The 72,089-nt window shown below is 39.1% G+C and overlaps 1 protein-coding gene and 1 long non-coding RNA gene across 2 annotated transcripts in view; one reads left to right on the top strand and one right to left on the bottom strand.

Annotated features, from left to right (window-relative positions):
- Window positions 1-32,186: 32,186 nt before the first annotated feature.
- Window positions 32,187-59,937, top strand: chrna7a (cholinergic receptor, nicotinic, alpha 7a (neuronal)). Its single transcript, NM_201219.2, is given in 10 exon segments — window positions 32,187-32,348; window positions 37,291-37,430; window positions 41,766-41,810; window positions 44,788-44,897; window positions 45,558-45,637; window positions 51,502-51,669; window positions 52,064-52,258; window positions 56,280-56,366; window positions 59,088-59,197; window positions 59,319-59,937. Coding segments are annotated over 10 exon segments (1,530 nt in total). The 5' UTR covers window positions 32,187-32,293; the 3' UTR covers window positions 59,859-59,937.
- A 3,588-nt stretch (window positions 59,938-63,525) lies between these two features.
- Window positions 63,526-72,089, bottom strand: part of LOC147843261 (uncharacterized) — a 16,239-nt gene continuing 7,675 nt past the window's right edge. Inside the window, exon 3 of the long non-coding RNA XR_015496444.2 lies at window positions 63,526-64,679. This is a non-coding gene — a long non-coding RNA (uncharacterized LOC147843261). The remainder of the gene's footprint in view (window positions 64,680-72,089) is intronic.

Below are 72,089 nucleotides of genomic sequence, written 5' to 3'. Positions count from 1 at the left end.
GACTTGTTTTGTAGTCCTGGGTCACATTTAAGTTTCCAGTAAAAAAGTTTTTAAATGCTTAGTTCACCCAAAAATTTAAATTTTATTAATTACTAAAATATAAAAATTTTTAGATGAAATCCAAGAGCTCTCTTATCCTCTATGTCTGTTTACAATGGGCAATGGGATGCTTGCATGTTGGCCTGCTGACTCTAATTGCAATACAATGTAGTAACCATAGTAAAAATGTACCAAGCCTTTTGCAGAAGAATATATATAGACAATCAAAATAGTTTTACAGTTTTGTTTTTGGCACTTAAATGTGTTCTTGGAGCTTCGTTTAATTAGGCTGGCTTGAGAAACAAGCCAGACTACTGAAATCCTATTTAAACTTATTATTTTTTTTATATATTATTCTTCTTCTTCTGAGACTAAAATTCAAAATCTATCTCCTCCTAGAGCTTTCGAGCTATGACCCCCAAACTCACACCAGACCTCCAAACTATTCTGACTCGGTATGCCATATCTTTTCCGACTGATCCGACTTTCGATTTTCCGAAAAACGTCCCGGGACCGTCGGAAAAATCCCATAGACTTAACATTGGACCAAACTTTGTGACCTCATAACTCAGCATCAGACTGTCACACAGACTTCTAACTGGGCTCATTTAACTCAGACTACCTAACTGCCAATAACTGATGAGGTTTTAACTTTCTGGCCACGCCCTAGCAACCACTTTTGGACCCTAGAAACTGTCCCATAGACTTCCATTCAAAGGACTCTTATTGACTTAACATGGGATCAAACTTTGTGAGCTTATAACTCTGCATCAGACTGTCATACAGACTAATGGCTGAGCTCATTTAACTCAGACTACCAAACTGCCAATCACTGATGAGCTTTTAACTTTCTAGCCACACCCTAACTACCAGAAACTGCACCCTAGCAACTGTCCTATAGACTTTTATTGCAAAAGACTGTCATTGACTTAACAATAGATCTAACTTTGTGACCTCAAAACTATCTATCTATCTATCCTTTTTCAAACTGCTTTTATCTATCTATCTATCTATCTATCTATCTATCTATCTATCTATCTATCTATCTATCTATCTATCTATCTATCTATCTATCTATCAACTGTTTTTATCTATCTATCTATCTATCTATCTATCTATCTATCTATCTATCTATCTATCTATCTATCTATCTATCTATCTATCTATCTATCTATCTATCTATCTATCTATCTATCTATCTATCTATCAACTGTTTTTATCTATCTATCTATCTATCTATCTATCTATCTATCTATCTATCTATCTATCTATCTATCTATCTATCTATCTATCTATCTATCTATCTATCTATCTATCTATCTATCTATCTATCTATCTATCAACTGTTTTTATCTATCTATCTATCTATCTATCTATCTATCTATCTATCTATCTATCTATCTATCTATCTATCTATCTATCTATCTATCTATCTATCTATCTATCTATCTATCTATCTATCTATCTATCTATCAACTGTTTTTATCTATCTATCTATCTATCTATCTATCTATCTATCTATCTATCTATCTATCTATCTATCTATCTATCTATCTATCTATAAACTGTTTTTATCTATCTATCTATCTATCTATCTATCTATCTATCTATCTATCTATCTATCTATCTATCTATCTATCTATCTATCTATCTATCTATCTATAAACTGTTTTTATCTATCTATCTATCTATCTATCTATCTATCTATCTATCTATCTATCTATCTATCTATCTATCTATCTATCTATCTATCTATCTATCTATCTATCAACTGTTTTTATCTATCTATCTATCTATCTATCTATCTATCTATCTATCTATCTATCTATCTATCTATCTATCTACCTATCTATCTATCTATCTATCTATCTATCTATCTATCTATCTATCTATCTATCTATCTATCTATCTATCTATCTATCTACCTATCTATCTATCTATCTATCAACTGTTTTTTATCTATCTATCTATCTATCTATCTATCTATCTATCTATCTATCTATCTATCTATCTATCTATCTATCTATCTATCTATCTATCTATCTATCTATCTATCTATCTATCTATCTATCTATCTATCTATCAACTGTTTTATCTATCTATCTATCTATCTATCTATCTATCTATCTATCTATCTATCTATCTATCTATCTATCTATCTATCTATCTATCTATCTATCTATCTATCTATCTATCTATCTATCTATAAACTGCTTTATCTATCTATCTATCTATCTATCTATCTATCTATCTATCTATCTATCTATCTATCTATCTATCTATCTATCTATCTATCTATCTATCTATCTATCTATCTATCTATCTATCTATCTATCTATCTATCTATCTATATCTATCTATCTTCGTTTCATACTTTTTAAAACTGTTTAAATTAAACAAACTATTTCCAACAGACTTTCTCAAGCCAGCCTAAAGTTTGTCTCGACGAACTTTAATAATCTAGTTACAGTTGCACCACTAAAGTCATATGGAATTCACAGTGTTAATGGTTTCTTTTCTGTACCTTGAATTTCTAAGGAAGCTTGCTGTCTATAGAGGATGAAAGACCATCTGAAGTATCTTTATTTGTGTTCTGATGAAGAACGGTCTGATGAAGATCTTTTTCCACTTTAAAAAAACTTTTGTGGCATGAAATGTTTGGGAGTTGAAAGGTTCTTCATGGAACTGTTGGTGCCAATAAATGTGTACATGTATACCATTTTAAAATATTTATTCTTAGATATGCAAGGTCAGCTGCATGAATATTTTTGTTCCTTCTTTTTCCATCGCTAATGTTTGACTGCAAAAAAGTTTCGTTTTAAAAGCTGCTCCAGGGTAAACATCATAGCTTCCAGCTCCAACAACAATCAGACCAGAGTAAATCACTAAATTTTTCATCTGCTTTATCTGCAACTGTCTCCTAGTCTGACAACCTTAATTCAAATTATGCCTGTTTGAATGAAATCGATCCAAAGAGGCATAATTTCAGACCTGACCAGAAAGCAACCCCTAGCAATGCAATTATGTTTTAAGGGCATTTGTTACTTGTCCATAGGCTCTCTTAAACACAGTAATTGCATTGCCTGGTCGCTCTAGCCAAGTATTTATAACAATGCAATGACCGCTTAGGGAGCTATTACAGTGTAGGGCCGGCTGTGATTGATGGGATATCAAAGTGACCCCACCAATAGCCTTTTGCAATAAATGCAGCCTTTGTTCATGTGAGCAGAATCCAACACTCTTACCTGCAACCTGAATGATCAAAATGGTGCGTAGACTCGCAGCTTTTTAGCACTTTTTTGGGGTATTAAATATACTTTCTTATATTCTAGAACTGAACTAGAGAACTACCCTCACACTAATATGAAACAGAGGCTGTGTCCGAAATCGAATACTTTCATACTATAAAGTATGTTAAATGCAGTATGTGAGAAGTAACCGGATGACCTACTACTTCCAGAGAGATTCTGAAGTGTGCATCAGATTTACGCTACAGTTTTCCATGATGCCCCGCAAGAGAATTCATGAATGGGAATAGGCAATTTCAGATAAATCTTGTTGTCAAAAATATGCAAATAAGAACATATCACACTGTTATATAACAATCAATAATATGCAATGGGCTCTATTTTGACGGTCCATGCGCAGAGCGCAAAACGCAGGGCGCAAACGCTTTCAGGGCGTGTCAGGACACGTTTTTGCTAATTTAAGGACGGGAAATCTGCCTTCCGCCGTGGTGCATGGTCTAAAAGGGTTGAGTTTATTTTCTTAATGAGTTATAGGTGTGTTTTGAGAATAAACCAATTAGAGTCTCATCTCCCATTCCCTTTAAGAGTCAGCTGCGTCGCGCCAAGAGCGCATTCGCTATGTACAGGACGCAAAGTAAGTCTAAGTGGAAAAAATGAGCATTTCACAAGCAAACAGTTAACAGTTTTTTTTTAACAGAAAACTGTTAAACAGAGCATCTACTGCGTGAGAATGAGAGATAATGGATCTACTTTCACATTCGCTCTTGGATAGGGAAACCTTTACGAACAGACATCAATTAGTCTATAAATAAATACTTTTGTTTGTTAAGTGCAAATATTCGTTTCAAAACTATTTCTAAATTCAGTTCTAATTTCCAGCAAACGAATAAATGAATAATAATAGCAAAATGTGCTCAAAAACCTGAGTTATATCCTAAAACACATGCTGTGCCCCATATGGTCTAAAACCTGACAGGTGGGCAAATCTAAGCTTGTTTTTAATAAAACAAATATAAATATGGATATAATAAATAATACTGCTAATAATGATAACATTATACAAAAGCAAATTGCTATGAATGAACTGAAAAAGTCTCCCGAGATGATGAAGACATAAAAGCAGTGATTTTTCATATTTATGTAGGATAGAAAATAATATGATTTGTAATATTTTAATCCTTTATATTTATCTCCTATATCTATTCTAATTATGTCCTATATATATCCTTAATATTTAATTTTTTTCATATGTAAAGATATTTGCCTATTGCTCTCTTGTGCGTGTTAAGTAGTGCATAGGCGAGGCGCAACTGTGCGCCGGAGTTTAGACCGGGTTAGTTTTGGTCTAATGAAAAATCTATTATAGTTTCTCAAAATAGCAATGCGCCAGCGGTCTGCCTCAGTACGCCTTCCTGTTTAGACCAGAACACCTATGGGCGCACAAATGAGCGCTAATGCATTTGCTATTTAAACAACGTAGCGCAACGCCTCAAAACGACTCTTGTGCCAAGCTGAAACTACCAAAAGACTACTGCGCCGCGCCTTGCGCCACATTGCACTGGGTGTATGATAGGACCCAATATGTTAATGCATTCTATGGCACCTTTAAACTGTATGGTTATTTAATATAATTATAATACAAAAATCTAAAAATGTCACATTTCATTCATTCATTTTCCTTCGGCTTAGTCCCTTATTTAACACCACAGCGGAATGAACTGCCAACTATTCCAGCATATGTTTTTATGCAGCGGATGCCCTTCTAGCTGCAACCCAGTGCTGGAAAACACCTATACACTCTCACATTCACACACACACTCATACACTACGGCCAATTTAATTTACCCAATTTATTTATAGCGCATGTCTTTGGACTGTGGGGGAAACTGGAGCACCCGAAGGAAACCCACACTCCACACAGAAACATTAACTGGCAAATCTGGGACTCGAACCAGCGACCTTCGTGTTGTTTGGGGACAGTGCTAACCACTGAACCACCGTGCCATTTTACATTACACATATTTTACATTATGTATATTATTGTTATGTGTAAAGATAAATACAATGCAATGTCTTTCCGCGGTGTCATATCACATAAAAATGTCTGAGCCCTGATAACATGATCATATTGATCCCCAGAACCAGCTTTAATCAGAGTTTTCAATTATTCACCAGTCCTTGTGGAGGTCACAAGATGTCATTCTTCATTCTCTCCATACACAAATCACCTTTCCACTACTTGCTCCTTCTTTTTTCCTGTTTTATTAAGATCGCTCACACATTTATGCCCCAACTGCATTATGAAAACGAAAAACACTGAATGTTTAATGTGCATCGAAGGAATCCTGAGCGGAGTATCATATAAGATATTAAAGTGTGTCTTTGCATGATAAATGTCCGCTTGATTTGATTTGAGTCTTGCAAGCAACAGTGGCAGATGTGCAGTAACACAGGGATACTTATTCTGAGACATTCGGCTGTCAGAGAGACTCTTGCTTTCAGTTTTATTTCTTATTTCCAGACAATAAAAGCCACTTTCCTTTATGCAAATATATTTGGACTATAAAGCCAGTCTTGTAGATCGAAATGAATTCATTAGGAAGATTCTTTCATTTTATTGCATTTTCCACAGGACAGGACAATTCTTCTACTGTAGATAAATTGTACAACTACATTTTTGCTTGTTTGTTTACCCTGAAAGAACCTTTGAATTTTGGCTTCGGATATTGTGAATCTGTTATTTGTTTATTGCCAGTATTGTCTGGGCGGCAGACACTTATAATGTGTGGTGGAAAACTAGCATGTGAAATCAAGCAGAACTAAAGAGGGGACAACAGAGATACACAATCTGACACACTGCAGTGAAACATATTAAAATTTATGAGAATGGAAGTGGAATGCACCATACAGCCAAGGGATAGTGAAGATGGTAAATAGTTTTATTTGTATACTGAACACAAGTTATGGTTATAATAAATTGTTTATGAGCTACATAACCTGAGGCTTTTTTGCCTGTGATTAATTGAGATTTGTTCAACATAGGCTTATTCTGAAAACGTAGCCCTATATATGTTTCTGGATCATGTAGCCAGAGCTACATATGGCTGCATTTTATCTTTAAAACGAACGATACGGGGTGGTGTAGCGTGTTCCTTTTTTGTGCTTACCCTCCGACACCTTACTTCCATGTGGATGGCTTTCCCGTTGTTACCAGTTGGTCCAGTGGCTCACCATGTATCGTCAGTGGACTTGAGACGCAGAGCGGAGTTGACCACGACAATGGTGTTCGAGTCAAGCGAAGAACGGTTCCAGAAAACAGGTAAGACAAAAACAGAAGCTAAAAAATAAACAAGTTAATAGAGGGTGAGAATCTGGTAAAAATCAGGCGAGGGATTTTTTTTTTAAACTGTCGGGTGGGTTTAGGGAAGTGGACGGGCGGGTCAATGAGTGCTTTTTAAAACACTATTGGTTGGGTTGAGGGAAGGAGGAGGCTGGGTCAGTTCATCAGTCAGTCAGTTAGTTAGTCAGTCGACAGTGGCTTCTAGTGAATTTATGCGAGAACAACAGGCACGAATGGCACTTGTGAGAGAAATTTAAGATCTAAAAAGCGTACACAGCGGCCTCTGGTGGATTCGCAAAAACAAAAACTGCAAAAAAGCAGCTCCTGGGATGTATTTGGCACTTTCCCCAAATGTACATAGGGGTACGTTTTCAGAATGAACCTGGGTTGGATTTATTGCTCTATTTGTTGATTTTTTTGTTTAATACATTTTCACCGAATTAGGTAATGTCTGTTTTTCATTTCTTTTTGTGGATGAGCCATTTTATTTTACAGTAAAGATGTTAAAAGCTATACTTATTTTATTTTAAAGGCTTTAGAAATACCAACTTTGACATTGATTTAAGATCAAATTGAAGAAACAGAGTTTAAAATACTGAGTTTATCTAAAAATGACAACATAGGCTCATTCTGAAAAAGTAGCCCTGGATACATTTCTGAAGATCGCAAATTATGTAGCCAGAAGTACGTATGACTGCATTTCATCTTTAAAAATGAACACTACGTATGGCACCATTCCAATATGCAGTAACCATCTGACTGCTTACCTCTGCTGTTACCAGTTTGTCCAGTAGCTCGCCATGTACATCGGTGGACTTGAAACACAGAGAGGAGTTGACCAGGATGATGGGGTTCGAGTCAAGTTAATAATGGACGAGGGCTGTTTTGTTCTGGATTGCTTTTTAAAACTGTCGGTTGGGTTCAGTGAAGTGGGCGGGCTGTTCAATTGGTGCTTTGAAAACACTATTAGTTGGGTTTAGGGAAGGAGGAGGGTGGGTCAGTCGATCGGTCAGTCAGTCTGGCGTATTTAAACAAATAGCGGCCTCTGGCGTATTTAAACAAAAACAGCAGGTGTGAATGACACTTTGGAAAATTTGAGATCTAAAAAGCGTACACAGCGGCCTCTGGTGGATTCGCAAAAACAAAAACTGCAAAAAAGCAGCTCCTGGGATGTATTTGGCACTTTCCCCAAATGTACATAGGGGTACGTTTTCAGAATGAACCTGGGTTGGATTTATTGCTCTATTTGTTGATTTTTTTGTTTAATACATTTTCACCGAATTAGGTAATGTCTGTTTTTCATTTCTTTTTGTGGATGAGCCATTTTATTTTACAGTAAAGATGTTAAAAGCTATACTTATTTTATTTTAAAGGCTTTAGAAATACCAACTTTGACATTGATTTAAGATCAAATTGAAGAAACAGAGTTTAAAATACTGAGTTTATCTAAAAATGACAACATAGGCTCATTCTGAAAAAGTAGCCCTGGATACATTTCTGAAGATCGCAAATTATGTAGCCAGAAGTACGTATGACTGCATTTCATCTTTAAAAATGAACACTACGTATGGCACCATTCCAATATGCAGTAACCATCTGACTGCTTACCTCTGCTGTTACCAGTTTGTCCAGTAGCTCGCCATGTACATCGGTGGACTTGAAACACAGAGAGGAGTTGACCAGGATGATGGGGTTCGAGTCAAGTTAATAATGGACGAGGGCTGTTTTGTTCTGGATTGCTTTTTAAAACTGTCGGTTGGGTTCAGTGAAGTGGGCGGGCTGTTCAATTGGTGCTTTGAAAACACTATTAGTTGGGTTTAGGGAAGGAGGAGGGTGGGTCAGTCGATCGGTCAGTCAGTCTGGCGTATTTAAACAAATAGCGGCCTCTGGCGTATTTAAACAAAAACAGCAGGTGTGAATGACACTTTGGAAAATTTGAGATCTAAAAAGCGTACACAGCGGCCTCTTGTGGATTCGACAAAAACAAAACTTGCAACAACAACAACAACAACAACAAAAAAAAAACATAGCTCCTGGGATCATAAGTAAATATACATATGATTACTCACAGTCAAGTGGTTCAAAACTTTTAGGAATTTCTTTCTTGAACAAGATATTCTGAAAAATGTTGGAAACCTACAATAAATATATTAATGTTGGTAACAACAACAACAACAACAACAACAACAACAACAACAACAACAACAAAAACAACAACAATACTATGAAAGTCAATGGCTGCTGCTTTCCAACATTCTTTAGTATATGTTCCTTTCTGTTCAACAGAAGAAATAAAGTAAAACAGCTTTGAAACAAGCGGAGAGCGAGTTAAATCTACATTTTAAGATCTGTCTACTAGTTTTCTGTAAGTGTTCAGTATTTGCCAGCAAATAAATATGACAGAAATTGAATAAAGATTATAAAGTTCAATATTTGCTCAAGTGCAGTGATTAATTTGCTTTTTGTCTTTTGTTGTTTGATTATCATTATTGACAGACTGCAGCAGGAATATTTGGAAGCTCATGTCAACGATTTAATCATTTTATTTTTTTGCTTTTAACCATTCAATTAAATTGGCCCTTTCAGTAAAGAAAGGTCTCCCATAGAGCATGTATTCCAGACTTTTAGAATGGAGTCTTGCAAAGCCAATATGCCCCAAGAGTTAGATACTGAGTAAAAAACTGGAGTATTTCCCCAAAAATGAAGGGTACCAAGACCACTGCCCTTAACCCTTATGACCATTGACAGGTGGTTTGAAGAATAAAAGCTTCTGTTCTTGAGCCAGAACTGAAATGTCCTCATGTGCAGAAGACTCAATGGATTCACATTGGCTGCTGCTGTCATGATGCCCAGCAGCCTCTGGATCTGGCTGACAGAGGTCCTGGCCTAACCAGATGCTGCTCATAAGAGGGAGGATTGAACTCACACATGGAAGAGACAGTTGGAGAAAGTACACTGTTGAGGTTTAGTTTTAAACCCAATAACCTCATATGGGTGAGAACAATTTAATGTTGAATCAGCAATTTGTCCACTAGAATCAGCCAGATGTCTATATAATTCAGCATGCAATAACATCCTGAACTGTATATCTGCAGGGTTATTCAATAAACATTGGTAACACATTAAACATTGGTAACACATTAGTTACACCACAATTTTTGCTATTAACTACTGGCTTATACCCGCCTATGTGATTAACTGTTCATTGAAGTATGATTTTATTCTACATCCCTAATCCTACCTAAAACCTAAACCCAACTACTACCTTACTAACTATTAATAAGCAGCTAATTATTTGTTTATGAGGCTAGTAGTCTTAGTTACTGATTTGTTAATACTGTGAATTGCCACTTAAAATAAAGTGTTACCGAAATACTTGCCAAAACTGATGTAGTGCATGTACCAGGCCTGTATTTCACCTTGTTAGTAAATAATACCTATAGGGTAGGGAAATGACTTTGTAACTGTGACAGCTCAGCTCTGGCGTGTATTTAGAATTTGGCATGTGTTTAAGGTGTGTGCCCACTGTTTCGTTTCCACCAATAGTGAGAAGCAAATCCAGCATTTTCTGAAGAAGCATTAGCAAACTCTTGACCAGCAACAATATTACCATGTACTCCGGCACTGTTGTGTAGGTTGGATTGCACTCGCCTTACAAATTGTAAGACTTACAAATTGTCCTCATTTGTAAGTCGCTTTGGATAAAAGCGTCTGCTAAATGACTAAATGTAAATGTAAATTCACATATCTACATAGTTAACATGTTCTATGCACATGAAAGATGTCACCTTTATTAAGATACCCTTATTGGGTTAAAAGGAAAGTATAACAGAGTTTTCAAATCTTCCACTCCCACTTTAAAACCTATTTTCAAATGTATGCATTCACAGTCATGCAGTCATCGTGTAAATGGGCTTTAAATGTTTTCTTATGACTGAAAACGTTGCTGTGTGAATGGCCCCTCAGAATAGGTCACAACCCCCATCATTAGTTGTAATCAGGAAGTAGCGACCATAAAAGTCTCATTTTCCATTGAAAAGAGGTATTATTATTGACTTTTTTGGAAAAGAAAGGCTGATCTTTCTGTATCAGAAGTTCTGTTTACTTTATGGTATGATCATTGGCAGTACACCATGAAAATTAGGTAGATAGAACGCAAACTGGATCCAGAAACACCATATCTATGATTTACCATTGAGTTGCATTTGACAAAAGTGCTGCCAGATGATTTGATAACAGTATCATCTTCTTAATAACCAGAGATGCGGCTTGTTTACAGCCATGTAAACAGCATGTTAGCAGGAAACAAGCATACAGAATTCACTAACTCTCTTTTTTAAGTTTCATTTTCAAAGATAAGCTGAGATTTCGTGGTTACACCTGGGGTCCCACCTAAGGCGGGGCTACAGAAGGACAACCTGAGGGTTAACAGAAAAGAGGGCCTACAGAGAGGTCAGTCACACAATAGCATGTTCTGGACTGATTCACCTTGGTTTGGGGGGTCCATAGATATCAGTCATTTTCTTCCCTGCTGAAAAATCCAGCTTAATCCAGCCTAGGCTGGTTGGCTGGTTTTAGCTGGTTGACCAGCCTGGTTTTAGAGGGGTTTTGGCCATTTCCAGGCTGGATTCCAGCCATTTCCAGCCTGGTCTTAGCTAAGCTGGAAAATGACCAGCTAAATCCAACTAAAACCAGCCTGTCCAGCCTGGGTTAAGCTGGAGATAGCTGGTTTGGCTGGTTTTGTCTGGGCACCCAGCCTGGCTAGGCTGGTCAAGCTGGTTTAAGCTGGTCATCTTCCAGCCTGACCAGCTAAGACCAGGCTGGAAATGGCTGGAAACCAGCCTAGAAATGGCCAAAACCCCTCTAAAACCAGCCTTGTCGACCAGCTAAAACCAGCCAACCAGCCTAGGCTGGTTTAAGCAGTTTTTTTTCAGTAGGGTTTTGCTCCTCCCGATGGATGCACGACCATAGATAAGCATAACTGAGGGAAGTTGCCGACTTTTAGACCCTTCAAAGCAGGGGTCACCAATCTCGGTCCTGGAGGTTGCCTAAACAACTTGCCTAAACACACCTGCTTGGAAGTTTAAATTATACCTTGTACGACCTTGATTAACTTGCTCAGGTGTGTTTGATTAGGTTTGGAGATAAACTCTGCATAACAGCGGCCCTCAAGGAACAAGTTTGGTGACCACTGTTCCAAAAGACCATGAAAACTGCTGAAAATCACTTTTAAAGTCAGTATTCACCATGTTGCTGGGGCCAGTACATGAGTTGTGGGCATCAAGGAGAAAGTACATGTCCTTGAACTTTAGGCTGAGCTCCAGATCTCTATTTGGCAGGGGCCAAATTTGCTCCTGGAAGTTTGATGTCCTGCAGAGTTTAGATCCAGTTTGCCTCAACACATCTACCTGGAAGCTTTTAGACCAGGGGTGCCCAAACTCTGTCCTGGAGGGCCAGTCTTCTGCAGATTTAAGCTTCAACCCCAATTAAACACACCTGAACAAGCTAATCAAGCTCTATCAAGGTATACTAGAAACTTCTCAGCCCTCCAGTACAAAGTTTGGCCACCCCTGTTTTAGACTATAGCTAAAATTGCCTAATACTTGAGTAGGTACTACATTTGAAGTTGCTGCATAACCGGTAGAAATCTATGTCCTATATACTATGAGTGAAAGTAGTATGAATAGTACTTGGACTACATCCTTCATTAGTCATTATAACATGACCTACCTGCATCAGTTGCGTCGATTCCATTCATGAATTCTCTCATGTGGCATCGTGGGATAGTGTAGCATCCATTGGAAGTAGTAGGTTATCTACTGTTTTTCAAATAAATTCAGGCATACTACTCACCTTAGATACAGTTTTTAGCGTACTACTGTATATAGTTTGGAAGTATGTGATTTTGGACGCAGCCCTTGATTAGCTGGTTCAGTTGTGTCTAGTAGGGTTGGAGCTAAAGTCTGCAGGACAGTAGCCCTCCAGGACAGAGTATCGGCACCCCTGTGCTATAGCAACCATATCAGCCATAGAGAGAAGTACAGAGTAAGACAATTCTTTTGTGATAAAGAAGATTAAATCTGTCGTCTGGCAGCCCTATTCCATGACCTTAGGATCAAGTACAGATTTTTTCAAGATCTCAAAATCACTGTGTAGACATTTGGATATTTTAGCAAGGAAAGCTGTGGGTTGTGATGAAGTGTCCTCAAGCATGCTTTAGACAGCCTCCTCTTCTTCATGGACCAATCTAAACTCAGCTTTGCCACCACACAAGACCTTTGGAAGCTCCTTGAAAGTGATGGACTGCTAGAGCTGACCAGACAGAACACCGACCTTTCAACCTAAATCGATTCACTCAGAACTGGCTGCAAACATCCAAACCGAAAATCCATGAGTCAGGAGAGATGGGAAATCTGTCTCAAGCATCTCCTCTACTAACTCAAGCTGCAACCCCAAAAGACCAGACCCCGGGGCCAGCTTGCAGAATAGAAAGTGCTTGCAATGAACACTATCAGTCCCTCTGAGAATGCAAGCTCTGCTCCCATACACATTTCTCACGTCCACTGTGACGAACAGGGGACACAGATGAAGACAATGCATATGCTTAGAGAGGCTTAACATAGTACAGGCTAATCTTATTTGGTGCCCAGAGCAAGATATTATTTAGATAGCACTATCTAAGACACAGTTTAATGCACAAACTTTAGATGTTCAGATAAAAAGCAAATGTTTATTTGAACCTTCTTCCCCATCTTCTTTTGCTTGGTTTAAAGAATTAAGACCCAGAAACAGGTGCAAATGGAAAACACTTATAATGCATCAACAGTGGTTTAACCAACATAGGCTTATTTTTGATAATGTAGCCCTATAGACACTTCTGGAGATCGCAAATTATGTAGCCAGAAGTACGTATGGCTGCATTTCATCTTTAAAATGATCAATCCTTTTTGCGCTTACCATCTCACCGCATACCTCCATGTGGATGGCTTTCCTGCTGTTACTAGTTTGTCCAGTTAGCTCGCCATGTACATCAGCAGACTTGAGACGCACAGAGGAGTTGACCACAATGGGAGGGTTTGAGTCTGGCGAAAAACGGTTCCAGAAAGAAGGTAGGACAAAATAAGAAGCCAAAAAATAAAATAAACTAGTAAATAACAGGGTAAGAATATCTTAAAACTAAACAATTTGACGAGGGGTTTTCTTTTTTTGTATAGCTATTTAAATCTATCGATTGGGTTTAGGGAAGGGGGTGGGTGGGTCAATCGGTGCTTTTGAAAACACAATTTGGTTAGGTTTAGGGAAGGAAGAGGCTGGGTCAGTCAATCAGTCAGTCGACAGCGGCCTCTGGTGGATTTATGCGAGAACAGCAGGCGCAAATGGCACTCGCGAAAAAAATATGAGATCTGAAAAAGCATAGACAATAGTCTCTGGTGGATTTGCGAAAACAAAAACATGTACCTCCTGGGATGTATTTGGCCCTCTCCAGAAATGTATAGAGGGGTACATTATCAAAATGAGCCTGGGTTGCGTTTAACCTTGTGTGTACATTGTCAATGCTCCGTTTAATTTGCAATGTTTTTTTTTTTTTTCACTGAATGGAAAATAAATCTGATTTAAGTGAGAGAACATGTTTGCACACATGCTTAATTCACTGGATTAAGTCTTATAAAGTCAATGGCATGACAAAAGGTAATAAATGTGCCTCTCTCTCTCTCAATTCAATTCAATTCAATTATTGCTCTATTGGCATAACAAATGTGAAAAATGTATTGCCAAAGCAGTTATAAAGTTTAAATAAAAATAAAAGAACATGCATATGTGTAACGAGGAGTCTGACACAGAGACATCCATTTGCAGTATATTTATTAAACACAGTTTAATGACAAGCACACAGTATGCACTAGTGTGCAAACTCACATCAAACGCAGTAATATAAGGTTGATAGGCTGGCGGCTGGCAATCAAGGGTCGTGATAGCAGGCATGGGTCAGAGGCAGGCGGCGTGGATCAAAGTCAATGTACAATGCAGGGTTCGAGGCAGGCAAGGCAAGGCAAGGGACAGTCCAGATTATAACAAAGAGATCAGTCAAGGATAAGGTACGCTCAGAAATGTCAGCCAGGCAGAACAAGACTTCGCACTGGAGTGAGTGTTTGGGCTGCTAATATGTGTGTGTGTGGGTGATCAGTGTAATGTGTAGCAGGTGTGTTGCAATCAGTGTCTGGGGATGATGTAATGTTAATAGTCCCGTGATGATGACCTCTGCTGGCCAGCGAGGAGAATGACTGGGACCGAGTCGGTGACAATATGTAATAAAAAACACAGTAAACTGTAGTAGTAGTAGTAAAAGTAGTAAAAAAAATCATATACATATAATAATTAAATAAAAATATAAACAATATATCATATTATCCAATATACCATATTATTATTCATTCATTCATTTTCTTTTCAGCTTAGTCCCTTTATTAATCTAGGGTCGCCACAGCGGAATGAACCGCCAACTTATCCAGCATGTTTTTACATGGTGGATGTCCTTGCAGCTGCAACCCATCTCTGGGAAATATCCACACACACTCATTTACACTCATAAACTACGGACAATTTGGCTTACCAAATTCACATGTCTTTGGATTGTGGGAAACCGGAGCACCCGGAGGGAACCCACGCGAGCGCAGGGAGAACATGCACCCTCCACACAGAAACACCAACTGACCCAGTTGAGGCTCGAACCAGCAACCTTCTTGCTGTGATGCGACACAGCACAACTTAAATGCGCCACTGCATCGCCACATATTATTATTATTATTCAATATATCATATTATAAATCAATATTTCACTCTCTCACTCACTCATCCCATAGACATACCGATTTTTAATTATACTGTACAGTACAGACTGTCCTACCCCTGAACTCAGCCCTGACTGGAAACAATCTGCATATTTACATTTTCAAAATACTAAATTCTGTATGATTTATGAGTCATTTCCTTGTAGGCATCAAAAATGTCCCCACAAGCTTAAAACTGACCGGCTTTTGGTCCCCAAAAGATGAGGAATACGAGGTACACACACACATATGCCCACGCACGCAGCTACACACACAGAACAATCACAAACTTACCAGGCTATTGTTTGAAAGTCTTGCTATGTGACGTCTGCGATATCTTTTTATCTAAACATACAAACAGAGGAAACAAGAATATATTTTCTCAATTTCAAAACACCAAAGATAATATACCTGTTGGAAAGAAAACTGCTCTTACAGCTTGACTTCAGTCTGTGTTTGAATTTTGTGTGGGTCTGGAAACATCAGTCTCACACTGACATCTGCTGGTCACTGTTAGTATTGCTTTATTTTTACATATACCATGGTATAAGCCAGGGACGTCAAACTCAATTCCTGGAGGAACGCAGCCCTGCACAGTTTAGTTTTAAACCCTGCTCCAACACACTTACCTGTAGGTTTCAAACAAGCCTCAAGGACTCTATTAGTTTGCTCAGGTGTGTTTAATTAGGGTTGGAACTAAACTGTGCAGGGCTGTGGTTCTACAGGAATTAAGTTTTACATCTGTACAGTTAACCACAACACATTAAAGGCAATGAACAACACATTAAGTTTTATACATTAATAATTACTATAAATCAATAATTACTAATAAATCAGCATAGGTCAACCACAGGTTCCTTTTATTGTCTATAAAGTGAAATAGCTGAACATAAATATAGGAGACTGAAAAAACTGCTCATTCTTAGCCTCTTTATTTATCAGGAGTCACCACAGTGGAATGAACCGCCAACTATTCCAGCATATATTTTACACTGCAGATCTAAGTTTATTCAATTCACCTATACCATATGTCTTTGGACTGTGGGGGGGGATGGATCACGCGGAGGAAACCCACGACAACAAGTTGAGAACATACAAACTCCACACAGAAATGCTGCCTGGCCCAGCTGGGACTCAAACCAGCGACCTTCTTGCTGTGAGGTGACAGCACTACCCATTGCCATTGTGCTTTCTGAAAAATGCTAAATTTAGAAGAACTTGTCAGAAGACACTTTTGCATCTCAATTTTTTCATATATAAATGTATACATTTTGCAAAGCACCTTCATCTCAGTTTGAGTAATTGTGTTTTTAGTAATTCGTTTTAGCAATTTCTGTCTAGGATATACAATGCAAATATTAAATAGATAACATACATTAGAAATGTTTTGTTTTTAGCGTTGAGAATAAAGTTATCTGTTCTGTCACTTTTATGTGCCCAAACTTTCACACAGCTCTTGGCTTTTATACTCGTCTCGCACCTTCAGATTTTAAGTAGAAGTGAAGAGAAGAACTGAAAAGTGAGCTGGAGGGAGTCTGACCTGCTGGAGATCACACCACTGAGTCTGTCACCTCTGGTTGATCGTCTTGGCCTCCTTTCTCTCGTCTATCTGGATGGATCTATGTAAAGAAGAGCAGAGAACATTGTTGATCCTGCAGCTGTCTCTAATTTAACATAATTGCAACTCATGATTAGATTCAATCTCAACTCTACTTTTTTTGTAAAATATATTTGTACATGGGAGCTTTGAAGAAAACACACTAGCGAATCAGTTAGCAAATAAAATGACAGAATGGAAAGTTTTGTATTTGGAACACGTTTATTCATAGTGATAAAAATTTGCTTGTCCATCTATGTTTACATGAATGAAACTATACTTTGTCATTATATCATAAACACTGAATTTACTACTCACGTGACACTTTGTGAAAATGAAACTTCTGATATTTGATATTTTTTTCCTACTATGGAAGTCAATAGTTACAGTTTCAGCTTTCTATAAAATATACTCTTTTGTGTTTGACAGAACAAAGAACTCATCAAAGTTACAGTATAAACACTTGAGGGTGAGTAAATATTGAGTCAGTTTAAATTTTTGGGTGAACTATCCCTTTAACTAAGCTATTACAAATTCGAAGTGCAGTCATTTGTTTCGTTCCTTAGATTGTTGAGTTGGGTAGTTTGTGTTTATGCAATGTTTTATTCTTACACTCTCAACCTCTCGCTGTTTAATACCTGTACTGTCTTCATGGTATAAAATAAACTTTGGAAAACACTAAACTGAGTTCTTCAGTAATTACAGTCACATAAGCTGTACAGAAATAAGAGTATTGTAGCTAACATCTTAACACGTGCCACTACTATACTATACTCAAATGTGTGCAGTGTGTGTGTGGCCTGCAGTGCAGCGTTTTCCCATATGCAATTTGTTTATCCACAAGATGGCAGCCTTGTCTTGCACTGATTCACTGCAAACAGAACAAAACAGAATGTGTAAAGCCTATGCGGTCAGACGAGAAATTGTGTGAAGACATTAGATTAGTAACCTAGCTTGGTACAACTCTGTCATGAAATACAGAGGTGTTTGTGTTGATTACTTGTGGTGACAAAATGAAAATATATGGACTTATGTAAGACAAGAGCTATATGTACAGCTTGCGTTTTTCAGTCACCGTTAAACTTCCGGTAAAAGGTGTATGTGACTATTTCTACTATGTGAACTAATTTCATAAGGTTCTTTTTACAGCATTGTTTTCTACATGCTAAATCAGGCCAACTTCATTTGACATTAACCTATCATCTCATTTGAGGTAAAGTTGGTTCTATGGCCCCGTTTCCACTGACTGGAGTATTGTACGTTATGGGTCACCTTTATCAGGCTTTGGTGGGCATGGTGTATGACAGAAAGTTTCAGTCGACATCATTCTCGCTCAAATAAATGTCTACAGTAAAGCTGTACAGGTTGTTCACAGATCATATGAGAAGCACTTCTCACAAAACAGATGCTTTATACTCATAAATACTTGTTTATAAATGTTTATCACTAACGTTTCTATAAACATAATTTGATTATAACTGCAGATCAATGTGCGAAATAGCCTACTGTAATGTTTGAAATTATATAAAATAATTATATAAATGCAACATAAATGGACACACTCAGGCCCTTACAGTCACCGATATGTTACTAATTACAGAAAAACTACAAACAGCAGACATTTAGTCTTTATTTAGGTTTAAAAAACAAGCAACATAAAGCCCAGTCAGTGAAAACCTCTCATCTGTGTCTGTAATCTTCACCAGCACATGTAACATCTGATTAGAGAGTCATTCTGTCATTCTGAGTTCATAATAGTCCAAAAGGTGATGATAATTGTTAAACATGGCAGTTTGTTCGTGATCCAGGTTGCTGAAATAATTTGCTCCTGTGTTTTGTCGGGCTTCTCCTTTGTTTGCTGTTCACTCTCGCATTTGTCCTTTTCTTTCTGATAGGATCAGATGACGAAGACACTTTAAGAATCACGCACATGTTATTATCATCAGCTCAAGAAGTTTCTTATATCAAATATAGATGCGATCGCGAGCTCTCGGAAGAAAGCAAAAACCGCTTACACTTTTAGACAGCCCCGTAAAACAACAACAGGACACAGCAGATTTTGTACTTCTTGGCTTTGTGTCTGTACATCAAGACAGCGACAAGGTTTGTTTGAGCTCGGGTCATCCATGGCTTGTTATTATATGCATAAAGTATTACAGTCTCTGCTGTGTATTTAAAATATGCCAGTTTCTTTGTTTTCATTCTGGCTAGCTCCACACGAGCTTGTGACGTATCTCTGTAACCAATCAGCGTTCAGCTGCACGTGTAGCTCCACCTTTTGGTATCCTTTCTCATGTTTGGTACTCTTTAGAAAGGGTGCTGAAAAAGTGGTATGGTGTGGGTTCGGTACGCCGTTTGACAGTGGAATCGACCATAAAATCGTTCCGAACCGTACCGTACCACTTAGTGGAAACGGGCCATTATTATCACACAAATCATAGTAGCCTAGCAGCCAGTGACTATCGAAGTACAACATTGTTCAAAGTCAAATTAATATTGCTTATGTTGTTTTAAAGTCATACTTACATGCAAGTATTTAAAGTAGCATGGTAAACATAATAGGGAGCAAGTCACAAGTCACTGAACGAATGTGTGAGTAAAAAAACAATGTTACCTCAATTGTTGTCTCTCATAGGGAAACTAGCCTAATGGCTTGGTGTGTCCCAGCCTTTAAGCCCAAATTATACAAATTATTTTTTTTTTACAGTCAAAGACTCTACCTTTGAAACTAAACTTAATTGGACTATATACACAGATATTCAACACATTGCGACATCTTTCAGTGTTTTTTTCCAGCCTACAGGGGTTTGTTTGTGCTCAATCCCTTGCCTTGAGTTATAAGACACTTAAACATCTTTGTGTTCTCCTAACCTTTTTGTACAATCATCCATTGCCATTTTTTATTGTGTGGTATGACTAGACACGATATGGCTTTGTTCGGTTTGCTTTTCATCCGCAGTTTTGTTTTGCTGGGAAAACCATTCTTGTCAACATGAATCTGGCACATCAAGTATTGTTGCAGATCAGGTACACCCTTTCAGTGGCATTCCCCAGTGCAAGTGTCCACTTTCAGCAGGACAATGCACCCTATAAGTTTACAGACTTCAGAAATAGTATATTGAATGATTTAACCAGATATAACCAGACATATTCAAGGGTGTTTTAGAGTCCACGCCTTATTGGGTACGTGATGTTTTTTGTAGATTATAGAGGTCTAATAGCATATTATTATGTTTTTATCCATATATCTTTATTTTAATGATCAGTTTAAACATAGTACACAATATGTTTGAGATGCGAGCTGTTCTGGCAATAGTAAGGTCCAATGAAAAACATATATAGACAGATAAAGGTAGCACCCTTAACTGTTGGTATTACATTTTTAACATGTGGAAAAATAATAAAGTAGCTTAAATGAATAAACTACTTTAAAAAAATTTACTTAAGAGAAATAAAATAAATTAAATTATTACAGGTTAAGCAGAATGTTAAATGTTGAATGTTATTCATTCATTTGCATCTGCACTTTTCTCAGTGTTCATCATAATGAGTCTGTGTTTGAGCAATGAATTCTCTGTGAGCCATATTGCACAGCCTATATTACTGCTGCTCTTTTTTTCCAATGACACATCCAATAACAACCAGTGAAGCTAATAGCACAGGCTCAACTGGTTACTTTGAATTATCTTGATCACCAGTAAAAAGGTTAATATCTATATTTAGATTTAATAATATTTTACAGCTTAAATCAATGGGGTGGTGCTGTGGCTAAGCGGTTAGCTTGGATGCCTCAGAGCAAGAAAGTCACTGGTTCGAATACTAGCTGGGCCAGGAGGCCTTCCTGTGTGGAGCTTGCTTATTCTCTCTGTGTTTGTGTGGGTTTCTTCTAGGTGCTCTGGTTTCCCCACCAGTACACATGCAATATAGGTATATGGACAAACGTTCGAGGTTACTAAAGTAACCCTTCGTTCCCCGAGGAGGGGAACTCCAGCACTATAAGTGGATTTGATTGTAAAATCCACGCATTGGGAGGTTCGGTTCAGAAGCTACTCGTCTGAAAGAGTATTGAACGGGCCAATTAAGAATGAATTGGCAGCGCAAGCCTGCGCAGGTGAGCGGCATAAGCAATCAACTGAGTATATAAGCTCACCTGGCGCCAGCAGACGCTATCCTTTTTAAGCTGAAGAGACTTTTAACAGCTAAGGGACAGTCATTATGGCGACGGAGTATAGTGCTTCCGTTCCCCTCCTCGGGGAACGAAGGGTTACTTTAGTAACCTCGAACGTTCCCCTTCGGGGGGAACTCCAGCACTATAAGTGGATTTGATTGTAAAATCCACGCATTGGGAGCCCATTGAAAGCGCCATAATGACTGCACCTTACCAACACCCACCATGAGAGAGCGGTCAGGCAAGCGTGACGCACCCAGATCACGAGAGGCGTGGTCCTCCAACGTGCCCTTGGCCCTAACTTATCCTACTTCAAAAGAAGTTTTACGGAATAGGTATCTTTTTTGGGAGTCGCTAGCGTCTAGATAATTCTAGGAATACACGACAGTACGTTGGGAAGCATGCAATCCCGATAGGGAGGACGCTGCGGAGGCCATCCGTTACCCAAGGGGGGATAGATGGCAGAATTTACATATGGACTAGCCCTAAAAAGGGGGAGTACGCATAGCAAAAAAGTGGTTAGCGGGGAGGGAAGACACGGGTCCGCCCAGGGGGGGGGGGGGACTTAACCGTGGCGGAATAAGCATATGGGATCGCCTAGTGGGGATCACGCATAGCAGGCACCTTTACCCAAAACGCGGGCTGACCAGCGGGCAGACCTACAATGTAGTGGGCCAGCAAGTGACTCCTCCGCTGAGTCAGTGCTGGGGGCCACGGAGGAATCTGCAGGGCTCACCTGATGGGGAACTTTACTGACAGATAGAAAGGCGCACGTATCTCCGTGTTAGGGAAAATGGCGCAGCAAGCGTGTTTCAACACCCTACCGAATTGTTTCCTCAATCACCAAGGGTTACCTAATACCCTTGAGGAAACCGGCTCCACTCGCAGATTGTAAAACCTTGCAAATGTGTTGGGTGTCACCCAGCCCGCAGCTCTACAGATGTCTGTTAGAGGGGCGCCGCGTGCACCTGTTAGAGGGGCGCCCCCTCTCGGGGGACGCGGCTCATCTCGGCTGTGATAGTGAAAGAAAGGCATCCACAATCTAGTGGGAACTTATTTCGGTACGGCACTTCCCTGCTGCCGACCGCTATAACAGACGAAGAGCTGCTCAGATGATCTAAACTCTGAGTGCGGTCCGGATAATACGCAAAACGCGAACTGGACAATAAAGAAGGGCTGGGTCTGCCTCCTCCGAGGGCAGCGCTTGCAGGCTCACTACCTCGTATTAAAACGGAGTGGTAGGAACCTTGGGCACATATCGCGGGCGGGGTCTCAGGACGTGAGAGAAGCCAGCCCAATTACAGGCACGAGTCACTGACCGAAAAATGCCTCCGGGTCCCCCACCCTCTAATCGATATCAACGCGACCAGCAGAGCTGTCTTCAGGGACAGAAAGATACTGAGTCGAGGATCGAAGGGATCTGACGCGGCTTGTGTAGCGAGGGCGAGATCCTAAGAGGGCATGAGAGGGGGCGGGGTGGATTAATTCGCTTAACGCCCCTGAGGAACCGGATGATGAGGTTATGCGTTCCCACGGTGCTGCCAGCCACCGCGTTATGAGAGCGGAGATGGCAGCCACGTAACCTTGAGTGTGGAGGGCGACAGCCTGCTCTCCAACTTCTCTCGGCGTAAAGAAAGCACAACGCTGATCTGGCAAATTACGGGGGTCTTCTCAGCGAGAGACACACCATTCAGTGAATAGACTCCACGTCAGGGCATAGGCGCGCTCGGGGAGGGGGCTCTAGCCCGAGTGACGGTATTAGCCACCGCAATCGGAGGTTACCTAAGTCTTCCTCGCGTCTAAAATCTCCAAAGATCGGCGAGGGTGCCAGGTGGTGCCCTGTCCCTGAGAGAATAGGTGCTCTCTCGAAGGGACTGCCAGGGGAGGGCTATCGCGAGTGAGAGCTCTGACATCCAGGTCCGGTTGAGCCAGAGGGGCGCAACCAGCAACCTGTTCCTCGTCCTCCCTGACCTTGCACAGTAACTGCGCGAGCAGGCTCACTGGGGGAAACGCGTATTTGCGCGTGCCCCGAGGCCAGCTGTAAGCCAGTGCATCCGTGCCGAGAGCACTCGGTCAGGGAAAGAACAACTGGCAATGAGCGATCTCGGGAGAAGCAACAGATCGATCTGGGCTTCCCCGAATCGCGCCCATATCAGCTGAACAGACTCGGGGTGGAGTCTCCATTCTCCAGGACGCAAGGTTGCCGTGAGAGCGCATCGGCTGCACGGTTGAGCTTGCCTGAATATGAATGGCGTGCAGCGATTTCAGCCGCGGATGACTCCAGAGGAGCAGACGGCGGGCGAGCTGAGACATGCAGCGAGAGCGCATACCCCCTATACGGCTGATATACACCACCGCCGCCGTACTGTCCATCCTGACCAGCACGTGTTGCCGCTCCAGCACCGGAAAAAAACGGTGGAGAGCGAGGAACACTGCCAACAGCTCCAGGCGATATGCCACTGCAACTGGGTACCTTTCCACAGGTCCGAAGCCGCATGCCCGCAACGCACAGCCCCCCAGCCCGTGTTGGAAGCGTCTGCTGAAACGACAACAAGACTGGACGCCTGTTCTAGAGACACCCAGGCCTGTAGGAACGAGGGGTCGCTCCAAGGGCTGAGGGCGCGGCGACACAGCGCAGTAACAGAGACATGGTGTGCGCGCGCGTGCCATGCGCGTCTGGGGACTCGATCGTGATCAGCCAGTGCTGAAGTGGTCTCATATAGAATAATCCGAGCGGCATGAAGCGGCTGCGGATGCCATATGCCCCAGGAGCCTCTGAAATAGTTTCAGTGGGACCACTATTTTACTGTCGAGCTCTCTCAGACAGTACAGCATCAGCTGAGCGCGCTCTCCGGAGAGGCGCGCTGCCATGGTGACCGAGTCCAACTCCAGCCCGAGAGAAGAGATCCTCTGCACGGGGGCGAGTTTGCTCTTTTCTCGGTTGACCTGAAACCCCCACAGGTGGAAGTGCCAGAGCACTTTGTCTCTGTGCATAATCAATTGCTCCGAGAGAGGGCAAAATCAGCCAGTTGTAAAGAAATCGAGTATGCAGATGCCCGCGAGCCGAAGGGGCGCTGAGGCACCCTCCGCGGGCTTGGTGAGGACCCGCGGAGACAGAGAGAGCCCGAAGGGGAGGGCTTTGTATTGCCAAGCTCGACCTTCAAACGCAAACCGCAGAAACTGTCGGTGGCGAGGAAGAGTGGAGACATGGAAATACGCGTCCATCAGGTCTAATGCTGCAGACCAACCCAGAGGACGAACGCACCGGAGGATGCGCTTCTGCGTGAGCATTCTGAACGGCAGCTTGTGCAGGCAGCGGTTCAAAACGCTCAGATCTAGGATTGGCCGTGACCCACCGCTCTTTTTGGGCACGATGAAGTGTGGGCTGTAAAACCCGCTTTCCATCTCGGCTGGAGGGAGCGGCTCGATTGCATCCTTCGCCAGGAGGACAGCAATCTCCTCTCGCAAGACAGGGGCGGACAGGGGGCTGACCCTGGTGAATACACACCCGCGACTTGGGGGACCGTTTCGCGAACTGAATCGCATAGCCGAGTGTGATTGTGCGTATGAGCCACCGCGAAGAGCTGGCCCGTGCTAACCAGGCAGGCAGAGCTCCCGCTAATGGACTCATCGCTACAATCGCTGACGTACCAGCAGTGGGGCAGCGCGGAGTGGGTGTGCTGATCCGGGAAGCTCGCGGGTCCCACGGAAAAGCTGGAGGTGAGATATTTGCTCTCACTCCGAACCCGAGCTCCGGAGGGGAGGCTCGAGGGGTGGGAGAAAGGAGACCGTCCTCCCAGCACTCGTGAGCCACTGGCGAAACGCACCGAATCTGCAAGCTAGAAAGCATAGCGTCCCAGACTGGCAGATTTCGGGCTGTCACATCTGGGGAAGTGAAAAGTGCCCTTTCATAATGTTTTCATGGCAGTAAAAAGTGCCGTTGGAAATGGGGCCCCGCCCTCCAGCGGGGAAAGAGCAAGTTCCCTCTTCTCCAGATAGCCTGTCCCAGGGGCGCTTCGCGGTCCGTTGCCGGACTTAGCGGCGTTCTGGGCAGGGGGGCTGCCTGCTTCCGAGGTGCCCGACGCGCTCGCTTCGCCGGAGGCGTGTGCGGGGGCGGAGCAGCTCTCGTAGGCGGGCGCCTTCGGCGAGGAGCAGGTATGAATGGCACGGCGGGCGGAGCGGGCTACGGACCGCCGATAAGACATCACCCACCAACTGCTCTCTCACCGCCTTGAATTCCTGGGTGAATTCACAGACAGTGTCGCCGAACCTGGCTGGGGATATGGGGAAGTCAAGAAAGCGGACTTTGTCGACTTTGCGCATATCAGCCAGGGGTGGCGCTCCTGGACCACTAATGTGGACATCGTCCTCCCCAACGCACACGCAGCGGACTCAGTAGTCCGAAGAGCTAAGTCGGCGGCGGTGCGAAGCTCGTAAGCCTGGGTTGGACCCACCCTCGTGCAGCTCGGCCAGCGCCTGCGCTTGGTAGCGCTGGTAGGTGGCTATCGCATGCAAGGCGGAAGCAGCCTGGCCCGCAGCTATGTAAGCTCTAGCTCCGAGGGAGGTAGATAACTTACAGGCTTTGGATGGGAGACGAGGCGGACCCCGCCAAGAAGAGGCGCCGCGCGGATTTACCGCCATCGCGCACTCAACCTGAGGAATCGCCACATACCCCCTGGCTGTTTCACCGTCAAGAGTGGTTAGGGTGGAGGGACACGCAGCACGAGCAGAAAAAAGTGCTTTACAAGACCGCGTGAGCCTACTGTGCACCTCCGGGAAGAAGGGAACGCCCCTCTAGTCGGTCCGGCCGCGGAGCTGGGGGATAAACCATCTCCAACCCACGGCCGAAGCAGCCCGGGAAAGCACGGCTAACATGTCCGTTTCAGGATCCGTAGTGACAGCGCTCACCAGCCCGAAGGGGGCGAGCGGGTCTGGATCATCATCGGACAATGAAAGCCCACCCTCCGATGCCGCGGTGGACATCTGGTCTCCGGTGTCATCGGGCGTAAGGGCTACCATCTGTTAGACGGATCGCTTCCCCCGCCCGAAGCTTGGATGGAGCGCTTAGAGGAGCGGGAGGTCCGCGGGCCCGTGGGCGACGGATTATCTCTCGCTGAAACCCTCAGATCTGCCCGAGTGCCCGCTGCAGAGCAGGGGACAACTGGGGTGGTTCGCCCTTTTGCAAAGGCTAACCGCGATCTTGCGCAACAGTCATGGCATCGCAATGACGACATGAACTGCCCGCGAGCAGCGCATTAACATGCTGGACCCCCAGACATGTAACGCAGTGCCCGCGCCCATCATCCGAGGACAGGAAACCACCGCATCCAGAAACGCACAGTTGGAGCGCCGTCCTGAAAAGGACGTGCTGCATGACTGTGTTGCTCTTTCTGTGAAGTTTGCAACTTTATACGCACCGCTCTGGAGGACCGGACCCAAAGAACGCCAGGCAAGAGAGAAACCCAGCTCGACCGTCTGCCGCTGCGTGTACACACTCTGGACCAGGAGAATGCTCTCGTTCGCTCAGAATCACTGGTCACAGCAGGAGGAACCCTCATTGACTCGATCAGAAAGTCTCTGAAGCGAAAAGGATAGCGTCTGCTGGCGCCAGGTGAGCTTATATACTCAGTTGATTGCTTATGCCGCTCACCTGCGCAGGCTTGCGCTGCCAATTCATTCTTAATTGGCCCGTTCAATACTCTTTCAGACGAGTAGCTTCTGAACCGAACCTCCCAATGCGTGGATTTTACAATCAAATCCACTTATAGTGCTGGAGTTCCCCCCGAAGGGGAACTAACATTGACCATAGTGTGAATAGGAGAGTATGTGTGTGTTTTCCAGCACTTGAGGTTGTACACTCATAAACCCTGTGTTGCAGCAGAAAGGGTATTCTCTATGTAAAATATATGCCAGAGTAATTGGCGACTCCTGATAAAGCAGGGAATAAGCCAAAGGAAAGTGAGTGAGCTCAGATCAATGTTTTGTGTCTAATTGTTTCGTTTTGTGGAAAGAAGCCATGTAATAAGCAGGATAATGTGCATCTACTACATCTAAAGCCATTCAGTCTTATACAGCAGCCCTCTGTTTTGCTGATAAGCCTAATTTTCAACAAATATTTGCTTGTCAGCAGTCAGCAACTTCTGGGAAACCAGCTCAGTGTATGTACTACCAATGCATACAGTGGGCCCTATCATACACAAGGCGCAATGTGGCGCGGCGCAATTGTTGTTTGCTAGTTTCAGCTCGCCGCAAGAGTCGAAAGAAAAATGAATGAATCAATCAATATATATATATATATATATATATATATATATATATATGTGTGTGTGTGTGTATTCATTTAAGCCCGCCAGTCCTACACCACCCAACCTGCTCCGAGCTGGTTTCGTACCGGTAACCTTCCGCATGGGAGTTGGTTGCTCTATATATATAGTTAGGTATAGTGCTGTTCAGGCTAATTGTCATGTACAGTGATTCAATTGTATGCTTTGATCATCTTTCAGATATGCTCAGAGAAACAGGTATAGGATGCTGTGTAATTGCTGAAATGGTGACACGCAAGTGAGATATGACAGTCTGTTGATGATGGGGATGTGAGAGGGTTCAGGTGTGAAATCATAAAGAATAGAGTTGGATCTAGGCTGTAGATTTCATGCAGATATTTGGTGTGTAATGAGCTTCGGCCATCTGTCTCTGCTGAGAATTGATTCAGCATGACGAGATGAGGATAAAACGTATTTACTTTTTTCTGTGTGGGAGAGGTACAATAAATAAATGCGGTGCTAGTACTGCGGTACATCTTTTTCAGCTCGAAGGAATGGTGCAAGGCCACACTTAGTACTTTTAGTCTAATTTCTCTCTGCTTGGCGAGAACCTAAAACAGACCAACACTCTTTTATTGTTTGTTTTTTAGCGATAGCTTTGGGAGGTTCAATTTGTGGGGTGTCTTACTAGAAACCCTTTAATCAATATAGAAACAGGTTTGCTAAAGTTATGTGCATATAGATAGGATGTCATAATGAATACAAACAAAACTCATAAGGACTTACACGGCAACACATTTATTATGTATCTTATATCTCCTGTCAGCTCTGTTAGAGTTTCTGCCTCCAAGTGATTCCATATGCCACCAGACTGCCTGTTCTTACCATAGTGGTCTACCACATCATTCAACGCAGTTAAGCTGCAGATGCGATTCATTCATCTCTTGGCCCATGTGCCTTATTCTCAATATTGACACCAGAGCTGATGTCAAGCTGGCATTAGAAAAGTGGCACCCTAGACCTGAACAGTTTTAGGGCCTACTCACACTATGGTATCTGAACCGTGCCCAGGCACGTTTCCCGGATCGTTTTAGAAGTGTGAGTACGCTAAATCGGGCTCAGGCAGTGTTCACTTGGCTGGCCCTGGCTCGGTTGGAAGAAGTGGGCCTGAGCGCGGTTCACTTGGGCTTTGGCGCGGTACGCTTGTAGTGTGAGTGAAAAACGTGCCCAAAACAGCCCGAAACTGAAAGCGAGACGTGACTTTAAGGGGCTGTTTCATATGCATTTATTAATCATTCTTACTGTTCAATGAACGCAAACTGCCAGAGTTTATTAAAAAAGGAAACCCCTCACTGCACAACAGCTGCGCACCTTCAGCAAACCTCCTCATTCTTGCAGCATGAGAGCTTTATGATTGTTTATGAGCGGCAAAAGTGGCGGATCTGTTCGCCGAAATATCTGACTGCATTTCACCGCATCCCTAAGGACTGTTTGGCGAAATATTTGACTGCATGTCACTGCATATTAAACGACTGAAACTATGTAACTAGAGAAATCTCCTCTGTGCTGAGCGAGAACGCTCACTGAACAGCGCAGCATCGATGACGTAAGGGTGCCCAGGCCCGATTGTAGTGTGAGTGCGGGCCGTCGGGGGAGATGGGAGGGGGTACAAGCGTGCTTTGGCCCGGTTCGAGGCAACTGTACATAGTGTTGAGTACGACCTTAGTTCAATGTTGTAATCTGGTGCAGTTTGAGTAACTAATGATGTAACACATTACTTTTTCATTTGCAAAACAATATGTTACTTTATATTTTTCATGGGATTCAGAAAGTTTTGTTTTTTGTACAAAAAATGAATGAATTAAAAAAAAAAAAAAAAAAAAAAAAATATATATATATATATATATATATATATATATATATATATATATATATATATATATATATATATATATATTATAATATCTATATGTAATAAATATACATAATTTTTTTTTTTTTTTAAACAAGCCAGCCTAGCCTAAATAAAATATAAAGTAATGCAAAAGTTGTGTAGACCACTACTGTCTTTAAAAAGTAAAATTTTGTTACTTTTTAAAAAGAAGTAACATAATATATTTCATTTAAAAATTACTTTCCCAAAACTGGTCTGGAAAATCTACTGTACACAGGGCGAGATGATTTAACAGACTCATCATCTCTCTATCTTATTATAAAGGGCTATAAAAGCAGATGCAACATCAACTCTACTCTTCTGAGTTGGATCCTCCAGAGTTTCATCCACTCACTTCTCTGCCTGTTCTAGAATGACCCTGGCCATATTTAGGCATGGATTTACACTGATCTTTCAGCATCAGGCTCCTATGCCTGCTTTCCTTGTGAGGACAAGTATTTCAAGTTTTGGCATCTGTGAGGTGTAGTGTCTGATGAAGATCCCCAGAAATGACTTTACGTCAGTACACATAAAAGTGTAAAGCCTGCACAAACAGCCTACAATAAGTGTGGAATGTTATTGAGTATCATTTACTATGAAATTGATACGAAGGCAAGAGATCAGGGTTTCCTTCAACCCTAACTAAATTTTGCACAATATTTTTAAATGGAACAACGTCGAACAATATGTTCTTTTAAAACCATGTATTTTCTTTTTCACTTTTATGTTAAGCATTTCATTACCATTGTGCTTGAAATTTGTTTTATATTCCCAAACCTGCCTTAAATGACGCTCATATAAAAAAAAAAACTTTATCGTGTGGATTTGCTTAGAACTCTTAAGACAAAAAAAAGTCTTCCAACAGCTTTAATTGGCTTATATCATCTTAGACCCATTTTGTGGGCCATTTGCCAATGTTGTATCGTATTATTGATGAAAAAAGAGATGTGAGTTTGGTTAATTCACTATATTAGCTCAGTATACTGTAGATGTTTTAAAGATGGCCACGGAGTAAAATGGCTTGCCTTAAAGGGACTTTGTTTATACTCATCTTACTGCCGATCGGTCAGAATTTTTTTGAAATACCCACCAAACAAAACAAAACATATCTCAAACTACCATGTTCACCCTTGCACACAGTTTTCAGGAAACATTGCATTTAACCCATGACACAACAGAAAAACATTGCACACAAAATTTAGTTTGAATTTTAATCAAGAATTTAATCTTGATTAAAAGACCCAGGATCTGCCAAAGTAATGTAGACTGGTTTCATGGGTTCACACACAGACATTTGACTGAATAAAATATAAGTATTCGGCAAGCTGTCCGGGGAGAGGGCTCTGAGCTCGGGAAGACACCCTAACTCGTGGTATTCCTCTTATCAGGATAGAGAGAGATAGGGTCTGAGCGCAGTGTCTAGCCCGGCTTCAGAACACTCCTCCCTCAGATTTAAATAGGTATCAGGTTTAATAATGTGGAGTTGGGGTGGTGAAGGGATGCTAAAGTCAAGAGAAAATGGAGGTATGACGTCTTTAACTATTTGTAGCGGTTTGGTCTTGAGCTGATTGGATAATAGAATGATTGTGATGAATTAGCCTCGTCAAATACGGATCGTGCTCCTCCCGAAATTTGTTTATAAAACATCACTAAGTGAGGTACGAAGAACAAACCCCTGCTACATGAAAACATTTTATCACCATTATTTTAAAACCTTAATTCATATGTCTATTTATACTGTATGACTAATCTCCGTGAGCAAAAAAACAAACAACCAATAAACAACCAAAAAAAAAAAAAAAAAAGAACGGAGTGCACCTTTAAGACATCTGTTTCGCAATGTGCTGAGCAGCAAGTTGCAGAGCTGAATCTATCTGGCTGGATGCTCAGTGCAGTGGGGCATTTGCCAAGTCTCTCCTCCTACATCTCCCACCCAAATCATGCAGCATGGGGAAGGAAGTCAAAGCATAATGCCTAAAGGATGAAACACTGTTGCACTGAAGTTGCCAGGAAAAGTATTAATTGGATGACCACGATCAAAGTCATGCATAACTATAATTAGTGTTTGTAAGCACTAATAAAAAACTAAAGTTCAGACACTGTACTAAATTAAAGGTATAGTTCACCCAAAATTAAAACTCTATGATTATTCACTCACATTTTGCCTGTTTCAAACCTGTTTAAATGTATTTTTTCTCGTTTAAACACAAAATAAGTTACTGTGAAAAATATTGGGAACCTGTAACCATTGACTTCCATAGTATTTATAGGAAGTCTACGGTTAGAGGTTTTCTTCTTTCTTTAAAATATCTTAAAGTTTAGCAGAAGAAAGAAATACATAAAGGTTTGAAACCACATGAGAGTGAGTAAACGCTTAGTATTTTCATTTTTGGGTGAACTATCCCCATTCCACATAGGATTTTTTTTTTACTTAGTTCAGTCCTAGGAGAAAGAACATATTTCTGGTATACATTTGGCACACTAAGATGATAATCAATATGCTAAATTTCTTTTTGAATGTATTTTTAGTTTTAATTTATTCCTTTTATGACTTGATTGCTATTGAAATCCTTTACCAGTCATCCACATCACATTGAAAAAACCATTAGCATTCCTTTCGGACGTTGTGCTAGAGTAAAATTAATTTAAAAGCAATATATCAATGGTAGCAAGATAAACCATAAAAGTGAGAGTGGAGAGAGAGGGAAAGAGAGAGAGAGAGGGGGGGCGGGGTTTCATGTCTTTTGTTGATGCTGCTGCATGAGACTGTATTCACTTCTGCCCGTGGGATGCTGAGAGAGACTCTTCATAACACCAAGACCTATATCACCACACCAGCTTTTCTATTAATTTCTGCAATTTAATCTAAATAGGAAGATGGGAATTTGGGAATATACTCTTTATTTCACCACCACATGCTGCCTATGGAGTGGTAAGGAACCATTTAGACATTTGATTATGAAATATCCATGAGCTTTGCTGAATAATTGTCTTTTTAATGCTTTATCAAAGTTTCTTGCATGTCAATACAGTGTTTTCTGATTGAAGTGTTGCATATCCGCTCAGATCTATTTCAAGTTCTGCTGTGACGTAAATGAAATTGATGTTTTAAGGCTTGTTCATATGAGGTTACTAGCCAGATTAGAATTTGAGGTTAATGAGTGCGATTTGTTTTTTGTGCTGGGTCATGGCTTTAAGTTGGCAGTTTAACATTAGCAATTTTAACATAGACTTTGTGGTCTAATTCTACTTTGCTCAAGAGTCAGTCTATTTGAATTCATTCTTAATTTTTTCTTTATCTTAATTTTTTTTAATAGCTGTGGCTTTTATAATTATGATTTTGCTCTGTTACCAGTCCATTAATTAGTTGTCTCTGGCTGCAATCTCATTAGTGCCCCCTAAACTGAATTTGTACACTGGATGCTTTGTGTGCATTATACAGTAGTGTCTCTGATACTGTCAAGAGAGTCTGCTTCTCTAGTTTCTGAATTCATCTCTCATGAATAACAGGTGCCTTTTTGAATGAAGCAAATGCCTGATGTAATCTAGAGGGCATCTTTGTGGAATTCGATTATGAATAGATTTGATCCTGAGGGAATTCGATTACAAGAACATCCCTTGTCCTGCTAGAAGAGAAAAGGCAGTGATTGAACTATGAGGGGAAAAGGCTAGAATCATTATGAATTGCCTTGTATTTGTCCAGATTAGTCTAGATAAGTTAGATGCATACTTAAAAGCATAGTTCACCCTTCAAAAAAAAAGTAAAAAAAATAAAAAAATTCTGTCAACAATTACGCATCCTTCACTTGTTCCAAACATGCTTGAGTTTCTTTGTTCTGTACTGTAACTTAATAAATTAAGGTAACTAAAACTATTTAAGGAAACCGTTTGCAACAAACCATTTCAGTTCAAAAACTAATCCTAATGAGTACAGTGAACTTAATCCATTTGAGTAAACAAAACATTTTGAGTACAGTAAAACCCAATAAATGAAGAGAACTCAAACCAACTGAGTACTGTAAAACCCAATAAGTTAAGGCAACTCAAACTGTTTGAGGAAACTGATTGCTACAAACCGTTTGGGTTAAAAACTAATCTATACGAGTACTGTGAACTTACTCCATTTAGGTTGAAGTAATAAGGTATTTAATTAACTTTATACCTCTAACACTGAGTTCAAAACTGAGTGCAATTAATTCCAAATTAATTACACTCATTTCATTTGATAGAGCTGACTGTGGTGTTTTAGAGTAAATAAATTAAGGAAAACTTTTCAACCTATTTGTTTTGAGTTATTTTAACCTATTTGAATTGTGTTAAACTTATTTTATTTGTGTTATTTCAACCAATTGTAGGTAAATAAAACCCATGAGCAAAATTCCTTGCTAGGTTACAAGCAATTGATTTGTGTTGGGGCAACTCAAAATAATTAAGTCACTTACTCGTTTTTACAAATTTATGTGAATTGAACAAAGTTATCCTCCAAAAACGGAATAATTGTTTTTCAGCTCATTTTAAATAAGTAGTTTGAACAAACAGCAAACTCCATTTTTGAGTGTGTCAAATCATTCTTACATTTAACTGAAACTCTTTAAAATTTTTAACTAAGTGAGGAATAAACTCTTACAGTGTTTTTCCTTACATAAAATACCTAAGATTATTTTATTGTCAACATTTCCTCTTCATAACAGAATCCCACACAATACAAGGTTGACAATTGAAGAATTTTTGTTTTAGCTCATTTAAGACAGGTAGTTTGAACAAGCAGCAACAATGATTTTTTTGAGTGAAGTTATATTAAATAATGTTGGAAAGCAGCAGGCATTGGGTGCACTGAAAAAAATGATGTCTGCAAAACTGTTGCAAACAATTTTTTATGTGCTGAATTTAAATAAATTAATAGTATAAAATCAGCCCAAATAAAAAGTTTACAACCAATTTGCTTTAAAAAAAATTTAATTCAAGGAATCATCTTTGAATCATTCTTTTTTTTTAGAATGGATGGAAATATAGCTAATGGCTCCTGATGCGTATAAATATCGAAAATGTGTATAAGAATCTTATGCGCACAAGTAGAATAAACATTTTAAAAAACTTTAAAACACTCCAAAAAGATATTTACAAAAAGTATTTGTTGAATTTAAAATGTGCTGAAACAACACAATTCTTGAGTTTTTTGTATAAATTATTTTGTAATTTTTTTTTCTATCTATTTGAATTTGTAAAAACCATTAAGTTAACTTAACTGACTTGTGTTGGGACAACATGAAAGAGTTGTGTTGAACGCAACATTTTTTTAACAGCGTATGATGAAACCCATTTCCTGAATACATTTCTGCACGTGCATCGAAAAACGTAATGTGATTTTGGTTTAACAGATCATTTGATGACAAAAATAGGCACAATGGGATGACATTAACGGGCAAACCAGCAGGCTGACCACATTGCACATCTTAAATGTTGTTTTGGTCATTCTAAAGTCTCTTAGTCAAGGTCTGTTATCAAAGTGGTTTAGTATTATGACCTTAAGAACTATCTTGGCTGTGCTCCAAATAGAGTGGTCTCACACTTTTAAAAGCCACTACATGCTAAGTGAAATTTAATTATAAACTAATTTCGAGAGGATCACGTGCTTATGATTGATCACAGCTGGTCCTGCATCAGCTCACAATTGATTCACCAATCAGATGATTTCTAACTCACTAACTCACTATAAATAGGAATTTCTTATCTAAGTATCTTTGTCTTGAAGAATCCCTCCCTCCACACACCCCTACTGCCCCTCCTTTTTTTAGATGGGTGACACAGCAGCCCAGTGATTAGCACTGTTGCCTCACAGCAAGAATGTCTCTGACTTAAGTCCCTACTACACCAGTTGACATTTGACTGTGAAGTTTGCTCACTCTGAATGACGAGGTGACGCAGTGGGTAGCACAATTCCTTCACAGCAAGAAGGTCACTGGTTGGAGCCTTGGCTGGGTCAGTTGGCATTTTTGTGTGGAGTTTGCATGTTCTCCCTATGTTTGCATGGGTTTCCTCCGGGTACCCCGGTTTCCCCACAAGTACGCTATATGGGAATTGGATAAGCTAAATTGGCCGTAGTGTATGTGTGTGAATGAGTGTGTATGGATGTTTTCCAGTGTCCGGTTCCTGCTGAAAGGCCATTCACTGCATAAAACATTTGCTTGATAAATTGGCGGTTTATTCCACTGTGGCAACCCCAGATTAATAAAGGGACTAAGCTGAAAATGAATAAATGAATGAGTTTGCTCATTCTCCCTGTGCTCCTGTGGGTTTTCCCCAGGTTCTCTGGTTTCCCTTAACAGTCCAAAAACACGCAACCTATATACCATAGCCAAGCTCTTAGCAAGCGTACATCTCTCCTTAGCCATCCTATGTCTGTCATTTACTAGAAAGAAGTTGGGAGAGCTCATCGTGATCTACCTGAGCTCAAACTCGCCCTGCAAATGAGAAAGAGGCCTGGGCTTAAGGATCTCATAAGCAGCTCTCTCCCTGGACAGCATGCCAAACAAGCTTTGTTATCAATCATCAGCTAAGTGGGAACTTTTATAATTGCATTGAGTCTTCATTTTTCTATAGGCTCAGGGAAGAAAAAAAAGGCACATAGTGGCTTTTCCTACTTCAGCAAATCCCTTTTTTAAAATCAGATATTCTTTATTAATTTAATTATCAATTTGGTGCCAGTTTTTCAGGAAGCATACCTGGCCTAATCTAAATTACGAACAATTGTTTTTTTGTCCATGATTGTCAAGTAGCCAGATCTTGTATGAAGCTCATCACCTTACACAACTGAAGAAATATTTAAACCACTAAGCATGTTTCACCTTAATCTGGCAACATACATTACCACCCAGATATGCTGTTGATTTCTGCATGGGATTTGGTAGATGCGGGATTTGAACGGCGGTGGTAGCAAGTAGTAAACCACAGATGGGGACAGGGAATGAAAGGAGGGTTGTTGTATTTAATTACCTATACCTGCCAACCTGATTTCATCAAGAAGGACATGTTCCTGAATTAACATCTGTGTTGATCCTGGAGCAACATTGCAATCAAAATTAAGGGATAGGTTTACAGTTTATGTTAGATTTAGGGTTGCGGTTAGGTTTATCCACTTCTGCATGAGTGTTATCCAACTATTATTCCCCTCTGATTTTGGGAATAATTTACAATTATGGTTGGGTGTACGAGAAGGGAATAGGTATGGTTTACATGTTAGAACAAAAATGATGTTACAGGATCAGCATAGATGTTAATCCAACATTGTACATAGCATAATCATGACATGCTACCCACCCCATCTCCAACTGCATGGACAACTGCTACTTTCCCACAATTTTGAAAACAAATGTTGCCATGTATGTCAGGAAGTGATAATTCGTTCTCAATGAACAATGATTTATTCACAAATGGTCCATGCGATATTCCAATTTTCACATTAGACCAAATTATCTTTGGATAGAAACATATCTAGGGACTTTCATACTTTTAATGTCAGTGGCTGCTGGTTTCCAACAATCTTCAGAATCTCTTAAATAGCGTTCAACAAAAGAAAACATTCTTGAAAGTCTTTGGGTGAACTATCCGCTTAAGAAAAATGGTTGAGTCCAATCAGTCAGACTTCCTGGTGGAGATTTAATCACTGAAACCCAGCAGAAAAGCTTAGATGAGAGTTTCAGATCAATAGAGGCACATCCAAATGAGCTGGAGCAGCTGCCTCTGCTGATTTGCCAGCATTTCCCTGAATATCTCATTCACTCTGTGCTGTATTCCTCTTCTGTAAGCGCTTAGCGGTATGGATCGAGTCAAGGTTGAAACTCTGCAACCGTGTCACATTGTTCATTCTCCGACAGTGTCACTTCAGGGGGAGCATCAGAGGAGACTCTATAGAGACCTGATGAAAGATTATAACCCACTGGAGAGACCTGTGTTCAATGACACCCACTCACTCACGGTGTATTTCAGCATGAGCCTCATGCAGATTATGGATGTGGTAAGTTTACAAATTCACTCATTTCAAAATGTAATCACTCAAAGCATGTTTTATCAAAGTCTAAATAAATATGTTCCACTAGCTGCGGGTTACAATCAGGTTTGCCAGGTTTTCGCAAACAAAACTAGACCAATGACCAGTGTTGGGAAAAGTCACTTTTGAAAGTAATGCATTACAATATTTAGTTACTCCCCCCAAAAAGTAACTAGTTGCATTACTTAGTTACTGTTTGTGGTAAGTAATGCGTTATGTTACTTTTGAGTTACTTTTAAGTTTCATAAGGTAAGTTTAAGTTAACTTTCATACCTGCATGAGGCTTGATCTCTTTCAGACCTTGCAGGCTATTTTTCTTTTTCTTTCTTTTTTTTTTAAACAGATGATCTCTGCATTTAACGATACACACTGTATAACTTACATCATCATTTACCTTTGTTTCTTTTTCTTTTTTTTTTTTTACCTAAAAACTAATTTAAAATAATTAATGTAATAAAAAAATAATAAAGCAAAATATACTATTGTTTTCTTTTGACAGATAATTTTATTTACCCCATTGACAGACTATTTGGCTTGCTTTAAAGTAAAACTCACTTAATTTTGGCATATTATTACTTAAAACAACACAAACTTTGTTGTTGGTCTAGAAAATGCTTCTTGATTTAAGAATTTCTAGATATTTGGAGTAGAAGCGAGGCAAAACATTTTGCCATGCACACAGTCACAGAGTTTTCCCCCACAAATCTAGTCACTAAACGTAGACTTTAAAATAGCATTGAATGGCACAACCATTCAAATGGTTGAACTATTCGTATTTAATTTCACATTGATTCAGGTCCTGCCATTGATTTAAATGTCGCTGAAAGTTTATAGGACATATTTGCTTTAAAGACTACAGCGGCCCTATAGTTACTGTGAAAAGCGAGGTGAGAGATGTGGAGATAACACAGGAAATATTACAAGCTTTCAAAAATGGCAGTTATATAAACATTTTGTAAACCTAGGAACGATCATTTGTCACACTTCATGCTTTAGTAGACTTTGAGGGGGCAAACACTGAATTGAATTTTAAGCAGATGAAATTAAGGATGTGAGGGATAGATATTATAATGGTGTACATTATGATAAAAGTTCTAGAATTTTCCAAATTTTGACCCTGCAAAACCAACTGTATGTCGCTTGCCTATATTTGTGGAAATGAAATACATTGTATGAGCCAAAATTATACTTTTTAAAATACATTTTAGGCCGCAATCTATGGAACATCATGTAAATATGATCTACACTGAAAAAATAAATATTTCTAAATTAGTTTTTTTCTGCATTTTAATTTTTTTATTCATTTATTCATTTTCTTTTCGGCTTAGTCCCTTTATCCCTTTATTAATCCGGGCTCGCCGCAGCAGAATGAACTGCTAATTTATCCAGCACATGTTTTACGCAGTGGATGCTCTTCCAGCAGCAACCAATCACTGGGAAACATCCATACACACTCATTCACACACATGCACTACGGAAGATTTTGTCTACCCAATTCGCCTTATACCACATGTCTTTGGGCTTGTGGGGGAAACCAGAGAACCCAGAGGAAACCCATGCCAACACGGGGAGAACATACAAACTCCACACAGAAATGCTAACTAACCCAGGCAAGGCTTGAACTAGCGTCCTTCTTGCTGTGAGGCGAACGTGCTACACCCCTATTTTTTATTTTCCCCTTATTATTTATGCTTTTGAATTGCATTATGGGACCTTGATCTTTCGTCATTTAACCTTTTAACCTTGCACTTTTAACGTTGAGAGATTGGAAAAAGTGACTTAGTAGTTTACAGTGATATATTATCTGGGTTGGTGTTTTATATCATGGTAATAAGATAAGGTAATAAACTGCCAGTACATTTTCTGTAAGTTTACAGACTTACAGTATTTCTCTCTATATTATTTTTCTTTATACTTTACATTATTTCAAAGAACTAAAATGACAATAAAAGTCACTTTGTTAAACTGTAGAGTTGAATATTTAACATCAAAAGTCAACAAAGCCGAGATCAAGGTCCTATAATTTAATACACACCCATAAATAAACAGAAAACACTCGTAAATCACGAAATACGGTAACTGGTAGTGAACAGATATATTTTACAGTGTACCGTGAAGACAATTTTGTAATTTCCTTTTGTATTTCCATCAAAATAAACAGTTTAAATTAGTATTATTTTTTGCTAAAAATGGGATTTGGACAACGTTAGGAGTGATTTTCTCAATATTTAGATTTTTTTAAAACTCTCAGATTCCAGAAATTCAAATAGTTGTATATTGGAAAATATTCGACAATCCTAACAAACCATAAATCAATGGAAAGCTTGTTTATTCAGCTTTTAGATCAATTCAGACAATTTACTTTTGTGACTGGTTTTGTGGTCAAAGGTCACAATTAAATATATTATCTCTGTCATTTTTGTTTTCCAAATTTCTCTTTCCAAAAAAAGAGTTTTGTGCTCTGTGGCAAGTTCTTAAGCAAAAGTAAAATCCATTAAACACCTTTATCCTTCACAGCCTTTTTCCCCATTGCTGTCAAAAATGAAATATGTCATTACCCTGACTGAGGTCAGAAAAGTCAGTTGAATTTAAGCATAATTCATTTTAATTTGTAGCAAAATTAATGACTTATTATTCCAACATCTAACAGTCAATCAGCTGGCTCTACATTAATGCCTTAAAACATTTTCATTTATTAAATCATGACTTTTTGTATTGCCTTGAGTTTGAATCTTGTTAAAAATCTTCCCTGGCTTTCCTAGCATGTTAGCATAACCTGTAGACTGATTTGTATTTAAAGGACTTTTGCCTCGACAATCTAAAGAAATGTGGCCTCCCAGCAGGCCCACAGCATCATAAGACATTGATATTAAATTACATTTAGATCGTGATGACAGGTGACCAGAATTCTCGCCAGTGTCTAAGGACAACGTATTTTGATGTCTAAAAAATTACGTCAAATTACGTTGATATTTGGTTGATTTTAGGTTGTGTTGGAAAGTGACTAAAATCCAACGTCGAGCCAATATCTTTAACCAACGTCATATTGACGTCAAATACCGACATTTATTCATCAGGTATGGCAACCAAAATCCAATGTCAGATAGACATTATAGTCGTATGTCCAAAAGACTTCAAGCTGTAACATCGTTAGACGTGGATATTTGGTTGTCTTTAGGTTGCTTTGGAAGGTGAGCAAAATCTGACATTATTTGTCTGATATTGGAAACTGACGTCGGCCATTCATTTTTACCCAAAATGCAATGTCCCACGATGTTGGGGTACAACGTCAATGACGTAAATTTTTAAGTTGAATCAAATTAACAAGAACTTACATTAATTAAACTGACTTAAAACATCAAGTTAAAAGATGTATAACAAAAGATTAATCGTGTTTAATCACATTAAAAATATAAAAGCTTGTATTTACATAATACTATATATGTGTACTATGCATATTTATTATATTTATAGCATTTTTATTCTATCAATACACACATAACTATATTTACACATATATCATGTAAATAATTCATATATATTTGAGAAAATCATTGTTTATATTTACATATATATATATATATATATATATATATATATATATATATGTAAAGATTTTGGTTTTGTGTTCTATTGTGTTTTATATGTTTTATTTATATATACACACAATATTTATACACAGAGAGTACACAGATATGTAAATGCAAACGTTTATTTTGAATACGATCAATCATCGTTTGACAGCACCAGTTAAAACCTAATTAACTTATTAAAATAAAGTAACAAAAACAAACGTTCTTGTGACTTTTTAATTAAATAATTTTTTACAGTCTCACTTAATCTTATTTATATAATACTTTATATCCTTAAATATATTTAACAATCAAACCATAACTGTTTAACTCATTTCTGTTATAAAATTTGTGATTTTAAATACACTTAAGATTAGTAAATTGCAGAGCCGGTGCAAACAAATTGACGTCATACAGTTCATAACTGCTTCCTCACTGATGCCATTTTTTCTCATATGCTTAAAAGTGAACAGCTCATATTTACATTCATCTAAACATCACTCTGTAGACTCTGTAAAGTGTAGACAGTATCTAGATGATCAAAAATATTTCCACTTTCTTTTTACATGTAATCAAAAAAGTTTTCTGCGAGTATATAAGAGCACTAAATCGCTTTCAGTGTCTTGTATGTTGTCTTTTAGGTGAACTATGAGTTTTAACACTTGTTGTAGAAGTGCTTTCTTAATTTTCTTTTATACGCAACTAAGAATGCATCTTTTTCCATCTACAGGATGAAAAGAATCAAGTTCTTACGACCAACATTTGGCTACAGCTGGTAAGAGTTACTCATTGATCACAGTATGACAGGGCTCATCAGTAACCCAGTCCAACTGTCATGTTCATTTAGCGAAGACCTCTCTGTGGCTCTGTTATTAATAGCTGAAGGTTAATGACCGTGAAGGTAATGTAATGAAGTCGTCTGTGCTTCCATGACTAAAATAATAATAATGACCTCTTACAACATTCAATGCAATTTTAGCTGAAGTTATCATTAGATGTAGCATAAAGCCAGCAACTACACAGTTTTAATAGTATGTCCTACAGAGTTTTCCCAAATATCTACAAATTTTTAATTAAGAAAGCAGCTTTTAGACAGGTCAAAAATATTGCCTTGATTTTGTCAGTGAAGGAATGCTGGACAGTGGAATTGAGGATCAAAAGGGTGGTCAGACAGGCAGGTAAATAACAGAAACAAATGGGTACATACAGGTGAAGCAAAAGAGTGGTCGGGTCACAGGTCCAGGCGGCAAACTATGTAAACAAAAGTAACAAAGCAAGGGGTCAAACACGGCAAGGCAAGGAGAACGTGTCGTAATGTCCACTAACAGTAAAACAAGACTCAGCACTAATGTGTGTGTGTGTCTGTGCTGTTTTTAAAGTGTAATCAGTTCATCATGATCCTCCAGCTGTATGTGTAATCAATGTGAAACAGGAACCGGTGTGTGCGAGGTGCATGCTGGGAGTTGCAGTTTGTAAATGTGGTGTATGCGTAGTGCTCCAGCAATCCACAGTAGCTAGATTGCTGGTGACAAACAGATTTCAGTTTCAATTTCAGAAAACAAGCAGAATAATCTGCAGTTGGGGTTAGAAAAATAATCTAGTTTTCGCTTTAAAATAAGATTATTCTGATTACCTCATTGGTAGATTATTTACCTTGTTTTAAGGAAAAACCTGCTTTATTTAGATTTATTATTTCTGAAAAGAGGACAATAATTAAGCTTCTTCATTTAAGAATTTGTAGATATTTGGACCAGAAACAAGACAAAACTCTAAGTAAGAAAAGCATTTATATGCAGTGTGTTATTGATTTTCATGCAGCTAATGTTTATAAAGCAGGTTATGAGTTAATGAAGACTCACTTCCGCAAAATACTGCAACATAAATCTATTACCCGTACTGTAGCTTTCAAATCATGGGTGTTTTTTTTCTTCTTTTTTTTTCTTTTATTTACTCTTTAAAATTGCATTATGGGATCTTGATCTCTGCTCTGACAAAGTGCCGAGGTTTAGCAAAGTGCCATTAATTATAACAGTATATTGTCAATACATTATTAATGATACAGAAACCATAAAAAGCTTCCAGTGTTTTTTTTTTGTGTTACTGCATCTATTTTTTTCTATATATTATTTCATTCATTCATTTTTCTTCAGCTAAGTCTTTATTTCAGAGGTCGCCACAGCAGAATAACCTGCAAACTATTCCAACATATGTTTTACACCATGCCATATGCCAACATGGGGGAAACATGCAAACTCCACACAGAAACGCCAACTGACCCAGCCGGGACTTGAACAAGAAACCCTCTTGCTGTGAAGCGATAGTGCTAACAATTGAGCCACCGTGCCGCCCCAGTATTATTTCACATGCAATATATCGTGTCCAACTAAGTATGGTAGCACTTTATTTTAAAATACTGTATGTTCACTTAGTGTACCTACAGTATAGAACTGGCAAAGGGGAAGGGCTACTGTAGATAACCCCTGAAACGGAGATTATTTCGAATCACACTCAAAACCATGCAGTACGAAAATTTCCATGTCATTGTTACAAATTTTTACAACAAACAAGCGTATGTTTTCATACAATCATAACTGCGTTCGGGTTTTACAGTCATGATTTAAAAACATGATAAAAAGCTCAATTTTGCTATAATCCATAAAAATAACTGGTGTACAGTCCCACAACATACTTTCACATCTGACACTCAATGACACTCCAATACCCTTTCAGAAATGACTAGTGGCTGGTATTTACCTTTTTACAGTGTCAACAATTCTGAGCTTTTTGCAATATTATATCGTTATGATAACATGATAGTGTTGCAGTCGGTGATTTCCTGAAAATAAATACCAAAAAATATTGCCACTAGAATAATTATATCACTCATCCTCATCAATCCCATATGAGCACACAGTGACATATAATGAGGTGTTGTAGTGCTGTCCAATTTCTTAGGGGTAAATTTAATTTCAAAAGCCAAAGGGAAGGGGTAAAAAAATAGAATTGGGATTGGGCCTTATGCTCATTGTAAAAAAAAAAGAAAATGCTGGGTTCCACAAAATTCCTTTATGTTGTCCCAACAAAAATCAAGTAAGTTAACTTAATTGTTTTTGCAAATTTAAGTGGATTTAACATAAAACATTTAAGTTGCCCCTCCTAAAAAACAAGCATTGTGTTGATTCAGCTCATTTTAAATAAGTAGTTTGAACAAGCGGCAAAAAATAATTCTTGGCAGGGCCAGAGCAAGCTGAACTGCTGCTCTAGGCAAAGGACGGTCACGCTGCCCTCAACCGCAACCCTCTCTATTCTGCCGCCCTAGACGTGGATATTACGAAGGGGCGGGTGTTGAGGGTGGTGTCAGGGACGCGGATATAACTGACGGCGCGGGTGGTGAGGGTAGTGTGGCGGACGCCGCCCTCTCTATTCTGCCGCCCTAGGTGGCCGACTAGGTTTAGTTTAGTTTATTTGTTTACAGGGTCAATGCACATTAATAAACAATACTGTAAAATGTGCCAGAATTAGCCAAGAATGGCTATTTTTCATCCGTAGACCCTTTACAGAATGTTAAAAAGTCGCCTGTTAAGGTCGCCTCTATGGACGCGCCGGCCCTGATTCTTGGCCACCATACCATAAACACCATACACATATTCGGTTTTATTTCATGCCTAATTCAGTTTGCAGGCACATACTTTAAAAGCATAAATATCTATGTTTCTGCTGACTGTCTCTTTTTCTCTTTTGTCTCATTTTAGTACTGGTATGACTACTATCTTCAATGGAACGCCTCAGAATATCCTGGAGTAACCAATGTAAGGTTTCCTGACAGTCAGATCTGGAAGCCTGACATCTTACTTTATAACAGGTTTGTTCTTTCCACAGAGGGTTTGACATTTAATTAGCCTTTCAGGTAAAGGGTTACATAAAAAAAACGAAGCATAGCTTACAAAAGTTTAAACGATTTCTTCAAGAGTAGTCAATTGCCTGGAAAGAAGTGCTGGGTGATAGAGAATGGACACTGAGTTTGCACTTCGCCATGAAAAACAAAGCTTTAGCCTCATTTGTCCCTGTCTACTGGAAATGCAGAATTAGACACTGTAAATGCAAAGTATGCCACTACCTGGAGGTCAAATAAATCAGGTCAGTGAATCACTAAATGGAAACATTTATTTAAAAAAACACAAATTTGGACAAGCAGCCTGTAACATCATGATCTTCTCCAGAGACTGAATTTCTTTTCCTCGAACAGTCCTCCATTATTTGAAGTATAATTATTCTTGAGAATGCACATTTACATAATTGAAACATTTAGCAGAATATGGAGTATGGAAGTTGGAGCTGACATTTCCCTGAAACCCTGCGTTCCCTGCAAGGCTGTTAGTCATGCAAAATAATTCAGCGCTGATGAAAAGCATTTACCTTGTATTGGATTAATCAATAACATATCTAAGTGTTCTCTGAGATGTTCATAAATCATGTGTTCTTTTTGGTTGAAATGAGTCATGCTTTTTCTTTTCCCCCACAGTGCTGATGAAAGGTTTGATGCCACATTTCATACTAATGTGCTGGTGAACTCTTCTGGTGCCTGCCAATACTTACCGCCAGGTACTTTTCTCATAAGATTAAAGGTGCCAAAGCATTTTTACCACTTTGTCTAGGGAAAAACTAAACAAAACAAAACATTGAACATACTGTATGTTACTTTTCTGAAAATGAAACAAACATCAAACGATGAAACAACACACAGTAGGTATACACAAAGCCAATTCTCCCTATATGAAGAGTATGTACACTGTGAAGGGCGCCTGGAACAGCAGGGGGTTTCATTAATATTAAAAGCATATCCAGTGGGGGAAATAAGCATTGAATACGTCCCTATTTTTCTCATACACCATATCTCTAAAGGTGTCGTTGACTTGAAATGTTCACCGGATGTTGGTAACAACCAAACAAATCCATATATGCAGAGAAAACAAAACTAATTAGTTTACAAATGAAGTTATGTTTAATAAAAATGAAATGATGCAGGGAAAATGTATTGAACAAACAAAGATAGGGAGATACAGAAAGGCAGTGAAAGCCCAGCATCAGCTGAAATCACTCTGTACTTCTTCAGCAAACCTCTGCCCTTCATCAATGTAAATTAATATTAGCTACTTCAGTCCAACATCTACATTATCAGGATGATAAAGATGAAACTAGGGTGGAAATTTTAGCAAGATAATCCAAAACACAGCCAAGGAAACTCACAGATGCTTTCAGAGAAAAAAACAAACAAACTGTAGAATGGCCCAGCCAATCACCTCACTTGAATGCAATAGAGAATGCAAATTAAAGACCAGATTTGATAGACGAGATTTACAGAACCATCAAGATTTTTACACTCAAAAATGAAAGATACAGTTTGTACAGTATAAAACAGACCCCCTAGTTTTTCGCGATTTTGCAATCAACGCAAATCATAAGTCGCACATTTTTGTGATCCTACAAAATTCTTAATTTAAACGCAAAATAATCACAAAAAAGGTAAATAATCACATAAAGCATCCTATTCCAAACCATATAAACAAATTATATTTATTTCAGTTTGTAATTAATTGTTTTATGTGACTTACTGACGTTGTATAGGCAGCGCACGTGATGAATTTCAGTGTCTCGAAAAAAAATTATGTCTTACCTGCACCCTCACAATCATTATTACATGGAATGGAATGGGGGCATGGGGTGGGGGTTTCAGCCTGTGCAGTAAGCAGACGCAGATGAAGCGTGAGTGATTTACATTTGAAGTCATAGCAAAGATATAGACATCCTGTGGCGCGAATTGAACGTTTTGTGCATTTGATATGCTTTAGATTGCAAGAAAGTTGGAGCAAACAGAGCAATGGAACAGACAGGTGGAGATGAGATTGGTTCACAGATGATGGCTGCTGGAGGTGACCGAATTGAAGGACATTCTTTGTGCTTAAATGTATGGCTGGTATTATGATGAGCGTCAAATGGATAATTTATTTAGAAAACTCTTCTCTGTCGTTGACGAGTTTTACGGCAGTCTGTGTTTTAGGTGTATTATGGTAGGGGAAACCCCAATGCATGTCCTGAGTGAGGTACATGTCAGATGCTGCGTGGAGTGACATCTGAGAGAAAGTAAGATAGTGGATAAAAATAAGAGTTATACAAACTTCGTTTGGCTTAATCCCTACCGTAATAGATCTGTTTTTGATCTTGTCTCGACAAGAGACCAAAGTAAAGAAGCTTTATTTTTATGATTTGTGTCATTGTGATTGTGTCAGATTGCACACCTAACATAGTAGGCTACCTAATGTGGTTAATTAGAGACAGTGGCGATTCTAGTTTAAATGGCACCCCAGGCGAACCACCCCATACGGATACCCTTCCAGCCGCAACCCAGTACTGGCCAATATACCGCCCAATATTATTATTAATATACAATTATAATTCTAAATGAATAGCAGAAATCAATCCTAAACATAACTGGAAAACAATGTAAAAAAAAGACACAACTGTAGTCAGGGGCGAACTGGCCATAGAGAGCACCGGGACATTTCCCGGTGACTTGATGGTCAATCTGGCCTGCCCCCTAATGTCTTTATTCTGGGATTAACACTCAATATAATCAATATCAATATACCTGCATAAAGTAAATGGTATCTCAAAGCTTACTGGGGTTCAGTTTTTTTCTCTTCATCACCGTCTCCCTGTGCCGCCCCAGCAAGATGCCGCCCTTGGCAATCGCCCTATTTATCACTAAATTGTCCGTACATTTTTCGAAAGGGCATTTTTAATTGCAAAAAAATAAAAATAAAAAAATCTTGAAAAACTACGGCGTCTAATTTGAACAATGACGCTGGAATCCTGCAACTATTGACTTTCATAATATTAGTTTGGTATGTGAAGAGTTTTTAGTTTATTTGTGTTCAGCAGAATAAATAGACTCAAAGGTTTTTACCACTTGAGGGTGAGTAAAAATGGAGTAAATATTTGTTTTTGTGTCAACTATCCCAGGTTCCATGAATCTAAATGCTTCTTTATGTAATCACTGATGCCAATAATGAACCTTTAGTTTTAAGAGCGCACTATATGAGGCCTGTTCAGTTCTAAAGATTTGTCTCATTGATAAACTGTTTGTTGTGAATGGAGATTTTCCTGTGCTGTATTTACGTTCACCCTCTGGCTTCTTGCTGGGAAAGCTGAACCAGGGCTCTAGCCCAGATAAACATTTGATTCACGAGTAGATGTGGTCCTGGCAGTGAGTTTGCACTAAATTCTCTTTGCGGTGACATTGAAGAGATTGCCTTCCCTTGAACCTCCATAAAGCTTTGTCACAAGCCTAGTTATGCTTTATGGCAAAAGAAAGCAATGAAACACGAACGGAAGATGATGTACTGAACAATCTGCCGGCTCTAGCTAAATTACATACATATGTCTTCATGGGCATGTTTCGGCATTTTACAGCTTATGTCGTCTCATTTAATAGTGCCGCAGATGTTCATTTTCATCACTGAGGGTTGTTTAATAAAAGCCGAAGTAAAAGTAATGATAATTCTAATGATAAATAATCCTATCATATAACTATAATGGCTTTAAGTGCAAAATTATGCATATAGGCTCATTCTGAAAACGTACCACTATATACATTTCTGGAGATTTCTGACGCCATTTCTTTTCTCGCTTACCAGTTGACTGCCTGCCTCCATGTGGACGGCTTTTCTGCTGTTACCAGTTTGTTCAGTAGCTCACCATGTACGTGGCAGATTTGAAATGCAGAGTGGAGTTGACCATGACTAAGGTTTTCATGTCCGAATGGAGTCAATCTAGGGCAGGGATGGGCAAACTTGATCCTCGAGGGCCGGTGTCCCTGCAGAGTTTTGTTCCAACACTAGTCAAAAACACCTGAACATGCCAATCAGTATCTTCAAGATCACTAAAAATCTATAAGCAGGTGTGTTTGATTAGAGTTGGAGTTAAACTGTGCAGGACACCGGCCCTCCAGGACCGAGTTTGCCCATCCCTGATCAAGGGCCATATATACTTGCAAAATAAAGAATGTTTTGCAAACAAAACTAAGTATTCAGCAATAAAATAAATAATAAAACAAATGCAAATCTCCAAAAATCGCAAAGCATAAATTATTTTGAGAAATAAACATTTGTTTTGTTAACAAAAATAAAGAACTGCAAAGGTTCTCAAAAAGTTTTGAGAAATAAAAATTTAATTTGCAAACAAAAAAGAGCTGCAAAAATAAAAATCAAGCAGTGCAAATAACTAAAATATTTGCAATAAAAAAAACTATATATATATTTGCAAAACATTTTTATAGGATTGCCTTTCCAAAGGTCATTTAGATTAGCTTTTTAGTCAAAAGTAATTTTGTGATGCTGTTTTTACTTTGCGCTTACTGTTTCTGTGCGCTTCACCTTGTGGCCCTGATTTGACAAGAGGGCGGAGTCAAGGGAACCTGGGCATTTACGGCAGACCCGGACCAACTGGACTGTAAGACCACCTCAGTGATACTGTGTCTCCGGGTGATGAACGGAGGAACGTTCGGGCCTACCATAAACACCCAAGAAAAGTGAAGTGCAAAGTCAAAACAGCATTGCAACTCACAGCTGACTAAAAATGAGCATTGCATTTGACTGGACGGGTTTTGTAAAAGCAATGCTTTAAAAAATGTTTTGCAAATATATACAGTTGAAGTCAGAACTATTAGCCCCACTGAATTATTAGCCCCTCTATTTATTTTTTTTCCCAATTTCTGTTTAACGGATAGAAGTTTTTCTCAACACATTTCTAAGCATAATACTTTTAAGAACTCATTTCTGATTTATTTTATCTTTGCCATGATGGCAATACTCAATACTTAATTTTTTGTTCCAAAAACTTTCTTTTATTTTGCAAGTATATACAGTATGGCCCTAAATTGACAGAAAACAAGTAAGACCAAAACAAACAAACAAAAAAATCTGTCTTTTTTTATTTTTATAAAACCATCAGTTGGGTTTAGGGAAGGAGGAAGATGGAACAGTCGATCAGTCAGTCAGACGATAGTGGCCTCTAGTGGATTTACGCGAGAAGAGCAGGCGAAAGCATACACAGTGGCCTCTGGTGGATTTGAGAAAACAAAATCTGCAAAAAACATAGCTTCTAGGATGTATTTGTTGCTCTCCAGAAATGTATATGGGGGTACATAATCAGAACGAATCTGGGTTTAAATTATTAGCCCTCATGTTTTTTTTTTGTTTTTTTTTTATATTACCCAAACTATGTTTAACAGAGCAAAGAGTTTTTAACAGTAATTCCTGTAATATTTTTTTCTGTAGAGTCTTATTTGTTTTATTTAGGCTGGATTTATTTATTTTTTTTAATTTAAGGTCAAAATTATTAGCCCCTTTAAGCAATTTATTTTTGATTCTACAGAACAAACCATGACTTGCCTAAAGGTACAGTAGGTGATTCTCTTCGAAACATTTTTTTATTGTGTTGGTTAAAAGTCTCTTCACTGTCCAATAGTAATGATTCAATTAAATGATCTAAATGTATTTCTCTGTATTTTTATATTCTGGGTAACACATAAGACTAAAAAATGTTTGTCCAATTAAAGTTTATCAGGCCGACAATTCCCATAATTCTGATAAGTAGCCCAAACTGTCTGTCAACAAATTTACATTTGTATATCTGCGCACCCCTGTTCACACAGAACCGCCGTATGTGGGTGCACTTTACTGAGGTAAAGTTGCTTTTATATGCACATCACACCAATATTGAACAATGACAACCTGTGACATGATTCCTATATTGTTTACCATGCTACTCTTACTCTGTAAGTATGGCTTAGTAATAAGTGTAATTCCTACACACTGTCGGCCAAACACTATGCATACAGTAGTGGCTTTAGGACAAAGCATGTGAGAGAATGAGACCAGCGATCCTTGCTACACAATTAAAAACATGCCAGATATAATACAGTTTTCTTTTCATTCAGAGTTGTAGTATTAAAAAAGTACTATAAAGCTGTCTAACTGGCGAATGACATAATCTAATGCGTTGTCTGCTGTCATCATTAATGTGCGCATGGTGTTTCAGGGGGCGTGACTTTGGACGGCAAGAGAGGGACTGTGTTTCAAATATATTATGCTAACCAGTTAGCATTTAGGCAGATCACTTCCTGCACCTGTAAGCCTTTAAATAGCACTTTAACCTGAATACTAGTATCTTGAAAAATATCTAATAAATTATAATAAAATAAATCAGTTATTAGAAATGAGTTATTAAAACGACTATGTTTATAAATATGTCGAAAAAAATCTTTCCATTAAACAGAAATTAGGAAATAAAATAAACAGGGAGGCTAATATTTCTGGCTTCAACTGTATATGTGCAGCTGGAGGACTTGTTTTACAACCCTCCACTGAAACTGTTGCACTGCAGTTATAACACATTTCTGTTTATAGGGATCTTCAAAAGCACCTGCTACATCGACGTTCGCTGGTTCCCCTTTGATCTTCAGAGGTGTGATCTGAAATTTGGCTCCTGGACGTATGGAGGATGGTCTCTGGACCTGCAGATGATTGATGCCGACATCACAGGATACATTGCTAATGGAGAGTGGGACCTTGTGGGTAGGGTGACCGACTTCATTAAATACCAATGCTTGAACAGAAGATAATGAAAGACCACTTAAAGAGAGTGCACGTTCATGACTTTCAATATAGATAATGTCAGACTGTTCGATGTGAATTGATTTCGTTTCAATTATATTTTGAAAAATGTTTTTAAGTACACTTGATGTTGTTGACAGATTTCTTAAAAGTGCATATAAAGTACTAAAAATTTTAAGTGTAACTAGTCTTTCTATAGTTCACTTTTTAAAAATGGTAAAACTGCAGCTTTATCACTGAAAATGTGCAATGAAATATATGTGTGTGTGTGTGTGTGTGTGTGTGTGTGTGTGTGTGTGTGTGTGTGTGTATATATATATATATATATATATATATATATATTTATATATTGCAGAAGTTCCAGGTAGACGGAATGAGAGGTTCTACGACTGCTGCAAGGAGCCGTACCCAGATGTGACTTTTACGGTGGTGATGCGGAGACGAACACTGTATTACGGTCTTAATCTACTTATTCCCTGTGTGCTCATCTCTACTCTGGCCCTGCTGGTGTTCCTGCTGCCTGCTGACTCAGGAGAAAAGATCTCGCTCGGTGAGCTACACATTGAAGGCTTTTGCCATAATTTTAAGATGTTAATATATATTAGGGGTGTAACAGTTCACAAAAATCACGGTTCGGTTCGATACGATACAGTGGTGTCACGGTTTGGTACGTTTTTGATACAGCAAAAAAAGAAAAAAGCCGGAGGATTTCTCTGGTTTTTATTTTTTAATGTATTAAAAATACCATCATAAAAGTATGATCCTGTTTTTGATCCTGATCCTGAGCTATACTTCTGGGGTTTCTGCTTAGCAGCAAATAAAACAAATCCTTCTTTATACTCAAAACCAAAAAGCTTCCTAAAAAAATAAATGTAATATTGTAGTAGTTAAACAAATAAAAATAAAAGAACAATCTATAGTCTATTTTCAAGTATTTTTTTTTTTCAGAAAGATGAGTGTGCACCTTTTCTTCAGACAGCACAGATCTGCTTGGTTTGACTGTCACCTGCCATTTTAGTGGATCTGAAAGCAGTAGTTATCTGACTGAAATAGGCTCATGAAGGAATAATGTAACAGGGCTCTATAACATTTAACATTTTCTTGAAACCTATAAATTCCACAACTGGTTAAGATCTCACAGGGCTCGAAATTAACCTTTTTCTTGGTAGCACCGGTGCTCCTAACTTCAAAAATGTAGGCGCATCAGACAAAATTCTGCAGCAGCTGCGTGATGCTATCATGTCAATAAGGACCAAAATTTCTGAGGAAAATTTCCAGTACCTTGTTGAATCTGTACCACGAAGGATTAAGACAGTTCTGAACGTAACAGAGGTTCAACCCAGTGCTGGTAAGGTATACCTAATAAAGTGGCCAGTGAGTGCATATGTGTGTTTTAAGACAATAAGTATGCATTAAAACGTATAAACTAAAAACAACACTGATGTACTACACAAGTATAGTATCTATATATACATAGATGCAAAGTATTTCTTTACAAAAAGACAACAACTGGTCTGCATATAAAGGAACAAACATTTAGTTATTTTTGCAGATCTTTGTAAATGTGAAACAGTGTTGTCTTTAAATGTTTTTATTTTTTTCTGTTTTCATACATTATAATCATGTGACATTTGAAATGTCATGTTTTCTCTAATATGCTTGCCTACAGTTACTGAGCTGGAAAATCAATTTTCATAGAATCTACTCCTTATCAAAAAGAAATTATACACTTCACCTTTAAAAGGGTTTATTAGGGGAGCTAAGCTTAACTGGCTTTACGTTTGCACAGTAATAACCAGAAGTACATAAATGTCACGTTTGCCATTTAAAAAAAAATCATAATTTTTTATTTCTCGCCTCGACTCAACTCCCACATAAACATCTCACTGCTTTTTTTTTTCTTCGCTGACTTAGCAAAAATCCAGCATTTAAACCTACATCATGTGAAATGCACTTTGGCACCGGCACACAATTTATGCTGCTATCCCTGTAAGCTACTGTAAGTGGCGTGTAGTGAGATTGATGGCTCGCCAAAGATTGCTTTAGTGATTAATGCAGTTGGAAAGCTGTGAAGGCCAAATGCCTCTATTTCTCCGGCTCTCTGGATTTAGAGGATGCTGTAACAGGGACTGAGGGAGCGCTCTGAAAGAGACTGAACCCGAAATCACAGCACAACACAATTCATTATGATTTTTTTTTCATTTTGTCATTCCTAAATGGTATTAGTGCGATGAGGCTGCCAACATTACTTTCCACAGAGTGAGTTATAGGCTGGTGCTCTGTGAGCTACTTAAAATCAATACTCTAAATACCAGCAATTAGCCGACTGTGTAAGATACTGTGCATTTAAGTTTCATTTTATATATAGGTCTGCTTCTATTCTCATATAATTAGGGCATAAAAGAAGCTATTTAAAAGAAACCAATTGAAGATATAAGCTTGATTGCTTTTTTTGCATTCTCCTGTATCATCCTGACATTAGCCACTTGGTGTAAACTCTAAAGTTTGACCAAATTAAACTACATTTTAAAGGCAAACAAGTTGAAGGCAGGGCTGGATTAACATGATGGCTAGTTTAAATATGCCTATTTTGTCACCATTAAGGGTGAATAGATGTCCTTTTTTCCGAGGAAAGTCCCTTATTTCCCAGGACAGTTCCTTATTTTAGCTCTACCGGGAGAGTGGTCCAGTCAAAGATAAGCTAACCAAGTGCATCATAAAACAAAAAATAGAATTCAAACACAGTATCTGTTATTATCATGCAGTAAGAGAGCTCAGGATAGGCAGAATTGTGCAGAATGGACTCATAATTGAAGTGCTGTCTCAGCCGCCCCTAAGCCCACACAATTCATGCCCTCTCATAACTGAAACTGCCTTTCCACTGCACACGACAAGTGATGGACCGGATTCCAATGATGAGCAGTCCAGGAGCTCGGTTGAGTTCCGATCATCTCTGGAAATATGCGGAAAATTCGGATCCGATTTGAGCTGCGGATCCCTTAAAATAATAAAACTCCTGCAACTAGACACTAAGCAACCGGCCGACAAGATGGGATGTAGTACAGTGTTTTCCAAGCAGATCTGTGCACGCGAGATGAGAAATACAACTTTTTTTCATTATTTTTTTTTTTATCAGAAAAAGTTATAGTTAGTCATAAATGAATTATAAAAATATATATATTTTTTTAATGTTGTCTCCACATTTCCTCTAAAATTTTTGTTGGGGGTTGGGGAGAGGGGGGATGAGCTGGGGGTTTGTCGCGACTGAAAGATAGGAGACAGGGGGGTTGAGGTTGGTTTTTAAACGATAAAGATGAAAGTGAAGAGTGGGGGTAGAGAGGTGGGCAAAGTTTGTCGTGGATGAAAATGAAGGGCGAGTGGGTTGGTTTAGTAGGTTGGCGTAGAGTTGTGAATGAAGGTGAAGGGTGGGGTTGGGAGGCTGTTGGTTTGTTGGTGGGGCAATGAAATATTACAGCAATGAAATATTGGCACTGGCTGTCATCAGACAGTATGGCCCAATCTTAAATATATTTTTGTACCCCTATCCCTTCCCCTTCCCCTTGGCCCTTACAACCAAGGGTGAAGGGGAAGGGCTTCAAAAGTTGAAGGCAGAATAATTAGCCCCCCTGTTTAATTTTTCCCCAAATTTCTGTTTAACAGAGAGCAGATTTTTTCAACACATTTCTATACATAATAGTTTTCATAACTCATTTGTAATAACTGATTTCTTTTATCTTTGCTATGATGACAGTAAATTATATTTGACTAGATCTTTTTCAAGACACTTCTACACAGCTCAAAGTGACATTAAAAGGCTTAACTAGGTTAATCAGGTTAACTATGCAGGTTAGGGTAATTAGGCAAGTCATTGTATAATGATGGTTTGATCTGTAGACTATCGAAAAAAAATTAGCTTAAAGGGGCTAATAATTTTGTCCTTAAAATGGTGTTTAAAAATGTAAAAACTGCTTTTATTCTAGCCAAAAGAAAACAAATGAAACTTTTTCTAGAATAAAAAATAATATCAGACATATTGTGAAAATTTCCTTGCTCTGTTAAACATAATTTAGGAAATATTTAAAAAAGAAAAAAAAAATTCAAAGGGGGGCTAATAATTCTGACTTCAACTATATATATTGAGTGAAAGTAGTACAAAGTAAACTCTAATGGGCTAGTCGGTCATATTCAATTGGCTACTACTGCCTTATCAACTACATGGTGCAGTAGATTGGTTGCTGTCACCTCAGCAGCCAATAAGCTTGCTCCTCAACATTTAAATGTGCTAGCAATGTATGTACTGCATGCTTTTAAATCCCTCTTCAACCCCAGCTCCACCTGTGAATAGGTCTGCTATGGGGTTTATATGTATGTTATGTGTGCAGCAGCAGTGTGTTATATTCACAGACAGCGTGAATATACTGGCAGTAGCAAGTGTCATTACTACACCAACAATCAAAGCAGCAGCAGTGTAGCAGATAAAGTATATGCTGCCAAGATCAACATTACTATACATTTTTATTACCATACTAAATCTCTCCGAGAGTTGACAGAAGTTTTTTTTTGATTGTCAGGGATCACCGTCCTGCTCTCGCTGACAGTTTTCATGCTTTTGGTAGCAGAGATAATGCCGGCAACATCTGACTCTGTGCCTTTAATAGGTAAGTCCTGCTTGTAATGATTTTAGATTACTTACTTTAATACTTCATAATTTTGTTTGTGAGAAAAACTGTTTATTTGGAAATGTTAATTAAACCAACATTTGGAAGCACTTATTTTGGGGTTTGTTAATCTCTCTGTATAAATCAATTGAGTAACATTTGGAACAATCCAAGGGTGAGTAAACGATGACAGGATTTTTTGATAAATTTTCTGGTTAATTATTCTTTTAACAAGCTGTCTAATCCTGAATTAATTTAAATGCATACAACAATTTCTGGGAATAAATAAACATGTCCCTTACAAAAACATACTATGACAGGACCATATGATGGGACCAGATGGTAAAACTTGTGGGAGATTCTTTCAGATGTTGAACATCAATTAAGACAGGGCTAGCATCTGTTATCTTTAATTGTAGGGGGAAAGCAGGTCATTTTTTTTTAACAAATTTTATTTTACGGGTTTTAAAATCTATATCAGGCGTCACAGTGGCTCAGTGGGTCGCGAAGGTCGCTGATTCGAGCCTTGGCTGGGTCAGTTGGAATTTCTGTGTGGAGTTTGCATGTTCTCCCCTACAAGTCCAAAGACATGCGGTACAGATGAATTGGGAAAGCTAAACTGTCCGTAGTGTATGTGTATGAATGAGTGAGTATGGATGTTTTCCATTGATGGGTTGCAGCTGGATGGGCATCCGCTGCGTAAAACATATGCTGGATAAGTTGGTGGTTCATTCCCCTGTAGCAACCCCAGATTACAAAAGGGACTAAGTTGAAAAGAAAATGGATTAATGAATGAAAATCTACATCGAGGCCACGCTCTACCACAGTACCACACTGCTTTTGAATGGTTCAATCAAGCTGTGATACTATGCAGTACACTGGTGTGTTTGAAATCTTCGCCTATCAGCTGATCCATTAATAATTCACTGATATATCTGCTCATACTGTGGATGGGTCCTCTGATTGACATGGGTTTCAAATGCTCTAAAAGTCTGAGGACTTTTCTATCCCTTCAAAGTTGGTATGTATGTGTCGATATGGCCCACTCCCCTGCTTTTTTATTCTGGGGTATAGACCTTTTTCTTAGATTGCAAAATTACCCATTATGCTTTGTGTGTATGCTCAAAGAGGATGCTTCGAACTTCCGGTTGGCAGCTGATGCGTGTAAAGAGTCACATTCAAACAGCTTTGAAACGAAAGTTTTAATGTATTTTACTTGCTTTTAACGTCTTTGAACTAATACTATTGTCTATCAGTGCCACCACCTGGACTGATTATTTAAAACAACTGCTGCAAGGTATTTTTCCCTCATTGTCAGACGGCATCTTGTGCAATTTAAATGAAGCCCCATCATCGCTAAAATGAGAGGATGAGTTTAGAGGGAAATTGGGTGGGAAGGAGCAAGAATCTAACACAAATGGTTTAGGAAGGGTCCACTTTCCCTAAAAAGTAGATGAAGGAGGTTGATTGGTTTAGGCATGGCTCTGCTACTAAACTTTTGTTGATTCATTAAACCCATGTTTGAGACACACACATAGCCTTTACTGTTCCACTGACACATTGACTGAAAGAGTGGCACAAGTGAAAATAAAGTAGAATGTTTAAGTTAAAGTAAAACACATACCATGGTAAATACTACACAATACAAACTAACTAAATGAAACAACACTGCTCGCGATTAAAATCAATGAGCAAATCAGCCAGCAGAGTATAAGTAACGTGTTTTTATAGGTAATTTTTGGAAATTGCATGACTTACATACCTGCTAGTTTTATGCCAGTAATATGGTTTGCTCTTTATAATGAAGAGAGGTATTGTTTGTGTGTGTGTGTGCGTGCGTGCGTGTGTGTGTGTGTGTGTATTAAAGAGCAGCGGAGTACATTATAGCATGTGACAGGTTATAAACACCTACTCTACATTTCATCATCTGATCTGATGACAGACACAAAATTAGGAAAATGTTTTTCTCTCACACTTGAACTGCATCTGACAGAAGCATAACAGCTTTAACAAACATCTTTCTTTCAAAATTTAAGTTTTTGCATCACAAAAACACTGTAAGCCTCTGAAACAGTATTGACACCCATGTTGAGAAACACTGCTCTGGTTGAGGACAATTCTTAACGGTTAAGTTCGAAGCAGCCTATCCGAAGACGCTGGTCACTATGGTGCCCTCCATGCAGCAACAACAAGGAAAAAGGTCTATACTTGAGCTGAAATGTGTCAAATACATCGTAGTACCTATCTGCACTTACAGGGAAAGTGTATGGCATAGCAACAGCGTCACAATAAATTGTTAAGACGATACCAGAAATTGAATTTAGAGAAATAAAGGGCATTATTTGCACAGGTAAATAACTAAACAAGACACAGGTGAACATAATCTGAAATCTAGATATGGGAATTATTAGTACATCTAAAATGAGAAACAAGGTATTTCAGCAATCTGTTACAAAAAAAAAAACACACTGAACAAATGATTAATTGGATTAATTATTTTTAAGGCAAGTGGTTGCAAACAATTTATATGGGCTGAATTCTAACAAACACGTTGAATTTGGTTGTTTAAATTCAGCCCATACAAACTGTTTGCAACCACTTACATTAAAGATTTTTAATAAATCCAATGATCCAATCCAGTCCATTCTATTTATAACTGAAACATGCCCCCCATTCTAAAAGATGCATTTGTTAATATAATTGTCTCTGTCCTCTGATTAGCTCAGTATTTTGCCACCACCATGGTTATTGTTGGACTATCTGTAATAGCCACAGTCTGGGTTTTACAATACCACTACCATGATCCTGAAGGAGGAAAAATGCCAAAATGGGTGAGATCCTCATTTCTGCATTGATTTTTATTACTTTATAAACCAATCAGGTTGAATTCATCAGTATTTCATATTTTTAATGTCAGCGCTTTGCCATTTAACAGCCATTTTTGTGTGTTAGACACGTGTGGTGCTATTGAACTGGTGTGCCTGGTTCCTGCGGATGAAGAGACCTGGCGAAGACAAAGTTCGCCCAGCTTGTCACAACAAGCAGCCGCGCAGCAGCCTCTCCAGCGTGGATCTAAACATCAGCCCTGGAGTCGCACAGTCCACCAATGGAAACCTGCTGTACATCGGCTTCCGCGGGATGGACACTATTCACTATGCTACTTCACCCGATTCTGGGGTGATCTGCAGCCGGCTTGTGACGACCGGAGAGGAGGATGTGCTGCTCCCCGGAGCCCAGGCATCTTCAGTCAGTAGTAGCGGCCCTGGAGAAACCGAACTGTCCAAGATCTTGGATGAGGTGCGGTACATTTCCAAGCGCTTTCGGGACCAAGACGAGGAAGACACTGTGTGTAATGAGTGGAAGTTTGCAGCGTCTGTGATTGACCGTCTCTGTCTCATGGCTTTTTCCCTGTTCACCATCCTCTGCACCATTGGTATCTTAATGTCTGCCCCTAACTTTGTTGAGGCCATATCAAAAGATTTTTTCACCTGAAGCCTTCACTTACCCTTATATTGTAGCTATATCTACTTCTCAGAGTCTCCTAAAGGCACAGTATGTATGGCTTTTGCACTGAAATATCCAAAAACCATTTATTTTGTTGACTTGTACACTTGCATTGTACCAAAAGGAAGGAAGGATGTATATAAGAGCCCCGCCAGATCATCCTGTAGCCCAAAACTGATAAAGGTAAGCAGACCCAAAGTCATATTACCCTGTAGCTAAGCAGGATTGAGCCTGGTCAGTACTTACAAGGAAGACCACCAGGGAGAAACCTGCTAGATCTATTGCTAATGAGGCCAGCAGGGGGCTCTGATGTCACAGTATAATCATAGGGACAATAAAAAGCCTCAATTCTACTGAGTGGTTTGGTTCAGTACAGTCAAAGTCCTTTTAAGGCAAGTCTTTTCACTCTGCGGCCATCTTGACCTCCTCTCAGAGAATTCTTAGTCTATGAAGATTGCTGATTGGCTCTTGTACTAGAAGGCAAGGCTTCATTAACCATCTTGACAGTTACACTTTTCCCCATTCAAAACTATACAAGTGACTTGTCTTGTGTTGTACAGTACAGTACAGTTTAGTATGGGTAACCTTGGTCAGCCTTGAAATTCCACTGCCAGTAGTACCCTTACTTGGTGTGGTGTATGCCAGAAAGAAGTAGTCAGCAGCATATTATGTTTGATACTTAAAATGGAGACCAAGAGGAAGCAGTGCGATTGCGCTTTCCATGTGGTTTAGATGCAACATGTGAGCAGTCCCATAAACAACAATGGAGGACAAACAGCAGTTGTTGCTTCTTGGCATGTGGCTGTTTGTAACAGGAAGAAAACAAGCTTTGTTTGAGCTCGAATCGACCATGGTTCATTGCTGCAAATGTCATTATATTGTTATAGTGTTGTGTTTTGACTGTGTACTTAAAAATGTTGAATCCTGTGTTTGTTGTTCCCCCTGACTTGTTGCACATGCAAGTGATGATTCTCTGTAAATCAATAGCATTCAGCAGCTTGTCTGGCTACACCATTTGGTACCATACTATAGTGCTAGGTGCCCTAAGAGTACCCCAATGGTAAAAAAGATGGCAAAAAAGTAGTATGGTAAAGTTTGTTATTTAAGTACTTTTAACCATGAAAACTGACATGGAAAACGTGGACCATACTGTACTGTACCGAACCGAACCACACCACATCTGGAAAGGAGCCATAAATAAGTAATTCTCTTAAGAATGGGTGTTTAACCCTCCATTAGCCCATGAGTCACCCAAAAGTGAATGTAATATCCTCATTTAGTCAGCCTCCAGAAAACCTGTATGTGTTTAGTTCTAATTTTTAAAGTGGTGGTGCAGTGGTTAGCACTGTCACCTTACAGCAAGAGGGTCACTGGTTCGAGCCCCGACTGTGTCAGTTGGCATTTCTGTGTGGTTTGCATGTTCTCCCCGTGTTGGAATGGTTTTCTTTTAGGTGCTCTGGTTTCCCCCACAATCTAAAGGCATGCAGTATAGGTGAATTGTATAAGCTAAATTGTCCATAGTGTGTGTGTGTGTGAATATAGTGTCCATAGTGGGTATGGTGCTTCCTAGTGATGGGTTGCAGCTGGAAGGGCATCTGCTGCATAAAACATATGCTGGATAAGTTGGCGGTTCATTCTGCTGTGGCAACCTCAGATTAATAAAGGGACTAAGCCAAAAAAAAAAACGAATGAATGATAAGTTAACAACTTCAGGATGAGTAAATTGGAAATTTTGTTTTACTTTTAAGTGAACTTTACCTGTAATAATGCCCATCCAGATCCATCTCTCTCTCTCTGGTGTTTACTAGTGGTGTTGCTCACTCTTTGGTCTTTTCTATTGCTCTTTACTCTTTACTATATTTACTGTGCAATGCTTTTGTAGCATGAGAGCAATCATTGTGTGGCTTGATGATAGCATCTATCAAGCCATTCATTCTTTTTTATTTGATTTGTTTATTTTTACAGAAAATTGCAGGCTTCACTTGAGTTTGACTTGTGCATTCAGTTTAAAATTACATGTGAAACTCTTAGAAAGTTGAGCCTTTTTTAATCATTACTTTTTTTGCAGCAATTTCATTCATATGAAATATAATAACGCACATGTAAGTGATCAATTGTAACATTTATAAAACTTTGGTTCCTTAGTTCATCCATTAATATTCATTGGTTGTGGCGGCAAGGTGACAAGAATAAGACACCTACCATGATTCCATGCTCCTTCACAGCCCATTCATTTTTCTCTAATTTTTTTAATAAGCAACTTCCGTTAGCGAAACGTACATACTGTGCCTTTATATAAAGCATATTTCAGAGTAGTAAATAAAAAAAAAGTATAAGAATTTTCAATCACACTTAATGGAAAAGTATACAGGCTAGAAATAACATGAAATAACAAGTCAATGATTGGTTGTGTATTAGTAGTTCTACAATTCATGTATCAACAGAAGTGTGTACCAGAGATGGACTATAGCCGCACCTTATGAAAGCTTTTTTTTCACAAGTTTGACAAGTATGTGCTTCTCAAAGTTAACATGCATTTCTGAATGTCTGTTTTGTCAGATTTGCCTTCCACTGTGGTTGTCACTGTAGTCTGTTATGCTCTAATTACACTGCTGTACATCATCACACATGTCTTTAGCCCAGTATAGTATCACTGGTGAATAACTCCCTGTACATGATCTACCGGAGATTTATGAATGATTTTCTTTCACAATATTGTACAGTAATAAATAAACATATTTTTGTAGGAGGAAACTGCTTTGTTGGATTAGTAAATTTTAATAAACAAACTGTCAATTACGGAGACCCAGAAAGGACGTGATGGTGGGAAAAATAATTGGTGAAAGAAAAAAAAAAAAAACTGGGTGAGAGAAGAAAAAAAACCCTGAGTGATAGGAAAACGTATTTTGAAGGTTTTTGCGTTCCCTCTCAAAGATTTTGCATTCTCTCACAAAGATATTTTGCGTTTCCTTGCAAAACTGTTTCTCCACAAACACTTCCTGTTCACTTCATTCATATGTACCCCCCTGTTTTTGCCAAAATTCTCCCGTATTCTACCATTCTATCCCACTTTCTTTACATTAAAGCAGTGCGTCCATCGTCGCCTTTCATATGCAACCTCTGAACCATACCTGTCAACATTGAGATGTGAAAGTAAGGGATATGCCCACCATAATCCCATAACCGCCCCACCCCCCAACCCCCCATTTTATTCTAAATAAACAGTTAGATGGTCAGTAATATCTTTTATTATTATTATAATTATTATTTACAAAAGAAAAAATAAATATATACATTAGCAGCAAATAAACTAGCTAACAGTTCAGCTTATTAAAATTAATAGCTGTTATAATGAAATAGAATCAAGCTATCAAATCTCACTAGGCGTTTCTTCACTGTATAACTAACAAATTCTGATTAAAGAGCAACGAATGAATCTCTCATTTATTAAGATTTTTTCGTTATATTAAATAAAATAACAGGTGCCACTTTAAAAATGCACACATCTAACAATATAATGGCATACGACTGCTTTCCTAACTGTTTATGCTCATTTAAGATGAAATTAGTTGTGTTTGGAAAAAATAAAAACGAAGATCAACATCTTTAGATGTTATTATTATTAATAATTATGTGTATATGTCTGTTTAAACACGCACCCAAAAGCCAGACTTTCAAATCGCGAGTACAGAATCCGTTTGGGAAAAAGCATCACTATGGAGCGTGTCAGCCAGCAGTCATGCACCATTATATGACTGTTTTGAGGATTGCATATGAAGGGTGACAGTACCTGTAAAGAAAAGGAAGGGAATCGCGCCGTTTTTATATATTTATTTCAAAGTGTTTTCGTGCCTAAATAAAGCGAAAGCACAGAACAGACTTACATAGAGCAAGGGGTGGTTCAGCGGTATGGGTTGCGTGTAGGGAGGATCGACTCTTTAATGTTTCTTGCCACCCTTCAGAGAAACACTGAAAATACGGGGAAAATACGGGAAATACCTTTACAGGATGATAGCGGGATAGAACTGTAAAATACGGGAGAATCCCGGGAAAAACGGGAGGATTGACAGGTATGCTCTTAACCAGTAAATGCATGTATGAGCTTCTGTACACGCCATTTAAAGTGACACCTCTGTTATCAAACAAGTGAGCAGCAAATTAATCTCGTTTTGTTTTGTTTGATAACAGAGGTGTCAGTGTGCTATCAAGATTGAAAATATATCAGATATATGGGAAAATACTTAATGATAGGATGGTAGTGGGCAGGGGCGGACTGGGACTAAAAATCAGCCCTGGTGCACCTGTATATTGTCATATATTTTTAGACTTTCTCCTTACTAATCTTATTAAAGTATTTTTGCACATTCTAAATGGTGAAACAATATTAGCAGCCAATAACAATCCAAATACAACATTGTTCAGTCTAATAAACAGTACTAATGCTGTTTTCAAGTCATATTTACATGTGATTTCAGACCGGAAATTCATAGTACTATGGTAAACAATTAAGGGAGCTTGTCACAAGTTGTTATTGAATGAATATGGAATATAAATCCAACTCTACATCAATGCAATATGTGAACAGCCCGCTGCTATAGTTAATCCAGTGTGTGCGTATTAGCTATGGTGTAAGTTATAAATTCGGCACGCGAGCTGCCAATTGAATAGCCCTGCGTTAGGCCTTGTCTTGCTATTTTGCTGGAAAGGGGTGATAAATTTTGATAAAATATGAGCTCACGACTGGATTAAAAACCAAATAGGGAATTCAATCTCCTCCAATTGGACGGGAATTAAATCCCGTCCAAATAGCTTTAACGTTACTCAAAGTTATTTACCCAAGCTATTTTTAATGTTACTCAAATTTAGCGTTATGCTAAAGACAACTGAAGAGCTAACTTTAGCTTATCTTGGCTTAATTATGAAATATCAATCATTTCAGGATAAAAAAAAATATCAAACAAAGCAATACTGATTACATGAACGCACAGATAAAACATATTTTCCGTTTTCCGATCTGCGGGCTCCTGCTGCTTCACTCTGACGACTGCACTCAGTGACCACGACCATTGAAATGGGCGCATTAGATCAGCGAATCCGCCCAGTGTCTGTTGCGAGCCCTCGAACTGACAGTCAGCTGTCTGGAGCCGGGGCACATTGTTGATGAATAGCCAAACAGATTCTGACAGCATAGCGGAGCTGGCGACTTGAGGGCGGATCCACCTCGGAGTCTTTTGCTATCAGGGTAACTATAGTTTTTACTAGTGGAAATGTAATTGTTGATATCAATAACTATAGTTTTTACTAGTGGAAATGCAAAAGTTGATATCAATAACTTTAGTTTTTATTAAAAATCCAGTTGCTGATATCAAAAATGTAAATTCGTTATAACTATGCACATTGAGGAATTCATATATGCACATATCCAAAAAGCAATTTGTGAGATCTGAAATAACAATTATTACTAGTGAAAATTCAATTTTAACTTGTAAGAATTAAGTTACAGATATCAAGAAATATGTTTATTACTAGTGGAAATTCCATTTTTGATATCATGAATGTTTTCCTACGAGTAATGACGTCATTTTTTATATCAAGAATTCGGGTTTGTACTAGTGGAAATGCTGTTCCTGATATCAGCATCTTTGATGTCAAAAATGTAATTCTTAATTCAAAATCAAGAACTTAATTTCACTGGTTGAAATGGTTATTCTTGATATCTGCAGTTATATTTCAACATGTTACATTTGTTATTTCTGATATCTAAAAACGTATTTCTGATATCAACAATTAGGGAAGTAATGCTTAGGGTAAGAATTTTTGATATCTAAAATTACTAATTTCACTAGTAACAATTGCATTCATGATATCAGAAATGAATATTGTCACTAGGGAAAAAATAATTGTTGATATCAAAAATTAGCATCTTTACTAGTTGAAAAGTATATCTTGATATCAACAATTTTATTCCTGATATCAACAATTAAACTATTGATATCAACAATTACATTTTTCATATCAAAAATTAAATTATTGATATCAAGAATTGCATTTCAACTAGTAAGAAATCAATTCTTAATATCAACAATTAAATTTGAATGGCAGCCAATGGTGAAATTTAACTAGTGAAAATTCAATTCTTGATATCAAAAATGTAATTGTTGATATCATAAATGTAACTGCTATAATTAAATTGTTGATGTCAACAATTTTAATTCTTGATATCAACAATTCAGTTTTTGATATCAACGATTACATTTTTGGTATCAACAATTACCTTATTTGATATCAAGAACGGAATTGTTAATATCAAGAATACATATCCTGAGAATGAATAAAAGTCAAAACGGCTTGCCATAGACCCAGACAGGAGTGTGTTGTGTGCAAATATATGTGGTGTATCATATGTGTGTAGCGCCCCCTGCCCTCTTAGGCTTTGTCCTGACCTAAGCTCTATAGGGTGGAGCACCGGATTCCTACAGTTTAGCCTCTCGACTATTATTTCACTCCCCCTAATCAGATACCACTATTAGAGATCTTCAATGAATAAGTAAGCAAAACAAATTAAGTTATAAACAAATAGAAATTTATTAATAAACAAAATAAAATAAATATGAGTATAGATGTATTGGTTATTTATATAGGTGATATTATAGGTATAAATATAATTATAATGCTATTTATAATAAGATATAAATTATTAATACAACCTTATATCAATACACAATAGATAAAACACTAATTGTAAAGTGAAACAGTTATTAACCTTCAGTTAGCAAACACAGTATGAGTATCCAACAACTGGACCCCAATCACTTAAGCAATAAGCATTTTACACTTTGGTGACTTGATGCACTTTTTAGACGCTCCCTTACTAAAACTGTAAATTCACCCTTGAATGATTTAGATTACTCACAGTTATTTACTGCATTCGTATCTCAGATTATAGAATCTCAAAGCAAATATTCTCCAAATATAAATGTAAAAATAACACCTTTTTCGCTCTTTTTTGTAAACGTTAACAGCAATGAACACTTTTGCAACACTGAAATATTGAAAGTGGGCCCACTCTCACACACACACACACACACATACAGTCTCACCCACCCTCGATGCAGGCCTGTTATGTTGCTCGGGTGCGTAGTGGCCTTTGAAACTGCAAAATGGCCTCTTCACTCTTACAAGAGCAAAAAGAAAACACTGTAAATGTACCTGGCTTTCCTGCAGCCGTCACGATCGTCGTCCGTCCCGCGATCGTCGTTCGTCCGTTCTGCGCGATGTCGTCTGTCCCGCGATCGATGTCGTCCGTCGCGATCGATGTCCCCCACCGCGAACCGTCAGTCCGATGCAATGAATCTGTCCTCCTTAATGAGCTTTCACTCTCTTACAGTTCACTGCTAAAACACTGCGTCAGTCTAGTGTAGCAGACGCTAAAACACGAGGATATGGTCTCACACGAGCGTCAATGTCTTCAGCTCGCAAACGGTCTCAATATACTCGCAATTATAACACTTAATGCATACACTACGATTCTTAAACAGCTTTAGAACACTTTAAGTCAATATAGACTGTATATAACTCACGATTTGCAGTTATAATACTCAAGTTTCTCTCAGAGACAAGCCTCTGCGGTCTCGTTCTCTCGATCTTCTCCTCAACTCTCTCGATAAACCAATAATAGTTTATTCACCTATAAGAGAGGCGGGGACTAATTGGTATAGACCCAATCAGGTATTAACACACAAACTTGATAGCAAAAAGCACATTTTCACCCAAGTGCAAATCAACCAAACACTGAAATGTAGCGAACGAGTTACTTAAAGGGAAACATACCATATAAGTCCTATAATAGTATGCATACTAAAATGCATTTTCTTAACAGAATAGTGGTCTGTTAATATTATCTATCTATTAGATTACCATAATATGAAAAATATAATTATAATCTCTGTATATTTCTATGTAAAAAAATATATTATGCTCTGCTTTTAGGTGCAAGTGGGTTTAAGTAAGCCCTTTTTTAATAAGGGCTACATCCTCCCCCTTCTAAACTTCTCATGCCCTCATGAGACATTTAAAATTGAATCACTGTTCTGACAATAGGGCCAGGGGCTGTAGGGACACACTGGGAACACTGAGCCATGGGGTGACACCAAACTGTGTTGCAGCTCTTTCGGGTCTTTGACAAATCTTCAATGTGTACTACCATCCCTCGGTGAACCATAGTTAATGGTTTATCAGTGGGTCGGCCCAAATCATCATAACTCAGTTTTATCACTGGTTTCACTTCTCTCGTAGACTTACGACACACAGCAGGTTCAGACCCCGGTTTGGGAACATTTCTGTGGTCATTGTCTCCTACACCTTGATCATCCACAGCTTCAGCAGGCTGATTGAGAACCTCTCTCGCCTCCTCTTCCACTGTATCTTTTCTCGCTTCACACTCTGAATTCAGTTCTGGACCATATTCAGCAGGTATTTCAGGTTCCACAGCAATTTGAGGTGTTGGCAGAGTTCTCAGAGCAGGAATTAACTTTGGGTAGTAATAACAAAGGTCGTCATCCTCACTCTCAGATGTCTCATGGTTTTCATCTCTTACTTGCTCAACATTTTCAACTTTCTTTTCCTTTTGTACTCTTTTTCCTGATTGTGCTCTTGTTACAGGTGACCGTGTTGAGGGATTGGAGTCATTCGGCTTACTGAATCTCACATTCTCTCCAACAGGTAACAAGTGGTCTCGATGCATTGTCCTTATTGCTCCCATTCCACGCTCAGGCCTCAGTTTATAGACCGGTAAGTCCTTAAACTTCTCCACAACCACATATGGTAAGGAATTCCATCGGTCCTGGAGTTTGTTCTTTCCTTTTACAGCAAGATTTCGAATGAGCACTCTGTCTCCAACAGTCAACAGTTGAGGTTTCACTCTTGTGTCATAGAGCTTCTTGTTTCTTTGATGAGCCTTCAACGAAGTCTCAGCCGCCAGCTGATATGCTTGTTGCAGTTCAGCTTTCATTTTCTCAACGTATTGCAGATGAGTCACTCCTTTCTCACCAGCAGGTGAAATGCCAAAACATATGTCTATGGGCAGACGAGCCTCTCTTCCAAAAAGCAACTGATAAGGGGAGTAGCCTGTTGCCTCGTTTTTTGTACAATTATAAGCGTGTACAAGCTGAGTGATGTGTTGACTCCACTTACTTTTTTGGGCTGGCTCCAGAGTACCTAGCATTGACAGAAGGGTACGGTTAAAGCGTTCTGGCTGTGGGTCACCTTGTGGGTGGTAAGGTGTGGTCCGTGATTTGCGGATCCCCAACATTCCCAGAAGTTCCTGTATCAACCGGCTTTCAAAGTCTCTTCCTTGATCGGAATGAATGCGTGAGGGCAACCCGTAATGAACGAAAAACTTTTCTACCAACACTTTGGCAACTGTCACAGCTCGCTGGTCTTTAGTAGGGAATGCTTGTGCATAGCGGGTGAAGTGGTCAGTTATTACTAGCACATTAGCAATACCCTTACTATCAGGCTCAAGGGACAAGAAGTCGATACAAACCAAGTCTAGTGGACCATTGCTGGTAATGTGGCTTAATGGGGCAGACTTTTGAGGTAAGGTCTTGCGTGTAATACAACGACCACAATTTTTGATGTATTGCTCAATGTCACTGGTCATACGTGGCCAGTAAAAACGATCTCTCAGTAACTCTGTGGTCTTCTCTACTCCTAGGTGACCAGATTCATCATGCAGAGACCGCAGCACTGTTAAATGGTATTTCTCTGGCAACACTAGTTGAACTTTCTCTTTTCCACTTTGGTTTTTGGTGACTCTGTACAACAGATTATTTCGAATGACAAGTTTGGGACCTTGGCGTTGCAGGAGAGTGAGGGTAGGATCAGAACCTTTTATAGGGGTGAGTGGCTTGTTTCGTGCAACGTCTTGTTTTACTTTGCCAATAACAGGATCCTGTTCTTGTGACAATTTTAGGTCAGCATGAGTCAACTGTTCTAGGTGACAAACATTAAGCAACACAGGACAAGAGTAAACAGCGGGGATGCTACCAGGTGAAACACCTAACTGGTCTATCAGTCTGGACTTTTCATCACTCCAAGACAAGTTGGACAACTGACAAATAGCTTTTACTCCAGACTGTGGAATTTCAGTCCAAGAGAAGGAAGTGGCAGGTTCCGCAGGATAACGGGAAAGCACGTCAGCATCAATGTTGTGTTTGCCTGGCTTATACTGCAGGCTGAAGTTATATGTTGCCAAGGCTGCTAGCCATCTATGACCAGTTGCATTCAACTTTGCACTTGTCAGTACGTAAGTTAGAGGATTGTTATCAGTTCTCACGACAAATGGAACTCCATACAGGTAATCGTGAAACTTGTCTACAACAGCCCACTTTAATGCAAGGAACTCTAGCTGGTGTATGTGATATCTCTGTTCTGAAGCACTCAACTTTCTGCTAGCAAAAGCAACTGGTCGAAGTCCATCAGAGTGTTCTTGATTCAGCACAGCACCAATGCCGCTCAGACTTGCATCAATGTGGAGTACATATGGTAGGGATGGATCAGCAAAGGCAAGTACAGGTGCCTGAGTTATACACTTGATTATCTCTTGAAAAGCTTGTTTACATGCGTTGTCCCAACGCTCACCAAATTGATCAGTCTCCTTGAAGTACTTCTTTCCTTCCACCTTACTCTTTCCTTTTGCAGGTGGGTAACCTTTCGTTAACTCTGTCAGAGGTCTTACAATGGAGGAGTAATTCTTAACGAAACGGCGATAAAATCCACAAAATCCAAGGAAAGATCTTAAAGATTTTAGGTCAGTAGGCTCTTTCCACTGAGTCACCGCAGCTACTTTCTCGGGGTCTGGAGCTATTCCTGCAGCAGAAACAATGTGTCCCACATACTTGACTTTTGGCTGACAGAACTGGCACTTGTCGATAGACACTTTCAGCCCCCATTCCTCCAGTCGGTCGAGGACTTTCATCAATCGCTCCTCATGCTCTTCCAGTGTGCTTCCAAAGACAATGAGGTCATCCAGATAGACAATCACTTGTAATAGATGCATATCTCCAACTACTTTCTCCATTAATCTTTGAAACGTCGCTGGGGCCCCAGTGATTCCTTGTGGCATACGTTGAAACTGGTAGAACCCCAGTGGGCAAATAAATGCAGTTTTTTCTTTGTCTTCCTCAGACATCGCAATTTGGTAATAGCCGCTCCGCAAATCCAAAACTGAAAACCATTTGCTTCCCGCTAGGCAGTCTAATGCATCATCAATGCGAGGGGTGACATATTGATCGGGTGTAGTGCGACTGTTTAGAGTCCGGTAATCAATGCACATTCTCACAGCACCACTCTTTTTGCGCACTATTACTATAGGCGATGCATATGGGCTTCTGGACTCCTCAATGATACCAGCAGCTAGAAGATCTTTCAGATGCCTTCTGACATCATCGATATCGGCTGGGGCAATGCGCCTTGAACGCTCTCTGAATGGGTGAGGATCATGCAGTCTAATTTGATGGGTGACTCCTTTAGCCAAGCCTACATCCCATTCCTGTGTCGAAAACACATTCTTTCGCTCAGCCAGCTTCAAGCGTAATCTTTTCTCCCAAGCTGTAGGTATGTTCGAATCACCAAAGTTAAACACGTCAGGATTAATCTGATCGTTAGACTCTGTAACTCCATGAGCAACAGTGACTGTATCTGTAGGGAATATTTGAGCAACTACAGTCCCTGGAGGAACTGAGAGTTCTTTGCTGGTCTCATTTTGAATCAAGATCCTGAAATTGTTTACATCAACTGCTGATGAAGAAAGAACGACAGGGGAAACAAGCAGTCCAGCAGGAAGGGAATCAACAGGAGAGGTTTCAATGAGAAAGATGTCTCTTCTCAAAGGTTTGTCAGACTCAATTTTGCATGTAGCATATCGCTCACCTTGTGATGGGACATTAAGCATACCTGGGCCTTTCCATCTCACTTGGCCCTCAGGTTGGTCGACAGCAAAAGATGTGGTGTCCAGGTGTGTTTGAATTCTGAGTGAGTGGGCACTGCGTGTGATATTAGTACCTTCACCATTTGTCATTCGCTGGAAGAAACTAGCATTGGTTCCGATGATTAATGGAAACTGCTGTGGTCCTTTAGGGTCTGGGCAGACTAAAGCAAGGATAGTGACTGTTTCTTCTGCACCAGTAAGAGCAACAGGGAATGTGACATCAACTACAA

Source organism: Danio rerio, chromosome 7 (assembly GCF_052040795.2).
Source record: "Danio rerio strain M-AB ecotype USA chromosome 7, GRCz13ab, whole genome shotgun sequence".
Lineage (NCBI taxonomy): Eukaryota > Metazoa > Chordata > Actinopteri > Cypriniformes > Danionidae > Danio > Danio rerio.
Note: the sequence above shows the minus strand (reverse complement) of the source record. Positions and strands in the feature narration are given on the sequence as shown.